A 72,089-nucleotide genomic window follows, 5' to 3' on the forward strand; every position below is an offset into this window, starting at 1 on the left:
AGAGCGCAACATTTAAGCCTGTAGTTTCTGTATATTATTCTATTTCTTTGCATATCATAGTGATTGCATTGGACATCATCACTAAATATCTGACCGTGAAATTGAATGAGTCTTTTTTATCTCGTGATTCGGAATGGTAGCAATATAGTATGTATCATTGTCGTTTTATAAAGTTATCAAAAGTACCAGGTTTATAATTTGATACGCACGACGCGCGTTTTGTCTACATAAGTCTCATGAGTGATACGCATATCAAAACAGTAAGAAAGCCAAAACAAGTACGAAGTTAAACAGCATTGAGGACGCAAAATTTCAAAAAATGTGCCATATACGGCTAAGGTTATAATGTTTTAGACATTTTAATCTACTTAATGGATCACAAAAACTGTTAAAAATATTGAAAAGTCAGGAAGAAATTAATGGAAAATATGAGCAGTTATAACATGTTTTACTCATTATTAAAAATGTTTCATTCTGAAGTTTATTTTATGCAGCGCTTGAAGTCCTATCATACTTTTACAATGGAAGCGATGAATCATTCAATTAGTCGGAGAAAAGGCATAACATGTATGGAAATAAATCAAAAGGTAACATTGTACATGTATGAAAATAAACCTTATATATTCAAGATATCAGTTTTGTGAGACATGAAAAATACACTATATGATAAATGACAAAAAAATAACATAATTTCATGTGGAACCTGTGAAACACATCGATAACATTTATAACTATATATATTTGAAATGTATGCACTTACTTCTTCTAAAAATGATCCCTTGTCGTCGAAAATAACATTACATACATTTTTATACTGAACTACTTTATGATATAAAAGGAAAAACTAATACCAAACTTCAAGGCAAGCTAGTTGAACCTCCCACTTGAGGGACAGTCGTTTATAGTTCTATGATATTGACAAAATTGGGTTCGATACCCAAACCGACATAAACCGACATAATATATATATGACAATAATCACTTTATTCTAATCGTACAAGTATTTTGAAAGTACCATTTGGAACTTGTTTTATATTTCCTGAATCATCCTCTGACTAATATTAGATGAATAAACATCTTTCATTTGTTATTTGATTCCTCATCTGTTGACATGTATTGTATCATTTATCATTTAGCTTTAGCATGTTTAGTAAAATGACAACAAAAAATGCCAAATCTTTAAATGAATGATTTATGGTATTCGTGTTAATTTTACTTAATGTGCAATATTGGATTTAAATTCTTTGTTAAGTACTGTATTTTTTGTTTATTACAGCTGTAAAGCAAATGTCTGCTGATTTAGGTAAAGTACCAGACGATCAACCAATTTTGTTGGTTCCACCACCACCACCCGATCCACCAAATCCACAATGATGTTATTATGAAGTAGACATTTTTTTTAGATTCAACTGCGTCGTACAATCTTTTTTGTCCATTTTATACTGTCGAATTAAAGCCTATTGATTGCGTTCTATTGATAAAACATTTGCCTGAAATTGAACATATTTCCTGCTTAGGATATCACGAATTCATGATCATGATCATAGTCCCATTTCTTTCTATGTGTTATTCTGCAAATTCAAGCATTATCGACTACTTTGTTTTAAGTTCAAATAAAGTGGCATTTATTTCATGTCAAAACTATGCCTCATCCTGACTGCTACTGGAAATTACAACATACCTTTCATAGCATATTAGAGCGTACTGTTTCCCAAAAGTTAGATAGTAAAAAAACAGGTATTTTTGATGTGAACAGCAGGGCAAATGCGCCCTCTTCTCGTGATTGTGTATACTGTTTAATATTCAAAATAATCTGTCAATAAGGGTGCTACAGTGATTTTAAGTCCCCAAGCTTTTTTTATAAACAAAAACTTCCAAAATTTTTTACCCTTTTGACAAAGATACAATTAACAGAAGGAACACCTTTGTTTGAATTATGTAATATGTTCCGACCGGGCCCGAATTAGTGGTTCTATACCGACTTGCAAGTATTCTGTCAATTTTCATTAAACATTGCTTATTCTTCTTTTAGTACAAAATGTAGTTTTTTTTTGTTTGTCATACTGTTTTCTATTTTTCTACAAAACAACATAAATTAGTTCCTTCTCATATAATTCCAGCTTTTTTTTATGCTATTGTGAGCTTTAAAAAAATACCTTCATATTTTTCCTTCGTTATACATGCAAACGTATAACTAATCTTATATTGAATTATAATAAATCGTTGTTGTTTTAATATTCATTCCTTGAAAAACAATAACGACTAAATCAAAAGCAATTTAAGTATACCATTGTTATTTAATAAAAAAAAAAAAAAAAAAAAAGAAGAAAAATTGGCTTGAGATCGAGAGGTTGTTTATTATGTAACGAATACATAGGTCAATATCAATATTATACAAAAGACCTGGCCGGAAAAGACGATGTAAATTAAAACCTATCATTTAGTTTTTGAACCTATACTTAATCTTTTAACTAAATAAACTTATTATTGTATAAGTACCATTTAAAATTTCACCATGTTTCTAAACTCTGATTCAATTAAAAGTCGAGAACAATATTTACTCTGCTAGAGTTTCAGAGTAAACATAAGGTTTAAGAAATGTTTCACGTATTATACACCTTCTCCAGTAGGCTGAATTTATTTCCTGGAAACTTACATTTTTTATACAAATAATGAGATGTTGTATGATTCCAATGTGACAATTCTCAACGAGAGACAAAATGATAAAATGAAGCTTCTTTTTCGATTTAACATTCTCTGGTTTATCCCTCTTGAGAGACATGAGTTGTTTGATTTAGAAAAAAAAATTCATGTAATATCATAACTAAAGTTAACTTGGAATGATTTACTTGAAACTTTACATTACTATTGGGATTGGTGAAAAAGTATTGATTTATATGTCATTTCAGAATTATGGGATATGGGCTCTTGGATAATTCAAAAATAATCTTTTCAAAATATGATGCACTAGCTCAAATTGTAATCAACATACTTATTTGCTTTTGATTTAAAAAAAAAACAAACAACTATATGGTCTTTCGAGAGCAAGAGTCTTCTGTTATCATATTGATTCAATATTTAGACGCCTATGGTAATCTTCATGTATATTTTTTAACAGAGCCATTTTATTATTTGGTTCCGGCATGATTGAATATCGTCTTGACATCCTACTGTATTCTTGCAACAATTTTAATGATAAATGTAAATATGTAGAGTAAAGGGAAATCATGTACTAGACCCATCTGCTTTTTCCTTTTGTTTGCCGATAATTGGAATCTTACAACTCTTATTCAACAAGGAACATTTGGGTCCAATTTTTCTTGGATTCAGTGATTTGGATTGTTTGTTATGCTTTAATAATTTGTTACCTCAATCAATTACATGCAGCAACACAGTTTTAGATCTGGTTTTGGTCTGATTATATTCCTAACTTTACAGTTTTTGATATATCATTCTCATTATCCCCATAATGATGCATACATACGATTCTATCTTCATGTAACAGTATAAACGTATCTGATACCTTAACACTTCATATTAGCTTTCCCGACTACAAACTCAAAGACAGATAACAAGAATTATCTAGATTTGTTTCATAAAAAGACATGACCAACGTAATTTTCACAAATACTAGTATTGTTTTTAGGAAGGCAAACACCTTTTTTTGTAAAAATGCACATTATTCCCTTTTAAAATTCACAGAAATTTATATCTTAAATGTGTGCGAATTTTCATGACGTAGATAAATACAATTATTTGAAAAAAGAGAAAATAAGGACTAAAACAGGGGCTTTTTGGACGAAATGTCCGGGAGCGAGGATACACAGCGAAATTGACACCCTTCCGTTAAGTTGTTTTCATTCCAAAAAGGCACCAAGGTTTATACACAACAGGCTTCTAGATCAGAGATTGCGACTCATTAAAGTTATATTATCCAAAAACTGCTACAAATATATAATTCAAGAACAATTGGACCAGCACGACTAAAACTGACGTTTCAACATCAATTATACATAATTTATAATTTACTGAAGGTATTCCGCTATTTAGAATGGTATTTGCCATAAAATATTCATATTACAAGTATTTATATCATATCTTTTTTCTCTGTACAATTTGTGCTAGTATGCAAGTCTTATTAAAACATCAAAATCTTAGTTCAATTTCTAATTCTTCGTGAACCTCTCCTGTTATCCCATTTTTTAAACATTGACATTCAATTGAAGTACATAATTATTTTTTAAATACGAAATATAATTTTCCGGCCTAGTAATTTCTAATTTTAGTAACAAATCGACTCGTTCATCTCAATGTCACGCACGTTTATTCTTTAGAAGAAGGTATTACCTGAATTTGAAAGTGACATTATTTACGGATGTTTATGTGTGAGTCATTGCGAGTTTGAACATTCACCATTTCATTATTTAAGACTCACTTTGACATGTAGGGTATGTTTGTTTTAACTATATTATAATCACTATTGTTGCTAATATTAAATATTTAATGTACTATTACCTTGGCTAATTATGTTTAGAACTTTAAACGGTAAAAAAATATTTACGTTAAATATTTTTTTACAATGGACATGACAACATAGTTAGAATCTTATGTTATATTTTGTTAAGATATGTTTTTTCTATTACATGGATTTGGCTATTACATTTAGGTCTACTTTTGACATTTATTTATTTACCGTTCTGGTCTTGTATACAAATCATTGGCTTTAACACATTTTGTTTTGAGTATTCTTGCTAAAATAAATTCCAGAAAATTGTTCGGACAAACCAAATTTATAACCAGTGTTTTTTTGTTTTTTTTATCTTAACTTCATTTTATGGCCATGTGAGCTTTTCTCAGCACTTCGTCCATCGTCTGTCGTCTTCCGTTATTTTTATAATCATTATTCTCCTCTGCAACTAATAGACCACATTCAACTACACTTGGCTTCAAAATACTGGGGTATCTAGTTTAAATGTGTCATATGCGACCCCGCCTGTCAACCAAGAATGACCGACTTGGCTAAAAGTAAAACATAGAGGTAAAATGCAAGTTTTGTCTCTTATTTAGAAACTATTATTAATAGAAAATATCTGACAGAACAGAAATGTTTAGAATATGAAACTCTACCAATTTTGATTACACGTCAAAACTCTCAGATGATTTCTTATAGTAGTTAATGGCTTTAAATGAAAATAAAATGTCTATTATCTTGAAGACTATAATAGAAAGAGAGAAACATTGAGAGCAAAACTTATCAGCAAGTAAAATCACAAAAATACTGAATAGGAAAATTTAATAGGAAAGTCCATAATCACATGGCAAAATCAAATGACAAAACACATCAAAAACGAATGGACAAGAACTGTTATAATCCTGACTTGGTACAGGCATTTTCAAATGTAGAAAATGGTGGATTAAACCTGGTTTTATAGCGCTAAACCTCTCACTTTGTTGACAGTCTCATCACATTCCGTTATATTTACAATGATGCGTGAACTAAAAAGACATAATAAATAAAATAATCAAAATATGGGTACAGCAGTCTTTTTCGTGTAACAAGATATATCAATTAGTCTGCACAATAAAAATAGTCCGTTGATTCCTTGCGAAAGTTATTGCTTCTTGATGACAATTTTCTTCCATTTTTTTTTTCATTTTGAATTATATCTCAAACATTACAATATATAGATATAATCTTAAATACGCTGAAATCATCATGCAGCAAGACAAGCTCTTCAGTTACGATAATATGGAGTATTCTTTTGACATAAATACATCTTTTTATTGGTGTTGTTGAATAAATAACTATGTTTACTTGTTTTACGTTTTACCCTTAATGATTAAAATAAATTTAGATAAATAGACACTCGAAATCACAAATATTATCAGCAATGGCAGTTCTACTAATACGTCAAAATTTGCCGATATATATAGTAGACTGTCACTCTTTAATTTAAAAGTGCAAACAACACACAGTCTAGGGAGATTTTTATCGAAAACATAATATACAAATTTTAATAACCAGCGTCCAATTAAAGAAATAATCATTGTTAACAGCTTTAATACTATAATAAATTAATGGTTTTAGAAATTTAAACAAATCAAGGATCTTGTTTTGAATTTTTTTATGCAAAGATCTTATAAATGCAAAAATGAAGTAACTAAGAAACATAAGCCTCAATAATGGAACACATATAAATGATAAATCACGGTATGATTTTCATCATTCCTTCTTATCTAATGCTTTGAGAACTGACCCAGCAAAATACACAAGCAAAAAATGCTAAACACCCTTATATACATGATCGATTGACCTCAGACCCAGTCAAATTCATATGATGAAGACATAATATTTCAATCAGTTTAATTGAAGTCTGGAGTTGGCATGTCAGTTAACAGCTACTAGTCTGTTGTTATTTATGTATTATTGTCATTTTGTTTATTTTCTTTGGTTACATATTCTGACATCAGACTCGGACTTCTCTTGAACTGAATTTTAAAGTGCGTATTGTTATGCATTTACTTTTCTACATTGGTTAGAGGTATAGGGGGAGGGTTGAGATCTCATTAATATGTTTAACCCCGCAGCATTTTTGCGCCTGTCCCAAGTCAGGAGTCCCTAGCCTTTGTTAGTCTTGTATTATTTTTAATTTTAGTTTCTTGTGTATAATTTGGAGTAATCACTGAACTAGTATATATATTTGTTGAGGGGCCAGCTGAAGGACGCCTCCGGGTGTGAGAATTTCACGCTGCATTGAAAACCTGTTGGTGACCTTCTGCTGTTGTCTGTTCTATGGTCGGGTTGTTGTCTCTTTGACACATTCCCAATTTCCATTCTAAATTGTATAATGGTAATTTCTATAAAAAAGTACTATTTAAAAAATGGAGTAGAAATATACTTATATGATATATTAAAAGTATGCAATGTTCTTTTTGGTTGGCTGACAGTTTTGACTTTTCAACTCCCTAAACTACACTTACGCACAACCGTTTTAATCAAGAGTTAGTTTCATCTTATTTATTATAAAGATCCTTTAAAATATCATCTACTACAGTTCATATCATGTCTTCTCCCTTGAAGATAAAAATAAACATCTTGATATTCTTACTTTATATTTTGGCCTGAATTCTTTTTTTATCAAATAATTGCTGTAATACATGTCTTTTTATAGAGACAAAACGATACAAATACATAGAAAAAAAGATGTTATGAATTATATTATCCATTGTGTTGTAGACCACTACCACTTAGAAAGACTATGAGTAAATTAGATCAGAATATCAACTCAGGATGCTACCGTTGCAAGAGACCAGATGCGAGAATATATTACAAATATAAATGGTGGTGTGAACATTGTATAGACAAATTAGAGGGTAAGAGTACAAACACGATTATCATATACTTGACCTATATAGAGTTTTGTAATTTCCGCAAATAAGTGTACGTTGTCGTATTTCTATTTAGTTATTATTTTCATCATTTCTTGAACTATTTAGTAGCATATGTGTTAGTCTCTATTATATTGATATATATCGACCAGTAGCAATCATTCCATGCAGATAAAAAAAAACATGAACAAAACCAAACATGTTGATGGGTAATGAATAGAAACAATTAGTGTTGCTTAACAAAGAAACGAGAGTCAGACGGTTATGTTGAACGTACTAGTTCACAAGGTTACAACAGTCAGTAATATGATATATTTCAATACACACACCAGACAAATTATTCTGACTTTCATCCAGTCATATTTTCATTTTTACTACTAATTGCTATATGAGCAGAGAAGCAACAAAAATAATTGTTCAAGTCTTTGAATCTGCAGGGTCAAAACCAGCTGTGAGCACCCTACCACATGATCATTGAAAACGTTTTAGTGCCGTATTCTATACTTTTTCTATGCCAAATATTGAATGCCCACGGAGAGTTACCGTTGTTTAATAGTTGGTCTAATTATAATGTGAAGTATTGAAAGTCTAATAAAGGTAATATAAAGCAGTAGACATTGAGCAGGAGCCTCTGGCCTTTGTTAGTCTTGTATTATTTTAATTTTAGTTTCTTGTGTACAATTTGGAAATTAGTATGGCGTTCATTATCACTGAACTAGTATATATTTGTTAAGGGGCCAGCTGAAGGACGCCTCCGGGTGCGGGAATTTCTCGCTACATTGAAGACCTGTTGGTGACCTTCTGCTGTTGTTTTTTTTTTTTCCTATGGTCGGGTTGTTGTCTCTTTGGCACATTCCCCATTTCCATTCTCAATTTTATTGAGGCTTTTGATAAAAAAAACAATGACTTTATATCTGAGAGTAAATTTTACAATGTGACCTACCGAATTATACTATTTACCGGATTTGTTATCACATACGCTACACGACGGGTGCCACATGCGGAGCAGGATCTGCTTACCCTTCCGGAGCACCTGAGATCACCCCTGGTTTTTGGTGGGGTTCGTGTTGTTTATTCTTTAGTTTTCTATGTTGTGTCATGTGTACTATTGTTTGTCTGTTTGTCTTTTTCATTTTTAGCCATGGCGTTGTCAGTTTGTTTTAGATTTATGAGTTTGACTGTCCCTTTGGTATCTTTCGTCCCCCTTTTACAAGCTCTGTATCACTTGCCAATTGTTGGAATGTTACTTTGAGTAACGTAAAATAATTTTGTATATTAATTAGAAATACTTATATTATAACTATAAACAACTAAGAATATGTCTTCAGATGACTTGCAATTACCCGAATGATCATAAAGTGATAGTATTTAAAAGCTTAAATTTGTCAATTCATGCCATGTGTCCATTATAAGAACACTTATAGACTAGCTGTTACTATTTCAGACATTTATATTACTAACGAAGATCACGATTTTGAGGTATAATTTTCAAGTTTTTGATGCGATATTTAGCAAACAGAACCGACTTTTCATTCGACCTGTCCATGTTGTTTATAGCTGTTGAAAAATAGCACAAACTAATTCAAATCTGAATCATTCTATAAATTATAACAATTCTAAGTTGGATGAAAGACGAGCAAGTCTTTAATTTTGACATGCATCATAGAGATAGAGAAATTTACAAAAACTAGCACTGGAGCGGAAAGTATCTTTCAATTCACTGTTTGTATACTTTTATAAATGTTCACTAAAGCCGATACCGAAACTGAAACCGAAGTCGAAACCGAAACCCAAAATAGGAGAGAGGTATTATAACATAAAAGTTGATTGATATCCGTATTGTAGATGTACTGTAGTATGATAGTCTGCAGAGTTAGTTGTTCTTTGTAGACCCATACTCTCAACAGAAGAATGACTCCGTGAGAGTTGGTACTTGATTTTTTCCGATACATATGACGTGACTCTGTATTTAAACATTTTCATGTTTGTTAATGCTTTGTTTAAATGCTCTTTTGTGTTTCTTTTATACATAAAGTCGTGGCTCTTTTTAGAATTTGAGTTTATCAATTGTCGACTATACCAAATATGTTCCTATATTTACAAGTAAAAAAAACATTGTTTAACTTGATCATCTGAATGGTATGATAAACGTTAATTTCATGATTTAAATTTGAATTATGTCGCTAATCTGAAGATTACAAACCAACATTAAAAATGTGTACAAGTTTGCATTTGGTACCCGAGAAATGGTTAGAAAGACTGGCTTAATAAACATGATAAACGCGTTGGAAACTTATTTTATAAACTTCTATCAACATGTTCTGATTGTTTTTAACTGTGCATTATAATTGATGTAGGGCAAATGACCTTCATCAGTTATCTTTCATGACTTATTAACGTCAGCATTTAATATTCCATAAGTTATATGGGTTGACCTTTCAAATATTTGTTTATTGATTTTCTGTCGACTTTATACCTTTAATCAGACATAAATTATCAAAAACGTATCACTTTTCAAAATATCTTTTCTGTACAAACATCTATTCAATGCATTCAAAATTGATGACAACATACCCGACCTCGGATTAGTTGAACAATGTCGAATCTCGAACAGTTTCGTCAAATACAAGTCTTTTAAACTTCGACTAAACAGGGTTCTAATGAATTTATTGTATTATGGTACAGCTGATGGCTTACAGAAGTGTATTGATAAACTTTATAACTACTGTGATAAATAGGGGCTGCAAATGAATATTGAAAAAACTAAATCAGTAGTATTTAATAAAACAGGAAAACTGTATAAAAATATATTTAATGTTAATAATGTGCCTATTGAAAGAGCTAGGGGTTATACATATTTAGGGATTGATGTTATTGCAAGTGGAAGCTTTACTGAGGCTAAATAAAATTTATATAAAAGGGGATTGAAAACTTTATTTAAATATAAAAAAAGTTTAAACTTGTTTAAACCTAAAATTAACACTCTTCCATAAATTTGATCGTACTGTTAAACCTGTGTTGTTATATGGGAGTGAAGTTTGAGGAGCTTCAGTAATAAATAAACTAAATAAAAATGAACATGATCTATTTAAACTATGCAACGACATGAAACAAGAAAGTATTTATGACAAATTCTGTAAATTTTCTATTGGTTTACGTAAGAAATCTACAAATATAGTTGTATTGAGTGAAATGGGAAGATATCCACTACTTCTTGAAGTAATTTTAAATATGTTTATATATTATAAATATGTATCAAAGTCTGATGATACCCTTCTCTCTGAAGCTCTGAATGTCTCTAGATCACTAAATAGTTTAAAAAAAATAGTTTGTATAGTTGTATTGTTATTTTTATGAAATAGTTTGATATAGATCTCAATTTTGATAAAAATTATATTTATATGGAAAAATAATTATTCATTTTGAATGAGGATGAAAGGCGACTGCTCACTAAGTTCAGAGTCAGTGCACATACATTAGAAATTGAAAAACAAATACGTTGGGCTTCGAGTGAAGGATAGAATTCGTTAAGTATGTAAAACTGAAGTTGAGGATGACATTCATTTTCTTCTTCAGTGTCCTGTTTAAAAAAAAAAGATCTGAATACATAAATTACTTAAATAAGGTTAACAAAAAAAGCCTCCCAAATAAATAAAAACTATTATTGTTAATGTCATCTGAGGATAATGTTATAATTAAAAAAGTAAGTTTATTATTGTGTACTTTATTCAAAGAGAACATCAATTCAGGATACAGTTTAGTCACCGGTATTTTGTCCATCTGTATTATATTGTAAAACTATATATATCATTTCTGGAGAAATTATTTTGTTGAAAAAGACTTTACTTTGTTTAATTGTTAAATAATCAATGTAATCAATATGTAATCACTTGTATGAAATTGAACTTAATTGTACTGCTCAAATAATTGGGCGTCATAATTGACATTAAAAAACGTATTTGTATTGTATTGTATTTAATCATTTGATATTTCTCGCACAGAATCAAAAAGAGCAATGGAAAATCATGTACAGAAAATCAAAGGCAAGAAATGTCCCTTTAGCTTCTATATTGTTATTACTAATAGTCCTACATAATCATACTGTTTAGCTATGAACGAAACTTTAACCTACTAATACACTAGAACAAAATTACTTAAAGAGATTTTTTATGTCTATGAAGAAATGACATAAAAAATGTTGTGCACACTGAATAACCCGCGTAGCCTGTTATTTAAAAAAAAATGCATCACATTTTTTTATGTAATTTCATATGGACAGATAACATATTAGAGTTATTTCTTATAATTAGGTCTTTTTCTGTGGAAAGACCTATTGGGTGTCTTCTGATTATTATTAATATTATTATTATTAGGTCTTTCCAGTTTTCTGTGGAAGAACCTTATGTATTTGTTCTGATTATTATTATTTTTTTCTTCCGCCAAATGTTGTTCTCGCGTAAGTTTTTTGTTTCGCAATATGTCGCTAATATATTTCGTATAAAGTACCATACAGTTTATGTGTTTTTTTATTTTCACCCATTTTAAAACAAATACTTTTCTTTGTAGGAGTTATCTCCCCGAACACTTTTTTCCTTGTGACTACATCTCCTCCATAACCGTAAAATAAAGCCACAAATTTATTTTATAAAATTGCTCGTTAAATCCTTCGCATGATTTGTTCTATTATGACCGATGCAATATGAACACTCCTTATGAAAGTTATTTCCCCTTATGCATTTCATATAAGTGATATGCATTTCTATCTTGTAAACCATAAATGATAGATACCTATAATCTTTTGCTTTGAGGTCCTTGGTCCAAAAAAAATGAAAATAAGGTCACGGTCAAAGGTCAAGGTCATATTCTAAATTTAGGCTTATTATCATTTAAAAAACCGTACAAGATATCGACAAATTATTTTTTCTAAATTGTTAGTTGCGACATGTCGTTATTCAGAAATTTTGATTGCAAGTGTACGTTGAACGTAAAAAGGAGTTTACTCCCCTCTAGCATTTAAAAATACTCGTATGGTAATTTAAATTATAAACCAAATTTAATTAAGACATATGGTCTTTTGATTTAAGGTCCCTGGTTTATGACCTTCAAATTGATCTCCAGGTGAAAGCTTAATTTGACGTTCTAGATTTTGACCTTTGCTTCTACCTGGTATGCATAGATGATAAAGCCATGAGACTTTTTGCAATAGGTATCAAACCATTTGACTTTGAAAAAAAACCGGAAGTGACCTTGTGTAAACCGGAAGTAGCCATTTTTTGTACTTTATAATATAAAAGTATATAGAACCAGATATTTTTAGAATAAGGGTCAAGTAAATATTTTAATAGTATCGGAAGTAGCATTTTTTAAATCGGAAGTAACAAATTATCTCCCTTATTTAAAAAACATTGTATAGAAACCATGGTTTTTTGTGGAAAGACGTTCAATTGTTCTCTGAACAATTGGTTTTTAATTATCATTATTATTGTTTTCATTTTCTTCTTCCGTCACTTTTTTTATTAAGGTGCTTTTTTTGTTTTGTAAGATATCGCTTAGATTTTTTGCGTCTGATATCAAACAGGTATAATTGTGATTTTAAAACTGACCCTGTTAAGCCGAACACTTTATATTGTAAGAGTTATCTCCCCAAACACTATTTTTCATGTGTACAAATCAACCGTTAAAGAATACGACAAAATTATTTCACCAATTTGCTGGTCCGGGGACTACATATGGGAGTTATTTCCCCTTTTGTTTTTTTAATTAGAAAAATGTAGTTGTAGCTTTTAAACCATAAGTGATAGAGACCTAGAGTGTTTTGAGTTGAGGTCATTGGTCCCAATAAAAAAATAGGGTCAAGATCAGAGGTGAAGGTCATTTCTAAATTTGGATTTTGGCTTATTTTCACCACTTTTCAAACACGATATAAGATATCGACAACATGTTTTTACTTAATTGTTAGCTGCGACATGTCGTAACACATTTATATATTGGTTTAAAGAGTGCGCTAACATCAAATTAGAGTTTTGTCCCCTTTTCATTTCAAAATATGCATATTGTGATATAATTCATGAACCAAATATAATTAAGGCCTATGGTCTTTTGATTTGGGGTCCTTGGTTGGTGACCTTGGAATTGAGCGGTCTAGATTATGACCTTTGCTTTTACCTCATATGTATAAATGATAAAGCCATGGGACTTTATGCATTTGTTTGCAAGCCATATGATTTAGAAAAAGGAACCATATATTTTAGGAATCAAGGTCAATTAAACAGTTAAATAATACCTGAAGTAACCTTTTTTCAAACTGGAAGTAACAAATTGTCTCCCTCACAGAAACCATATATTTTTGGAATCAGCCTACTATAAGCTACCATTTGATGCTGTTAATAACATTTTAATACTGTTTTTTTTTGTCGAAAAGCCTTCAATTGTTCTCTGGACAATTGTTTTTAATTTAATTCTAAATTCCATTTTAAACCGTAGTAAACCATGAAAAACGTCACAGTCACATGACTAAATTGTGTCTATGATCTGATAAACAGGACAACGCCAGCCAATCAGACGTGTTACATTGGAAATTAAATTATTAGAAACAAATATACTTAATACGTAACAGCAAATTAAAACATGAAAGGTCCAACAGATAAAAAACAGTATTACATAACAAAACAGAGAACTTCAAAATGAGCAACACGAACCTCAAAGCATAAGCTGAGAACAAACTATAGAAATAAGTTTGAAAATGCTTTACCTATAAAAACGTCACAAAATAGAAAACAAATCATTGAGACAGAAACCAAATATGAAATATCATACAATGGTAAAAGAAAGAAGTAAAATAAAATAAAATACTTAACTCCGAGGACAATTTTAAACGGGAAGTCCTAAATCAAATGGCAAAATCAAAAAATCAAACACATCACACGAATGAATAACAACGTGTCATATTCCTAACTTGGTGCAGGAATTTTCTCATGTAGAAAATGGTTGTTTAAACCGGGTTGTATAGCTAGCTACCCGTACGAAATTATAAGGCGTATTACGCCTGGAAATAAGGCGTAAAATAGGCGTAAGTGGTAGTTACGTGTCTAGATCCAGGCATAAGGGAGCAGGAAACGTAAATTTGTAGTCCTTATGTGCGTAGAAAAAAGCAGAAACCTAACGTAAAATGAAATAAGCAAGGCGTAAATTTTCTTACGGGCGTAACACTGTTGGTATGGCGAAAATAGAAATACCCATAATGCTTTGTTTAAAGTATCATGGGATTTTTTTTCAATATTTGGTTCTTTGGTTTAAGTTAGCAAGGATTAGACTTATGACAATTTCATATATTCAGGGATAATAAGCTTGTTTTGTGCTTTTTGGAATAATTTGAAATTGGAAATACTGAATCCAATTGATTAATGAAAATTGTGAAATAAAAGGAAAGTAGTATACATGGTAAATAATAATAATGCGAGTATAACTAAGTTATTAAGTTTTTTGTTCTATCAGAAATTTTGAAATCCAAAAACCTTTATCCTTGGATAATAACATTAAAATCTTTTACTTTAAGTTACATTGCAGTATTATCATTGATATTTGAGTTCAAAGGACAATAATTTTCGAAAAACAACTTAGTTTAAATGCTACTTTTATTTCAAGAAAAATTACTTGTCATAATTCGTATTTAAACTTAAACTTATTTGAGCCAGTGTCTGTCTAAAATGTTTTTATTTATATATTAGCTTCTTCAATGGTTAATATTTCAAGTTTTTTGTCAAACAATGAGAAACAAAAGCAACAGTACAGAAGTTTGTATCAAATACACAAAAGTACACAGCTAGCTATAGGGTAATACACTCATCTAAAATAAGTGAAGTATTATGAAGGATATAACGCCTGGTTTATTTATTGAACAGGCGTACTCATTTGCATATTACGCCTGTTTTTTTTTGTGAACAAGGCGTACTCATTTAAATATTACGCCTAATTTCACGTCTGGTTTCCGCAACAGTTACGATTGGTTTACGCCTGGTTTCCGTGTCATATACAGGCGTCACAGTTCGTACAGGCAAACCTGTAATTTGTATGACAGCCGCATCAAAATAAAACATTTAATTTGAAGACTTCATCAATATTCTTAAAAAAGTAATCCTTGGGCGACGTCAAAATATAACATATATTAGTTGTCATTACTGTAAATCATTATTTCGTTATTTTTGTTTTATTCATATCATAGTCAGTGCTACTTCAGATGAACTCAATATTCAAAGACCATGATAGAGAGGTTTGTCGATAACCCCAACGAAAAAAATTAAGTTTTAACGGATTGTCTTAATTCTCACAAGGACTATGGACAACGTCAACGCGTCCATAAACAATCTGTTTGAGTATTGTATCTTGAATGGGGCTCTATATGATTAGGCTAATTTAACAAAACAGCCACCACTTTCTTATGAAAAATTCAAACAAGCTTCATTTTCAAATGTTCATTAAATGAAAGTGAAAATGAAAAATAAAACAAAATATAAACTGAAAGCATATATATATAACAAAATTAATAAATGAATTTACAATTTACAATAATATTAAATGTTAATATTTTATTTGCAGAAGAAGGAAGAAAATTATACACAGGTATACGAACATCTAATAGAACACAAAATTATTCAAAAGGTGATATGATATGATAAGATCAATGAAAGTATTGTTTAAATGCATAATAACAAAAAATATCGATCTCCAAGGAAATACAACTGAAATAAAAGTCCCCCATCACATGGCAAAATCAAAACCTCAAGCACCTCGACCGATTTGAACACAACTGGTTCAGATATAATTTTTTAATAATTTTGCCAAATAATAGTTTATATCATGCTTCTTTTTATTAAATAATAAAAAGAATAGGTCACGGGGGCTCTATTTTACTCTACATGTTGTGCAAAATTAACAGATTTTGTATAGATTATGCATAGAAAACCAGATTTTCTGCCATTTAACGAAAACACCACCATCAAATTTTAAGATAGAATATGACAAGATAGCTCTTATTCTAATATTATGCTTCATATAAGAAGAAAAATTGGGTCACGGGACTCGTTTTCTTATTACATATTGAAATAGGTAAATTCCTAACACAGTCTAATGTAATATGTAATATAAAAGCATTCAAAACTAATAAAACTCGAAAAAAAAGCAACTGCTTAGAAAACTAGCGTGCAATAAATTAATTGCTGTTCAGTTGTTTTTAGACAATTCAATAACGTCTTGATGTAGTGTGGGTTCATTTGTTTCCGTGGGTATCAATGTTCGTGGATTGACGTTTTGTTTACGCATATCTGATACCATGGTTTCGCCAACCACTGCATAAAATCCTATAGAAAATTTGTAATACGTTGAACATTTAAATTCACGGTTCACATGAACCAACAAAACATTGGTTTTAAACGAATGATAATGAATCCACAATATCCATGTAAATAATATCAACTTCCAAAAAGTCTGAACTGTATCTGAATAAAACTTTAAATGATTGCCAGCAAATTAGAAAAACGGTACTGAATTCACCGCAGTTTTAGACTGAAAATTAACTTATTGATTGAAAATGTCGTACTGATTTATTGTTCTGTGATCCTAACGAGCTATTTAGTTAAAAAATCTTTACTAATGGTATGCCGTTTACATGTTCAACTCATTGTTACGCATGTGCATGCTATTGATATACAAACATGATTTACACGCATGCATTCTAGGTTAACAACTATGATATGTCACGTCTCAACTCACTATTAACATGTTTATATGGTCTTACATTTCAATATACCAATGTACATGATGTAGTCGTCTCAAATGCAATTTTGCATATTCAGAGTATGTGATATTCCCATTTACTGTTTGATACATTGATTTGTCTCTGTGAAACAGATAGGCTCAATTTAATCTTTAATAAACTATTGTCGCTGGAATTTATCGTTCATTGATTAGTAATTAAATGATAGAAGGATTATATTAAAAAAAGAGCAATATAACAGTTGAATGGTGTACTGTGTATTCATTTGTCACTTGAATAAAAATGTTTCAAAAGAATAAACAACATATCTTAATTATTCTCTCATTTTCTAAACAGTTAAAGTGCTATTAATAAATACTTTTATATTTATGACAGATGCGGAACAAATGTCTGTAGAATCGCAAAAGATCAACCAAGATCAACCTTTAGTGTGGGTACCACCACCACCACCGGATCCTCCTAATCCTTATCTAAAGTAAAACCAACTTGAGGATAACTGGAAATACACTCTTTATATAACATCCGCTACAAGAATATATAATTTTGTACTACTTTTTCAATCTTTTACTTTAGAACTTGTATTTCTCTTTTTAAGATTTAATAAAAGATATGCATTACAGGATGATAGTTCATGCAGAAAATCGAAAAAAAAAACAAATTCTTTCATTTGTTTTAATCTGATTGTAATTTTAACTTGGTGCTGATAATTAAGTGGTGTGCATAGTATTATCTTTTTCCTAAATAGTATTCTTTTTTCATTTCTTATTGTTGATTATCCATTGCTAGATGGTGACGTTCCCTTTTCAAAATCTTATGGTGTTTACATATCTCACAACTTGTTCCGTTCGCTCGTTTATGTAAACCCTGTATTACTGAAGAAAAAAAGATACCCCAGGCTTTTCGATATCACAAACTGGTCAAAACATTTACTATTTTTTTCCCGGTATTATTCGTAAATATAAATCAACATGCAGACATCTTATACGTTCTGGTACTTCAGATCCAATATTTTATGGTATTATTCTTTACAAAGCACACACATGTCGGCATTCAGCTCAAATCTTACCAAACCTTTATCCAGACTAATTCGGAAGGGATATGGTTACTATACTGTTATCGGGTCATAATTGATTGCATATTTTGGTACTTATATTGATTCACTGGTAAGACACCATTATATATCTTGTGTTTTCATATTGTCTTCGTTGTTTAAGATTTCTTTCTCACTTTTATAGCTTCAAGTTAATTGCAGATTAATTGTCGATTTTGGACTTGTTTGCATTTTTATAGTTCTTATTTGCTAATTATTTTTGTGACACAAGTGTTTACATAATTATGCTATTGTCTGTTTTGGATTTTTTTTCTTTCTTTCGCGGTTTTAAATATTAAAATGACAAAATGGTCGGATGGTCTTGACATTTACCTATAGTGTCTTATGGTCTGAACACACAGTTATCGTCCCTTGATTTTTGTTGTCAACGAATATAGTCCCTAGTGTGGACAGTGTGTTGCGTGCAAATTATTTTATAATTCTTTCTTCGTGATTTATATCTCAAATAGCAAGTAGGAGATGGATTACACTGTAAATGATTTGGGTCATGAATTTTAAAGTAAAGTAGTGATTTGGTCCAGCTGAGAAAGGTTAAATATTAGCAGTTCGGACGCTGTCAAAAAATTTCAAGACCCCCTTAACATAGACTTGTCCATATTTTGAGATAGAGTCGATGAAGTGTTCTATATATTTGATATAATTTGTCCAAAAATTAGTACAGCACACTGTAAAAAAATATTGAGAAAGCGCAGGTGGGATGTTTTTTTTATTTTCATATATTGTCTAAAAGAAATGCACTACGGAATAACAGTGTACTCGGACCTTATTCTCGATTTTGATATTTTCGCCAAATGTGAATTCGCATGTTGGTATTTATTGCACAACAGGAAATGCTTATTTTGTCGAAACACCTTGTTTAGGTCCGTTTGGAGTTAACAGGATAATCTAAGTCATGTACCAGTGCTTTAACCTTGATGTGTATTTCAATTTTTGAATTAAAATTTTGAATGCTTATTGATACTTTTGCCTAGTTGCTTGTGTTATTAAGAATATATATTTTTGCAAACTAAAACACAATTTATAAAACGTTAACCTTGGTTGATTATCGAAGGAATATTACATTATATTAAAACTTAGCTGGCAATTTCTGTTATGTTGACGTTGGGAAGTTGATTACTTTAAAAAAAAAAATGACTGTTTGCCAAATGTCTTATAAATATTCAAGATTATAATAAAAACGCAAAATGTGGACAGCATTTCATTAGGTGTAAATCACTCATTTGAAATAATTACGAATTCAGTCGGAGACGTAAATTATTTGAAGATCATGTCGGCTAAAACTATGAAATGTATAATTTCGCAGATTATGTCAACAACTCATAAATGGAATAAAAAAAATTCTAAGTTGAATAAATTATTCGCTGGCGTTCTGCTCATTTTGATTGTTCAATACATCTATTTAGTTTTTAACTATGTGTGATACATCGAACTAGAGCTGACGAATCAATGTGCAATAATGCCGGAATTCAGCCACCGAAACGGACATTTTATGGTTGTTTAAAAAATGTGGTTTTTTATCTTTATTTTGTATCCTCATTCGTCACTTTCTCAAATGAATGAGCTTTAAAATAAAACAAAAATAATGAAAATTCTTATATATTTATTTAATTCAAACATTTAACATGTTTAATGTAAAAAACAGTCAGTTTGGTTCAATTTTTCCAAAATAAGCTTACAAGTCTATAAATCAATCTCATTTGAAACCATATTTATCATGTTTATACAGTCATCAATTTAATCATACTATGTAGATGAGTTACTAATGAGCTTATCAAGTAAAAAACATTAGAAGAAAAAAAAACAGAAAAAAAAATGAAAAATGAAAAAGAAAAAAAAAAACAAGGGAGCCATAACATGCGTAAGGACGAACCATTTTAGTTATATTTTTTTTCCTTTAAAATAATATTATCATGAAGTAAAACGATGAATTATATTTCTTGCATGACATAAAACAGACTTAATGCAATCTTTTTATTATTTTTATTTTTAAAACAACTATCATTATACCATAACATGTACTGTGTTTATTAGTATTTATAATTACATCAGGTCATACCACAATCGGCATTATTCATGTTGCTTTTCGACAGCAAATTCAAAAGCGTGTAATCCGATTTACATATTTGAATTATCACACAAATGTTGACATTAATCAGTGTGTTGAGCTGGCATAGACAAACACATCTGTACTCAGTTCAGTACGCATTTTGTCAAAATGAAATCATACATAATTATGTCAATCAGATCCGTTATTATTGTTTAATGCATATACCAGTTAACGGCATCTATCTCATACTTTGGTATTGTTCAGTTTTCAATTGTATAATAATAATGAAATCTGCATGTACTTCTACATGTTCTACATGTGAAAATGATGAATTCAAGCACTATGTCTTAACTTGCAAACAATGAACATTTATATTTTCTATTTTTGATAATTTTAAATACATCTTTCTTAGCCGGTCTCATTTTCATACATGAATTTGTCGGCACATCTATCAGAACTCTACAAAACAATTATTGGATATGAATGAACTTGGTTAATAGAATTCATTTGTATCTTCTTATTTTCTACATGCATATATGGTTGTGATTTGCATTTTGTTTGTCTTTTCATTGTTTTTCATGTATTGCCAAGGTATTGGTAATTTGTTTTTAACTAATGAGATTAAATACCCCCTGACATGTATCGCCTCTCCTATGTTATATTGTTACTTATCTGATATTTAGAAAATCACTAAACGCTAAACCGAAGTTAAATCTTATTGCTAGTACTCTTACTTATGCTCTGCATGTCCCAATCTTTGTAAAAAATGTAAGTTGTTTAAGTTATTAATTTTAAACTTGATTGTTACGCTAACATTTTGTGTTGCTGTGTTCAAATGTGTTAGGATAGCGATACTATCACTTATAGTTACATGTTAAGCTAGTTTTCAATTCAAACATAAACCCATCAAGTATCAAGTTAGGAAATGAAATACGTTTTCTTTTATAAGATTATATTAGATGATTGATTTTGACAGTTGTGTAGACCTCCCTTTTTTTACCTAAAAATTCCGTATTTGTGTTATCACTCTATTGTTCGAAGTTGTCAGTTACAAGATAAATAAATTTTCCCAGCTTCTGAACTCAATAACTCCGGATTCAAAAGAATTGACATTTTAGAAATATGAATAGAAATCATCAGAAGTACAATTACTTATATAAAATAAAACAAAACAAACAAACACAGTTTGAATAATGGTATACACATAATTACATATATACAAAATTACTCACTTAACATGCTTTATACCCTAAACGCTTCAAATTGAGAGCTGGTCATCTACTATTCCAAACGATTCAATTCAGTTTGAGGACTGATTTAAAAATGTTGAGCCTAGTACTCAAACATCAATCTAATTGAGAACAGATCAACGGGTTTCCGTCAATTTTGGACTTGACGACATTGGATGTTAAGGAGTCGTCCTGTGATTATAAGCTGAACAGTTGTATTTCAAACCTATTGAAACATTCATTCAACAACATAAATCATATCATTATTATAATTCCATTTAACATATAGAAATTAGGTACTATTGTATTAAAGGTAGTCGAATTTGTACTCCTATTTCGAGACCGAAATAAATTGGTATCTGATTGTTCGTTTCTGTGTGTGTTGCATTGACTTTTTTTTGTTCAACTTCAGTGGTTCTGTTGTTTTCCTCTTATAGTTGATGTGTTGACCTCGGTTTCAGTCTGTAACCCGGATTTGTTTTTTCGTAATTGATTTATAACTTTCGGATAGCGGTATACTACTGTTCCTTTTATAATTGTGTCTAGTAGTTGTTTAAATTAACTAGTAGTTTATGATAAAGATACACATAAAATATTAAATTGATGTGTAAGTTATTAGAAAATATTGCAGTTACAAATTGATAATATAAAGACACACAACGTTGATACATATCTTTCTGCTTTCCATATCTTTAGGTTTATATATGGTATAACATAAAAGTCAATACATTTAACATGTTCAAAATATTGTTATAATTTCGCCAAGTTTTCTGGTATGTTTTTAATCAGTATATAATAAAAACGACAAAATTAAAAATCGAACTAAATAAGACATGACATGGGTCCAATATAAGTCAAACAATGAATGTGCATCCATGTTTGCCATCAATTTAAGGGTCTATTAAAGCTACTTTTAAAATGAGATATGAAAACAAACAGTATCGGAGCATACATAGCAGATACTTTTCATTAAATTAGTTGAAGACAAAACTCAAACACAATGTATGATAGTAATATCATTTGCATTATTTTATTAAGAATATGCATCGATTTATAATATAAATGTCGCTGAACACTTACTTTGTATTATGGTTATCTCAATCACTATAAGAAAATATTTATTTTGCATGAACAGAACCTGTTTTACACATTTAAAAGTTATAATGAATTATAATTGTTTGTTTAATTTTTTAAGTATTCTGAAATGTTTCGAAAATCTTTTCTTAGTTTTCTCTATCTAGTATAATACAGAACTCCCTCGTTTTCATTATTACCTGTCCCTGCGAAAATAAGAATTTGCTGTCATTAAACCAAATAAAACGAATTAAGGTTGTTTTGATTGATGTCTGACCTATAAAAAAGACATGCCAACAAAGTTATAAAGTCTGTGTTTATTTCACACATGTTAATGTCTGTTCAGTGCATCCTTATATTCTTTTTTTTATATTAACACCTTTCACATAAATGCCATCGCCTTGAAATGTTAACAATAGTTCGAGTTGATTGTAATTAAAGCATATTAAACATACATTTTCAACAAATCTTCTAAATATTTGATGAGTTGGCCTTACATATTCTTTTCACACAGACAAGTGTTGAAAAATAGCATTCAATGAAAATCAAAAACACGGCACAATTACGTTAGTGAATCGAATATATAAGCAATGTTTCTGCAATTAGCAAAGCATTGTGTTACAAACAAGAAAAGCTTGAAATCGACAGTCGTTAACACATTTCATGTTGAAAGGATACATTAAATACTGACACCATTAATTGTATAACTAACTTTGCGTAATCATATCCGAACAATGTGAACATGTATATATTAATTTAAGACCATTATCAGTTGTCAATGTGTATGCAAATACTGACTTGATTAACCTATCTCAAAACATAATACAACAAAAAGAACTGCAACTAACAGTACAAATGTATTAGTGACACTTTTCTTTTGCCTTTCAACATATTTATGTAATGTTTAGAAATTATAACTCTATATATATTAAAACAAAGTCAACAGGATGTTTTCATCTTGTAATCTGAAAACAAATATTTTATCTGTGTTTATCTTATGTTGTTAATCTAAAGTTGTCGTGAACGATTTAGCTGATAAAAAAAGAAATTAAACAGACTATAAATTGTAAAAATTCTAATGAAAATATGGTACATGTATAAAACAATTTTAAACTCTTTCAGTGTATGTATAAGTTCTCACATTGAGATATCATTATGCAATAAATGAATATATTTTGTCTTAACTCATTACCTCTTACCTTCTTGTTTAAAAACGAAAACAGCATAAATCAGTGCGGTATCGGTATGCACAACCGTCGGACCTTGCCCTAAAGATTTGTTAATCTTAAATATTGTATCATATCTAGAGTAAAAGATGAAATCATCATTGGTATCAATTTCCCAATTCCTACCAATGGAATGAGTGCTCACTATGGTTTTGACATCAGACCCATTATGCCAAGCAGATTTCAAGTCACCAGTCCCGTATTCCATCCAATAAAGTCGGCTGTTTGAAACATCTAGAATGAAAACAAGACAGCAGGCATATAAGTCTGATCGATCTCCGTTGTTGCTTTTCTGTATTGAAAATATAATAATTTGTAGCTTATGTGTTTATATGTTTTAACGATTTGGTCAATCGTGTGCCAGAAACATGAGAACACACGTCCAATTTTAATGGCTGTATAATTGCCAATGCATATGTCCCCTTGTAGTTGATCATGTGAACGTATGCAATAACACGGAAACATCAGCATAATATATATAAAAAAAAAACTGAAAAATGATGACCCTTTGTACATACTTAGTTAATAACTACTTACTTTCAATGAATATTGACAAAATCTGATTCATAAACTTTCTACAGTTAAATAATTGTACTAGCAACATGAATTTTCGACACTGTTTTTTTTTCTTTTTTACAGCAACCAAATAAGTAATTGTACAGTTAAAATTTCGGTTAATACAAACATTTGTCCGTAACATACCGAATTGTAAATGACCCCAAAGTTTGAACTATTGCATACCAGTCTACATGCGTCTAACAAATATCAACCGGTAATACCTGATTTTTCCCCCTTAAAAAACGTATTTTAACATTAATTTAAGATTTTGCTGATGAAGTCGAAGCACAAGAATACATAAAATGTCGTTTAATAAAGTTGTCATCATAGAGTGTTCGTTTTATGCATACATGTATATTAACATGTATTATTATTAGTGGTAATTAACTCAACAGCACTATCAGAAGAATTGATCACACAACACAAACAATAAATTTAGGTACTTTAACTTAATTGTTCCTACAAACTATATATTTGTGTCTAATTGGAGAATACGCCTTATCACTATGTGTACGCAATTACTGAATATTACAAAGGTTCCCGTAATAAGGTGATGTCATAATACAAAATATATAATGCCACAATGGAAACATGATTGTTGTATGACGTTAATAGTTTAAGCAGGGTAGATCCTCATATTAACCGTAACAGATTTCCAAAAAGCGATAAGGTGTATAGTTTGTACACTTCTATTATAAACATTGTACTACTGTTATAGTTTGTTTCTTGTATTTAATATATACAATATAAATACACCAGACAAAACATATTTTCCCTCTATATTCCTGTGTATTACTTACCCACTTGTATACCTAAAACATGTGATGACTGGTTATATATAACTTTTCTGTCCTTTCCATCAAATGTTAGTCTGTATATCTTTCCGTTACTAAGGTCCTGACCATAATACATCCATCTGACAGTGGTAAAAACATTCCATTACATAAATACATGTAGTTAAGCAATCGTGTTGATTGCTTCGTATAAAAATGATTTTCGCAAATCAATAAATCCTAATTGGTTTCTAGCAAACCTTTAACCTTATGGTTTCAATAATTGTAATTGTTTCTGCCCACACCATTTGATTTAAATTTATTTCAGCTACACCATGTAAACACTGACAAATTATTTCATCGTACAATTATTCTTATCTCTTTGTCTCTAAACATGTTAAATAGCTGTTTTCAAATAAACATATAATTACGTCATGCTTAAAAATCAAAAGTAATAACAACTAACAATAATCAAATGCAAGTAGCATACGTGTACAACAGAGATATATCATTTAGTAATTTATTATAACATACCTATTTTTTATATCAATTGTAAGTGCAGCAGGTTCCGTTTCAACAAGAACAGTTGTTTTATTTGATCCATCTGCATTACATCTCATTATCCTTCCTTCAACATCATCTGTCCAGTAAAGATGATGGTTTACTGAGTCAAATGCTAATCCTAAGGGGTTTCTTGAAGAGACAACAGTTTCAAACTGAATTTTTTGATTTGACGGATAAGGAAATCTAAAAAGGAGAATTCACATGTACATTTGCATAAAACCCCTAAAAAACAATCATGGCAAAATTACGGAATGCACGTGAAGAGCAAGACCATACTCTTTCTGGTATACAATGATAAGCCAAAACAATTCGGTTTGCTGTAAACTTTGGTCACGATCTGGCAGATTCTGTTTTGTTAATTATACACATGGACTCGCGTATAAACGAAAACTACAATTCTGTCAACTCCTATCATACAATGTCATAGCTTTTGGTATAGAACCACTAATTCAGGCCCGGTCGGAAAAATATACAAGAGATTAGTTCATATTTTAAACAACATTTTTCCTACGCATAGTTGTATCTTTTTTATTAGTGGTTATATTTGGACAATTTTGGTTTCTAATGAAAGCTTGGTGACTTGGGATCACAGTAGAGCCCTTGTTTAAAGATTTATAAAAAAATAAAGAAGTAAATGTAATTTTGATAGAAGGGAACATTTGGTCTGTTGTTCAGACTAGAAGATGCTGTTTTTGTACTTTCAAACTTCCGTGAACCAGTACACTCTATCTAATATGCAATTAAAGGAATATTTATTTGTTCAGTCCATGTCAGGATAGGGTACAGTTTTAACATGAAACAACTGCCACTTTATTTGAACTTAAGATAGAACATGTAGTATAGCCATTAATGCTTGAAACTGCAGAATTTAACATAGATAGCAATGGGGCGATGAATTAGTAGTTTTATATCTATCACTGACAGGCATTTGACATTCAATTTTTAGAAATCATACCCTTTCCATTTCTTGTATGTAACAATTATGTTAGTGTAAAATTAAAGCATTCATATTGCTACAATAAGGTGTTTTAGCCTTTTTGAACAGTTTGCATGCACACAATTAACATTTTACCAGAAATCTATTATATTGCAGTATCCTTCACTAAATCCAATGAAACTTGTATATTATGACTAGTTACTAGTTTTCATCATGTTCATAGGTCAACCTATCTAGTTGGTGTTCATGTTTTATTGGGTTTCTTAGTGAATTATTCATTTCAATGAAAATTGGTGTATTTTTATATAGGAATTCCAAAATCTCACTGGAAATGCATTTCATAACTATTTTAGCAAGTTGTCCTGCTTGGAGATATATAAATTGCTCTTCTTGATCCATGTTTATACATACATATATGTTTTTTACCTAATCACACTCCTTTTTCAACATGTTGAAAAAAGTGGGACTAAATTATCAATTATATTTTATGTTTCGACTGCTCTGTTTATATTTAAGTAAGAATCTCGGATAAAGATAAGACATGTGGGTAAGACCACTGTTATTTGAGTAGATATAAACAAATCAGACTTGGAAAAAAATAAAAAAATGTCATATTTGTCACTATTAGTATCTATATGTAGTTTTCTTGTTTAACACATATGTTACTACCAGTCTAATTTGAGCTTGAATTCAGCCTGAATTTAACATAAAAAGCAATGCGGGCTATGAGTTAGTGTTTTTACCGTTTACGCTCACTAAAAAAATGGCATTTTGTAGTTGATTTTTAAGTAAAACAAAATGAAAATGACTTAAAAAACAAGCCTTCTAAGCATGGCGTTAACAGTTTATTTTGACTTATAAATTAGTTTGGAGTTCCCATTGGTATCCTTCGGCTCTCTTTAAGAACAGGACATTCCTTACAAAATATCATTTGGCATAGTGCTTGAAAGTCGGATTAAACATGGCGCAATCAACTTATCAACAGCTTCGGTTGATTGTAGCAATGACATCAAATATATCAGATAAAATGAAACCTTTAAGAAAATTGTTTAAATTGAAAATTCTGTAAACCACAAGTTATATCAATTGCTCGGCTTCATAACTATTTTGACCTGGGTGTCAGTGTTGAGTGTTATGTATACGAAAGGCGCGTGTGGAGTATTAAATTATGATCATGTTACCTTTGATAACTATCTACAACAAAAACAATTACTCTGTCAAACAATGTAACAGTTTTGAATCATGTAGAATAAAATATTCAGGCATAATCTATTGTTTGAAATCAAAACGGTTTTTTTTGTTGTTCAATATCACATAAGTTTGTACCACAATACATTAGCAGTGAATTCGATAACATTGACACATTAATAGTAAAAGTAAAAATTAAACAGATGTTAACGTTACAACGATTTCTAGGAAAAAAGGTACAAAACCTACCTACGGATCGAATATCAGACGGAGTATTTGGACAGAAACGAGATGCGGTGAATAAATTTACATGGACACGAGCTTCAGTGTACAACGATATAGAATGAAAGATTGTCAAATATCAAGCTTTTGGACAATAACAATATATTGAAGTCACTTTAAGTATTTTTATTCTATATCGTTGTACACTGAAGCAAGTGTCCATGTAAATTTATTCACCGCATCTCGTTTCTGTCCCAATAAGCTCGCATACACCTTGTTGTCTTGTCTCGTACAAATACAGCTGATATTTAAAGACACTTAACAGTTATTGTCTATATATTCACAATAATGTTTGAGCATACCAAACAGACATAAAAAAAGTATTTTCTAATAATGTCAACTAAGAAAAACAAACAGGCATATAGACATTCGTTAGACAATACATTACCTTGGAACAATGCCACGACGTCGGGATGTATCAATACCGAGGCACACCAAAGTGTATTACCAAAACTTAACTAAATAGTAAAAGTTATACACAGACAAATAAAAAGAACGCAATATCGCGTAATTTAGATGGAAAACAATGTCAGTAGATACACTCTATACTTTAGATAATTATGTATTATTTATAAAATTGAAACGACTATAGCGTCTGCATACTATTATTAACTAAATACCTTATAATATCTCCCTGGGATCTTGGAACATACAAATATTTTTCGTAATAATCGTAGGTTAACGAATAGACAGTGCTTCCTGCATTGATGAGTACTTTTACTACACTACTATTTAAATCTATCTCTTTCAAATAACCAGAAGTTGAGAACAATAGTTTTTCCTCAAGGCCTGTAATGCACAGGTCATATATCACTTCAAATAGAATAAATTACAGTGTAATCTACATATAGCTAGGCAAAATTTATTTAAAACCGATGGTCAAGCAGAAATAAACTTTATATACGCACATGTAGCAGACCATGCAAATTTGATAATGAACTTTGCTTGAATATCTTTCTAATGAATTTTACCAAACTGACAAGAGTTGGAAAGGTAGGCATGATAAATATAAATTAACGTTTTACCTAAAATAAAAGTGAAAGTTAATTTGATAAATAATCTTCAAGCACTTTTGTATTCTAGTTTACAAAAGAAACTGACAAAACAGAGGGAGTAAAGATACCAGATGGACAGTCACACTGATTGATAAACAATAAACTGACAACGCCATGTCTAAGAAAGAAAAAAGACAAAAAGACAAATAAAAGTACACAAGGTTCTTGGTTCATAAAGTTGAAACATAACTGATTTATTCTTTTTCGGTGATATATCAATTTAACAATAGGGAGTTTTTATCTTCAATGTTACCATTTTTTTGTGATCCTGTTTTCAACAGATGAAATGAATAAATGCATAATGTTATCGTTTCCAATCAAATGAAGTAAATATTCAAACATCAAACACTTTTCTCGATAAAAATCATATAAATTGAAAATTCAATACAAAAGGTAAGCAACAGTAAGAAAACGGTCTTCAATTTTCATAAATCCATTACGAAGACAAAAATGAAAAAAAAAATACATGATCTTCAATGTTTTTCTATGTATTCGTCAACCGTCATAGGATGATGATTCTGGTGTAAAACGTTCAAAAGAGTTCAAAATAGTTCCTTTGCAATGTTTGATTTGTATATTATACTTACAGTGCATGCCATAATTAATGTACAATACCGATTGCATGACCAACCAAGTGGTTTGTACCTGCATGTTTGTGACAAGGGAATTGCTACAATATTAAGAATATGAATGTACTAATTTGGAATATGTCTGTACTAATTACTAATTCATATGTTTCAAGTTGATAAACTGACATTTCAGAATGTGAAAAAGGAACCATTTTTGCAACAATCTTATTCTCAACCTTCGACATTCAAACCTAACATAGTCCAAAAATGGAGGTTTAGTGAAAATAAACAAATTCGTCTCGATAGTCAGATTAGGGGTTAGGAAACAAAGTGTTTCGAGAAAAACACAACGTTTGAATCAGATCCGTAAGTTATAATATCACACACAATGTTAAAATATCTTCATTGTGGACGCATACAATTGATGATTCCAAGTCTATTAAATACTAATAATGTACCTGTTTTATTTCATTTTCAGTAAAAACATAAATTGGTGTCGCTTGTTATGTTATAAAAAGAACGCATAAAGTTACATTTCCAACACAAACGCCTCTGTTTGTTTTATCTTGCCAACGTATAAGCTATGATTCACGTTTTACTATTAGTAACATAGTGACCTAAAACGATATATTAGGGGTCAGTAATTTCCATATTGGATGAAAGCGAAGTTCGAACCCCATATGGAATATACTGACCCGAAAATATTTTTATTATGTCATTAAACTGTAGCACAGATAACACATTCATCTGACTGACTATCTTAAAATGTGGTATTTGGACAAGTGGTCTACCAATGAGACCAAGTCTTCAATATTTGGAATCTAATTCCACTGGTCCATACAATAGAAAAATGCCAACAATAACAATTTGTTAGCTTTTAAAGTCCTTTTTGCATGTATTTCAATCGTTAATCATCAAATGCTTCGACTGTTGAAACCTTTTAGATTTTACCTGAACACCGTGTTGCTTTTACAAAGTGACGTACAATGTAACACCACTACGAGCCGTGTATTGAAAGGAACCACACCTACTAACGCAACATGAATTTATACACTCATGTTCTCCATACGTTTGTTTTTAACCAATCATATTCCTAGAAATGTAAAGGAGGTTAAAGTATATCAGTAACGTAGTGTTAAGTGATATAATACGTTATATATGGGGTCAGTAACTTCCATATTGGATGAGGGCGAAGCAAAGGAGTATTTCCAGTAAGAGCCCTTTTTGGCCCCAAATATAGAAGTTTTAAAAACTTGTTCAAAAGTAAACGTTAGCTGTTAATTGGAAAGTAGAAAACTTCGTGTACTTAAATATTGGCTGTTTTTGGACAAGGCAATGCATAGATATCGGTACTAATATCATAACGTTTTGCTAAATTTCTAAAATTTTAGCATTTGAGTTAAATTTTAGACGGTTTCCATCTTGAATGGTTGTGGCGGCAGTTGTGTATATTCTTAATATTTAAATGTTATACCGCAATCCCACTAGGCCACGATTGAACTACGATCTGTGAAAAAAGTGCTGACTTTGATGATCGTAGTACGATCGTGCAGATCGCAGTAAGGTCGTATAACGGTCGTGGTAAGGTCTGCAAGATCGTGATGAGCGTGGCCAACTTTGAACATGTTCAAAACAATCGTGGTGCGGTCGTGGCTAAATCAGGTGGTAGTAGAAGCGTAGTGAGGGCGCACTAAGGTCGTAGTAAGATCGCAAAGGTCGCTGTACCATCGTAGTGAGAGCGTAGCGAAAGCGTGATTCTATTCGGAGAGACTGCACTACGATCTCACTGCGACGCTATTACGACCTCATTTCGACCATCACGTTCTCACCGCGATCCACTTACGCTTCTACAACGACTATACCACGTTTACACCACGCTGTTCAAGACCATAGTACGATTCTAGTAAGCCCTCGCCGTCCTCATAACGCTCTTCTTACGACCTGACTACGACCATCAATCTCATTGTCATTTTGACATAAATATATTATATGTGACCGTGACTGAGAAAATGGGTCCAGATGAGATTTATACATGCATTTATCCACTGCTACTAATGCGCTTACCATGAATACAAACTTTTATGATAATATCTTAACTGGTTTCGAAAATACAGCACATTCTAATAATGAATGCATTTGGGTACATAAATTTAAAAAAAAATAAAAATAAAAATCTGACTTTTTATTTCCTTTGGCACTTTGAATGTACTAAATTAGTCCAACCTCAAAATTGCCATGCTAAGTAAATATGTGGTTTCTATGGAAAAAAATATATGATTTTTCAGTTGTTTAGCTTTTGTCTTATATTTCACAAAAGTCATACTGTTTTGTGTGTTGTTTCTATGGCATTGTACTATTTCATATCATTACCCCACATCTGTTATTAAATACATGAAAATGTTGTGTTGCCTTCCCAAGGCTAGAGCTAGTAGTGTAGTGGTTTACGTTGATACATGTATGTCATATTTCATTTTTGTAAATTGTTTTTCTTCAAATTATGTCTTTAGTTTTCTCGATTGAATTGATTGATATTTTTTATATTGGGTCCTTTTAGCCAACTATGCAGTATATATGGGGTTCTGTTATTGTTTAAGACTGTACAATGCTTAAAAATCCACAGCATTTGAACTTGCTGAAATCCGCAACATTTGACCTTTGATGGGTAGTTGGCAATCATACCACAGCTCTTATCTTTATATTGTTGACGATATTCATAATTTTGATATTGTTATTAAATGAGAAAAGAAGACAAAAATCTATTTGTGTGTATTTTAATTAAGTAGATTCTGCTTCCTTGATGGACATTTGTGTTTATTGGTATCCACATCACTGGTCAAGTCAACCTCACTTTTGGCAATTGTTGGCTTTTGACAAATGACATCTTTATTAGCCTCGCTATAACAATATTCCCTGATTTGTTCGTACAAATACCACTGTCTGCATCTAATCCTTCTGATGTTAAAGTGTTTGGCATAGTAAATTTGAAATTCTAGTGTTCTTTTTTAACAAAATGATGGCTATATGAACAGAGTCACATGAATCTTTAAAAACAACATATCCTGGTTTGCTTGAATCAACTATGAAGTGGTGATAAGTACTAATATGCTTATGTGTTTTAAAATACTGCTGCAAGTATGTATTCCAGTCATAAAATATGACCGGTTTCTCACTATCTTTAACTAACTGGGAAATATTATGACCATTTCTGCTGGATTATTTCATACGTTCTGCAATCTTCAAGATATAACAACATTTTTGTTATTACACAATCAACATGTAGTGTGCATGTAGTTTGATTTAAATGTATTTAGAAGAGACAGGAAATACAAAATGGGTGTGACTTGGACATAACTTTTTTTTTCCTGCAATGGACATACTAGAAATGTTGACATGCATACATGTATCTATACTATTAAACGAGAAGACCTCATTTTGTGTGTCGCTTCTCTTTTTTCCACAACAAATTAATCATCATGCCTCTGTGTATTATAGGTACAATGCATAGTCGCATTTGTCATTCATTCATATGAATATTCAGATTGAGTTATTTTTGGAGAAAAACGCGAAAAAAGGTGTTCGGCTAAAGTGTCCGTCAGAGGGCAAAATTGTAAGTCAGGTTATACTTCAGGTTTGTGTTTTCTGTATACCTTGAACATAAATATCCTTCGAATAAAGTATATTTTCTAACTGATATCATAATTATAAGGATCATTATGTAAGAAAACAATGAATAATAATGGAACTAACCCATCAATGCAATTTCAAATTTAATATGATGAGAACTGACTGTCTCTATGAATACTTATAAAAACAACATTAAGAGGAAGACGGATACTTTGTCGAACTTGTGAAAGTTAATGATTTGACATTTTTAAGTTTAGAGGTGATTCATGTTTTTTTCTTCATTTAAAGAGAACTATAAATGTATTGTTAATGCTGTAAAGTGATATAATGTTTTTTTTTTTATATAAAATCACGACATCAGTATCATATATTCGACCTTGATAAATGTAAATTACATGTGTTTAATGTTTAATGACGCAATTAATAATTGTGTTGGTCACAATTTAGAACTTTAGCACGGGTTACAGTTTATTCAGCTAACCATTAATCCTGATTCAACCCACCATGTTTTTCTTTAAATGTCCTGTCAATTGCACTTTTTTTTGTTGCACGTCAGTGTTTCTGTTAATCCTTTATTTTTTCTCTTGTAGTTGATATGTTTCCCTCGGTTTTAGATTGTCATCCGAATATTGTTTTCTCTCAATCGATTTATGATTTTTGAACAGTAGTATACTATTGTTGCCTTTATCTAACAATAAATATTTCTTTAAACCTTGTGTAAAAATATACAACTATGTAAAAATGCTTCCCTTCTCAGTGACTATGAAGACAAGTTTAATCAAACGTAAAAGGTGCATGTGCTGCTTATCCATATCATCCTAGATAACTTTTCGAAATAGAATACCCAACATATTTGAAGCAGTTGCCTAAATGTTTTCATTTGGAACGTAGCATAATATATTTATTATTAATTCAAAAATCATGAATCAAATACCTTATGCTTTAACAAAAAAAAACAACATATTTCTTGGATAATGTACACCAAGCATGTTAACGACCGCCATAGGAGAGCTAAAAGTGCGAGACTAAACCCACTTTGATAGTTGTTTCGCCGTGAATCGTACCACATCTCTTTGTGTACATACTGGAATCATTAAATTTAAAGACAGAGATAGTTTATTCTTTTTTGTTGGGGACAATGCATTTACAGAGCATGAATTACAAATAAGTGTGATTTATTTTTACCAGTCTGAATATGAGAAGGTTGTTTAGGCTATCTGTTTCATTTAACAAAGGTGTAATTTAACACAACACGGGATTTCTATTTCAAGTTAAATGTGAAAATATGTCAGCTATGCTAATGTTCTAAATTTTGATCGAAATATTTACCAAATGCGTCATTTCATACAACACATCTGCAAACTATTTACCAAGGACGAATATATTATACTGATGGCGTGATTATATACAAAAACATAATATCACTTTACAGCATTAACAATACAATATATTTATAGTTTCTCTAAATGGACAAATACATTAATCACCATCAACCTTAAAAATGTCAAATCATTAACTTTTATAATTTTAGCAAAATACAAAACTGCAAATCGTCTTCAGGTAGCTTAAATGTCTTCGTCCATCTTAAATTTTGAAATAAAAGATACCAATCGGTCCAAATCTTATCAAGTAATTGATATTAAATACTTTTTATTTTTATTAAGAACATAACAAATTTCCCTTTTTTCGACTTTGTCAGTATTAGGAGAAAACTCAGATAAAGTAACTTTCATTATATAATGTGTTGTGTGAATTTAACTATTTTATTATATAGCGAGAAAAAGAGTCAGGTGACCCCACTTTGTTCATTTTCTTAACTGAAAGCATGTAAATAGAGATATATTTTCATAGTTTATCAAACTTATATGGTGTAGTTTTCTTTTTATCAATAAAAGTAGGTTTTCCAGGTATATACTATACAAAATCAAAGTAATTTTGCACAACCTATATCTTGATAAAAATAAAACGGTGATCCATACTATTTAATAACTCGTTTGTATGTATGTTGGCATTTGTTTTTGTAGAAATTCAGTGTTTCTGTTGTTCCGTTGTTTCTCTTATAATTGATGTATTTCCATCAGTATTTGGTTTGTTATCCGGATTTGTTTCAGTTTAATCGATTTATGACCATTGAACAGTGGTATACTACTGTTGCCTTTATACAATACATTTTGACACAAATTATTATTAAGATCTACGGAATTTAATTTATACTTCTCGTTTTATCTTAATGTTGTATGCTTCCTGATTTTAAGTAGTTATAGAGACATTATGTTCTAATTACATGTATGTTACATTTGTAAGTGTTTTGATTTTGGTTGATTGTATTTATTATCCTTTGAGAAAAGAGAGGTATACGATCTGTCGTTCAATATGCAAGACAGTTTAATTGAGTTTTTCTCTTGTTTGAAAGCGTCTTATGATATATTATTCTCTATTAGCTATTACCTTATGGAACTCCTTTTTTTTCTTTTTTTCTTTTGTTCTTTTGTTCTTTTTTTCTTTACTTCCATACTAGTATGTGACAATATCTTACTGGTTAATTGTTTAACTCGCAAACACGTTATTTGAATCATGAAGACGAAGAAGAGACCCGAGGCAGAGATAGGTCTTGAAAATACATGTAACTAGTTAACAGTTAACATAACATACACCGACTCCGTCATCATCGCTCAGATTTTCACTTTGGGAACTTTCTATTTGGGCAAAATACAATTCGTCGACAATATTTAGCTCTTCAATAAACTCATCGTCTTGTTTGTCTGTTATTTCCGATGGAATACTTGAGCAAAACGATACAAATCTAGCTTGACTCATGACGATGACATTTCCCTTCAACTTTCGATTTCGGAAAGGGAAGTAATTATTTGGGATAAGGCTAAAATACGGAATTAGGTTTAAAATATATATTGCGGACTTTAATTTAAATAGATAATAACGATAATCGCACACGCGGTAAGCATCTATTACGATATAATAAGTAAAGCTACATTGTTTTAGTCAGCAACAAATTAATTCGCAGGTGCTCGTCGACGTTAACTTTGCAACGTCATAGCCAAAATTACGTTTTACCACATCTGGGCCCATGTTGTCAGACGTCGTCACATATATCTCCAGGTTTTGTTTGTCTGTAAGTAGTTCTTGTCCATTTTCTGTAACGACTCAACCCTGCATCTCATGTATATAGATTATACCGTTGGTTTTCCCGTTTGAATGGTTTTACACTAGTAATTTTTTGGGCCCTTTATAGCTTGCTGTTCGGTGTGAGCAAAGGCTCCGTGTTGAAGGCCGTACCTTGGCCTATAATGGTTTACTTTTATGAATTGTTACTTGGATGGAGAGTTGTCGCATTGACACTCATATCACATCTTCCTATATCTATTGACACATCTGTGTCATCTCTGCTATCGTTCACTAAAATATCGTCATTTGAGCTTGATGGACCAGCAAAAGGTTGTAATTTAGGCTGGATTGGTCGGTCCGAGATCTCTGCTTGATCATTATTCGTTTCTATCAGGGCTCCCTCTGCCTCTAAATCAACCCCTACCACCACGTCCACGTGTTCTAGAAGATTTTGGTGGCATTACTGTATTGTTTCCGAGAAATCTTTGTATTAATCAGAAATAGAACGAATGGAATTGTATTGATATGGAACACGATGTTGACATTATTACTGATAGCGTAGTAAGATGGCGGTATGAACGTAGTATAGTCGTGGTAAGAACGTACTATAATCGCAGTAAAAGCGTGGTAAGATCATGTTGCAATCGGATAACTCGTGGTATGGTCGTAGTGAGAACGTGATGAGTGTAGAAAGATCATGATAAGCGTAGTGAGGTCGAAGAATTAGAGCGGTGAGGACGTGGTATAATCATAGCGGGATCGTTGCAGAAGTTTAATGAGGACGTATTAGCATCGTGCAAGCAACGAAAATTTACATTTTCATGCCGCTCATACCGCGACCTCACCACAATCTGAATTTATTTTAGATCGCGTGAGCGTATTGCGATCGTGGTCTAGTGGGACTGGGGCTATATTTGTATGTGATGATAATACATAACATATATAAAGCTTTAGAATGAACACAGATGAGGCCACTTTCATTTTTTGACAAAAACTATATAAAAAGTGACCTATTATGGCATATTTGATAGGTTTTTTAAAATATTTAAGCTTACATGTGAGCGTCTGGAATGACCAAATCATTTCAAATATTTCACATAAAATAATTGAATCTACTGATGTAGACACCTAATTGTTTAAAATGTGTCCACAATCTTTCATGAGATGAACCCAAATTTTTAGGCCTAAATCGGCTCTTACCGGACCATATTTATCGTGTTATGTCACTAGTACACTAAATGAAACGGAAGTTGTCATTCTTCCTTATCTCATAGTAAAACATAACCAAAATAAAATTGATTGATAAATCTTATAAAAACAGGTCTGTGGACATATTAAATGGAACGGATACAGATAGCAGCTAAAGTAAACAAGCATAACACCACTTTAGAATGAACAATATATCAATTAACATGATAATGTGCCTAACGTCTCTTACATACATGTACCATACTGAGAAAATGTTTTGTTTGCCATGAAGATAGGAATTTTTAAAATCGAACGATCAAACATTTAAAAAAGATTTTCTCTGATCTAAAATGAACTATTATTGGAAAATCAATGTTTCATATCAATTGTATGGTGTGATATATAGAACACTTACTATATCCAATAAAATGATTATTTTCATTCGTAAAAATGAAGTTGTGGGTAAGCAGTTTTTATGATAAGCCTTTCGTAATATTACGATTATGTAGCATCCTGCCAGCTTAGCTTAACTTTATTAATTTCAACTTCACATCGTTGTTTTTTTATAAATTGTATGATACAGCTATCGTTTGACGATGAAATCACATCGTTATATTTCTGCACAATAAGTCTGCACTATGCATTGCAGCTCTCCATTTTAAATGTTGTCTTTAGGTTAGCAATCGAAATTGATCGCTGTACAAGATTATATAACATAAACTAGATTGAATGGTTTATTTATATATTTGAATTCAGGAAAACGCACACAATTATTTATTTAAGCTTTGCATATCATTGATTGTTTAAATTTGGTATAGGTTAAACACTTGACAGTCAGTAAAATTATTTTAATAAATTATGAAATACAAAGAAATATATAGCATAAGGTTCCTTAATGTATACCAATCTTCTTGGATGTATCAATATGCTAATGCTGTTTCGATTAGGTATCGTCAACAAACCAAAAGTGGTCAGATTTAAAAGACGCATCTGACTTATATGTAAGTCAATTAGTTGTCGATGTATTTATATCACATTTAATATTTTGTTTAATAATCTAAAAGAGTTACTTACCGTATTGTGTGTTGGCCGATATTGATCTGCTTTAAACACCACAAACAAAAAGTACCTTGATATACCAAAAAAGCTTTGCCTAATATGCTATTTTTTTCGTGATATGAGGTGCGTGATAGTATTACAATTGAAGATATCGTAAAATTCATAAGCCGGTTGCAACCAATAAAAAAACAGGTTGTAAATACATATTTACTATGACATCAATCATGTTCGAAAACCTAGAAATAACTATTTTGAGGAAAAAGTTTGTGTTATATACATCCCGTGTTGATCTTTTTAGATTATAACTATGGAATGCGGAAAATATTCCTTTTAGTAGTTAGATTGTTTAACCAAATCTTAAGTATGTGTAATATTTAACAGTAAGTTTAAAAGTGTACAGGTGTTGTTTTTCTTCAAAAATAAAACGGATTACATCCAGTTTCTTTCTTTCTTTTAACCAAAATCAATATACGTATAACAATGTGTATTCGAATTTGACTAGCTTTATTGATGTTATAGTTTCTGTGGTCTGATCTTCCTTAGTATGTTAGCTCTTCTGTTTGAAAAAAAAACAAGTTTTTAAAAACGACTGTACCAAATAAATAGTATATAAATAAAAGAAACATACAAAGTAGACAAAAAATGAAAGGTATGTGTTCTTGTTATTAATAGACCTTAATTGGAAAAAATACTTGGAAATGAATCAGTCAATATTTATAATATATCAAACATTGTCTTTTTTCCTCTTTCAAAAAAAAATTTAAAAAATTAACAAGGAATTCCCGTGCATTTAACATCTGTTGTTCTAACGTGTACATTAAATCATTAAATCATGTATCATAAAATACTGTTTTAAAAAAAAATTATTGGATTAGATACACAATTTGGACTATACATAATAAATGAAACAACAATACAGTGTAAAAAATCATGTACTAACAAAACTAGATATATCTACAAATAAATGTGTATTTAATGTCCCTTTTTTCAAATGTATACACAATCTGTTTATTATTATTTTTTTTAAATTGATTAAAACTAAACAGATATTTTTTGTAAGTTATTTTCACAAAAGAATGTGTTTGAATAACTCTGAAACAGCTTTTATACCGGAATCTATAGCGCTCAATGCTTAAGGATGATATAGAAAATCCTTATTGTTTTGTTTTGTTTCCTACATGAAAACCATCGTAAATGAATATAAAAGTACACAATCTGGTAAAATCTCACTCAGAATTTAACATTCTTTTTGATTGCTACCATCTTCTCCACCGTTTACAAGTGTATCCATCATCTTTCAAACGCCTCAACATGTTCAATTGATTTTTTTAAAACTATATTCAAACGGATGTTCGTTTTCAAAATTGTCATTTTAAATTGAAAGGTCATTTCATCTTTAACATTTAATCACACTTTGAAGGATGCATGCTGCCTTGTATGAGTTGATTATTTATATTAGCGTCAAGTGGTTCTTACGCATCGTTTTCTATTATGTGACAAATGAAAGTTTACTTTGAAGAGCAGTCTATTTGGAAATACACAACATGCGTCACCTATATATTACTTCAGGAAAAAGACTGAATATTCATAAACATTTGTGTGTCATTTCACCGTTCGTGTACAGTGATGATTAGAGAGTTCTGAATGGATGAGACTCATATAACTTGACAAAATAAGTGTTGAATTTTTGTGGAAATATTTTTAATATGTTGATTTTCTTGTATTGATTTTGTATCGATTTTTTTGTATCAACAAAAAAAAAGTTTTTCTATAACTTGTCTGTGTTGTATTGTCTTGTAAGTTTTAGAATTTTTTTTTACGTGAATTTAAAAAGTCTTCTCAGACGCATGTTATATTTATATGAATAAATATTTAACAGGCTTAAAAGTGCGAATCCACAATTGCATTGGTGTGTCAATGATGTTTCATTGATTTAAAGTTAATATTATTTGTGTATTTATTATCATTAGGTAAAACAAGAGGTTTACGAATTTGGTATATATTCATTTGTTTATTGTTCTCTGGATAACATGTATTTTGGAAATGTTTTGACCTTTTGTTATTTAGTGAATGACAATATTTTTCTGTTTTCTTTTTTAGGAAATCGTATTCAATGTATTGTATTAGAATATATTTGATGTTTCACTGTGCCCACTGGATTTTAATTAAGATCAATAAACTTTCTCTTGAATACGTATATCCACATCCTTAATATCTAGCCAACTCTACAGTTGTGTAATCGACACAGTGTTGTAAAAATGACAGTTCCACGAAATGTGAAATTCCGAAGCGCGCCTTTTGATTGTCCTTCATCACGGAAGCTTAAACCCGAATAAATGAATATATATGAATATATATACTACAATTGTGTTAACACTGTTATAATGGAAAGTTCTACTCTTAGACTAGTAAACGTGCATCAACTTTACTTTGTGTCAGTTTAGTCAGCAGTAGGTGTCAATTTAATTAAACCAGTTCATCCCTGTTCACATAAGAAATTGTTTTAATCAAACAAAAAAGCGTCGATATAATTTCTTCTTTTTTTTTTTTTTGGTCAAACTAGTATATTAAGGCAAACAAAAGAGGATTCTTACACCCAGTACAATGGTACAAGCTTTAATTATTTAACAACAAATACTTGCAAAACGGCAATCATGCAATGACTCCTGACATAGGACATATACATATTGAAGTTCACTAAACATAACATCATTTACTATTCATATTAAGTATTTAAATGTCGTGTCATTTCAATGAATATTACTCATTTAATGCTTTTAATATATAGTAGGTAATTTTCAAATTGTTAACGTTATTCACCAATAAAGTACGTGTTGTACAATTGTTAAAACTTCGACAAAATGTAAAGTGTAGACAGGTAGACATTTAAATTAACAAGATGTACTACGATTGTTTTGATGTCTTATATTACCATTTGTTAAAGGTAAATAATCTATTTAGTGTGAATTTTATTTGATATTTTCTCGTCATTCAGTACATGTGTACCAGGATATACCAGTGATATAATGCGTAATAATAAGTAGCAAACTAGAACTGACATTTTTTACTTTACGCTCCCTGACTTGAGCTCAGCTCACATAAAATGTTCACCTTCATTTTAAGTTGACACTTCTAACATGGTCGACAAAACCCATAAAAATTTACAACAGTTTTGGACAATGTTCAATAATTGGATATAATTTTTAGAAAAGATCAAAGATGTTTAGTTTCTCAAAGCGATCCATTTTTTTGGTTGAGCATTCGTGTTTTATGAATAACGACATTCATTAAATTAAAGGCTCCTGACTTGTGGCAGACATATAATTATCAATAACAATAATAACAATATATTTTATTTGGGAACACTCAGACACATATTTACATGTGCAACAAGAGGCAAAATACATAGTCATTATTATGGATACTACAAAACAATCAAAGTTCACTTAGTATGCCATCATTTTCTATTCATAATAAAGTAAGTTTATCTTTTGCGAGTATTTAAAAATCGTGTCATTTTAATGAAAATTTTTCATTTTATGATTCTAATATATATACTACTAGTAAACATTGTAAAATTAACACCATTCATATATTGATGCCAATGTCTTTTCTGAATCGTCCTTTTAATAATTTATTATTTTTGTAATTTATTATATTTTCAACATGTTCATTTAAAAACAACATATTTTACTTAAAGGAAGTTAAAAAATCAGGAAACTACAATAATTTGTCATTACAGTTATTCGATACGCGAACAGAAACCACGCTCGTCACACCCTGTGGCCAAAATCCATTGGTATTCGAAAATATTTGCATGTGTTTTAGAAATAGAAACAACGAAGTAAAACAATAGACCTGAGTTGTAAATAACATGAATAAAATGAATAAACATGTTGTAGTTAGATACATGTGTATACTACAAACAACCTATAATAGTTTTCGTATAAATAAAGACAATTAAAAATGTGTCGTCTGTTTTGAGACAATGTGACAATATGACAATATTTAAAACAAAAATATATCATTTATTTGCCTATGGTGGAAAAGTATATTTTTTTATTCATTGGGGTAAAATTTCCTTACCAATTTATAACATCAACCTACGTGTATAAACATAATACTTTTTAGAGACTTGTAACAAACATTAAGATAAAATGTAAATATATGTTGGAGGATTCTACATTGACAACACAATTTGTAAATTTCTCAAAAGTTAGTTTTCCTACTATTTAAAATGTTTTAATTTCGATTTTATAAACTCTAAAAACACCTGATGCAGCTACCAGTTAGGAAAAGTGCGTTATATACAGATTGTCGTGTTACAATTTTCCAAATTAAACATAGAAAGTTCCACTAAAGAACACTCGTGCACCTGTAACTTGAAACTTCCATTCTCTCTCAATAATTGTGTCTAATACTAACAGAAGACGAGTATACACGGCCGTACAATTTATAGTTCATGAAACAAATTAAACAGAAACATCATATATACGCTTGTTTCGAAAAATTAAATGGGGTATTTGACTTCTTTTTGTTTCAGTAACATACTTTTTTCGTTAGTATGTATTTCTTATCCTAATATTTGTATTTACATTTTATTATATTGATACAGCATATTATGTTACGTCTTATCGAGTATACGGCGTTGCAAATATACAAAGAAACAAGTTGATCCTATTTTCTTTGTTGAAACAGAATGTAGGGAAAAGTAAAATCACAAAAAGATTGAACTACGAGAAAAATTCAAATAGAAAGTCAAATGATAAATCACATCAAACGAATGGACAATAATTGTCATATTTCTGACTTGGATTAGGTATTTTTAAATGTAGAAAATGTTGGATTTTGATTAATAGTTTTTAAAAGTGATTCAAACGTTTTAAGAGGAGATTGATAATTAAATTACAGTCTTCTGATTTAGGACTGACATATATGTGACCGTATCTTGCATTAATTTGTAGGATTCTTTGCAATAAATAATGTAGCTGATCTGTAACAATTCCATTTACATGCCTTATATATCATGTACTGTATCACGGCGCTAAATTAAAACTGACGAGGAAAGGTAACACCCGGCCACCGAAAGCTTTATAACTATGAAGCTTAGATCGCTGAGTGGTCTAGCGTGTCGTTATCAACTGCTTCCGGTTTGAATCAACTGTTTCTAGTTTATATCAACTGAAGCCGGATATTATCGCGTGACTATCGGTACATTATTATGAGACATATCGACACCAATCAACAAATTCCAGAAAATACACCTCATTGGTACATTTTAAACTAAATTAACAAGAATTCAAAACAGAATAATATGAAACAGGAATATATAAATTATCAAAATGCAAAATATATTGTTTTTTTCAAAGATTTAAAAACAGTTGTTCAGCATGTCTTCTGCTGAATTATATGATATCAAAAACATAACATGTCATTATTTCTATCAGACCCCTTATCTGATCATGGTCAAAGTCTTCCTGCGAATTTGTTATTAATAATTTTGTTTGTGTGACTTTATATGTTAGAAAGACAGTTTACACATTGTGTAATGCAGTTGATAGGCGATGCAAATATACAAACATTATTTGTATAAAATCAAAATTGAAATATAATGTACAAAACAACTGACGAAGAAATTGTAGTCCAAATATCTGTATATATGCTTTTTTACTTATTTTCTAGAACTCTGTCATAAAGATCAACCATGAGTAACCTGGAACACAGCATAACATATGTAGTATTGGTTCCTGTACTGACGTTTGCAGTTTTACTCTTCATCGTTATTAAACTATGTTTATACATAAGTAGATACTACTGCAAGTGTAAAGGTTTGTTTGTCTCTGTTATTTTGCAAGCATTGAAAGATATTATCACCGAAGTTAACTTATAAGTGGATTGTTTTTATGTGTAGTGTATTAAAACCGCTTTTTGACTTATTTTTTTTTTAGCGTTGTCAGGATAATGTATGTTTTTCTTAAATTTTCATGGTTTACATTTCGTCTTTTTATCAACTAAATTACCGAAGTATTTAATGTCGAATTTCATGTTTCGAAAAAAATTCAACAGGGACATTTAAACATATAAGATGAAAAAAAACCTGACAACGCAAGTGCACAATAAAAAGACAAACAACAGTTCCAAATTGAATGGAAAAAACCGTCTGAGCAACAACTACCCCAACGATAACCAGGAATGATCTCATGAGAAGTGGCTACGGATTGCTAAGCAGACCCTGTCCAACAAGTGCCTTCGTCGTGTTGCTTATGTAAGAACAAGACGGGTGACAAGTGTAATTTTATATTCACATTCGGGAAACTGTGGTTACCACAATTTTAACATATCTGCTGTTTTCTGTGAGACAAAATTCCCATAACAGTCAATTTGCTCGTGACGACGTTGGTAATATTTGTAGATGCATGCTATCAATTTCTCAATGTGACCCTCTTGATGTTATAGCTTGTTGTTAGCAGCAACCCTCTATTAAGAAGTGTATGATAGGTAATTCAGAATGATATAAAGGGTCAAAAGGGAGCTATATACCTTTTTGCAGGCTGCACTGCAATCTATTTCCATATAAATGAAAAATTCGCAATTTGGAAGACTGAATCGTCTCTTTTGACGAAAGATTTCAACTGTAGCCTTATATTATTATTAATATTGTTTAATTATTAGATGCAGAACACATTAACACACAAAGAACACAGCTTTCAACAGTTTTCTCGGGTAAGATCTTTGCACTGATATCTTTATTTGCAAAAAATATTTGATCAGACTCATAGGAAAACAGTCGCAAAGTGTATATAATAAAATCAATCAAGACAATAAAACAGAACAGACAAATACACCTTATTTAAAAAAAATGCATATGTTGTATTGATTTTAATTGTTAAAAAAACACACACAAACAGAGCGGTGTCAGGATTGATCTTATGAAATATTGTCACGAGAGCACTCTTGATACCCCAATGTCTAAAGAAACAATAAAAAAACAATACAGAGAATGACATGCATTGTATATTAAGGGTTGATTCAGTTTACATTTCCTTAAATACAAACACATGTTTCCTCATCGAATTGGGGTCTATAACAAAATTTACTTATGAGTGGATTTGTTTTTTTAATGTGTAGTTAATTTAGTCTGCTTAGATCTATATACTGTTGTTGTCAAGATAATATATCAGTTTCCTCATTATTCCTAGTTTTGATTACGTCCTTTTAATCTACCCATTTAACTTAAGTAACGAAATTTTAAGTTCATGTGTTTAGATCTTCATGTTTCGGATAGAGGTTAAAGATACAACAAGGACATTCAAACAAATCAGTCGCAAATATACTGCTAACGTAAATACAGAAAACATAGACAAAAAACAGTACTATAACAAAAACAAACTAAGGAATGAGTAGCACAAACCTAACGAAAATAAAGAGTGACCTCATAAAAGTACTACGGATGTCGTAGCAGACCCTGTCCAACATATGCCACCCGTCATGTTGCTTAAGTAATCACAACACCGGTGACTATTATAATTTGGTTATTCACATTCGTTAAACTGTGGCTACCACAATTAAGACATACCTGCTGTTATCTGTGAAACATAATTTCCCTAACAGTCAATCAACTCCTAACGGCGTAAGTAAGATTTGTAGATGCATGATGCCAATTTCACTACTTGGAAATACCTGCACAGTCATGATATATCACACAATCTCTGATATAAAGGGACTCCAATGTTGCTGCAATGAAACAGAAAATTCACAATTCGAAATATGAAATTATCTCTTCTGTCATACTATTTTATTTTGAAATGAGCCTTATTGTCTATTTTTTTAGATTTGAGTCGGAATATAAGGTCGATTTCACAGTTGGCGTATACTATTTATTATTTTATATTATCATTATTATTTTGTCAGTATCAAATGCAGAACACAGGAGCACGCAAAGTAGACAGATGTCAACAGTTTTCTGGGGTAAGATCATTTGCCCTGATATTTTAATAAGGTCTTTCCACTTTTCTGTGGAAAGACCTATTGTTTTTCTTCTGATTGTTATTATTATTATTTTTTTCTTCTTCCGCCACTTTTTTCTGATGGTGCTTTATTGTTTCGCAAGATGTCGCTTCGATTTATTGCGTATGCTATCGAACAGTTATTACGATTTTGAAACTGATCTTGTTAAGCCGAACACTTTTTATTGCAAGAGTTATCTCCCCAAACACTGTTTTTCTTTTGTACAAATCTCCTTCGCAACCGTTGACGATTACGATAAAATAATTTCACCAATTTGCTCGTCATATCCTCAGGATCTTTAAAATAATTTTGACCGAAGCCGTCCGTAAACTCCATATGAGAGTTATTTCCCCTTCTGTATTTAAAATAAGTAAAATGTAATTGTAATTGGTAAACCATAAGTTATAGAGACCTAGGTTCTTTTGATTTTGGGTCCTTGGTCCAAAAAAAGAAAAAAAAAAGGTCAAGGTCAAAGGTCAAGGTCATTTCTAAATTTAAATTTTGGCTTATTTACAACTCTTTTGAAACACAATATAAGATATGGACAACGTATTTTTACTTAATTGTTAGTTACGACATGTCGTAACACATACATATTGGTTTAAAGGGTACGCTTACTTCAAATTAGATTTTTCTCCCCTCTTTTATTTAAAAATATGCATATGGTGATATAACTCATGAACCAAATATAATTAAGACCAAGGGTCTTTTGATTTGAGGTCCTTGGTTGATGACCTTGAAATTGAGCTCAAGGTCATAGGTTAAATTGACGTTCTAGATTTTGACCTTTGCTTTTACCTCATACATTTCATATGTATGCATGATAAATCAATGGGACTTTTTGCATTAGGTTTCAAACCATTTAACCTTGGAAAAGTCAACCAGAAGTGGCTTTGTGTAAACCGGAAGTAACTATTTTGTGTACTTTATTAATATAAAAGTATATAATATGAGATATTTTTGGATTCAGTGTCAAGTAAACTTTGAAATAATAGCAGAAGAAACATTTTTCAAACCGGAAGTAACAAAGTATATCTCTTATTTAAAAAATATTTCATAAAAACCATATATTTTTGGAATCAGTGTTCAATAAGCTATCATTGGACGCTGGAAATTACACTTTAAATCGAATTTTACTACTTCCATATCAAAATACATGGTTTTTGGTGGAAAGACCTTCAATTGTTCTCTGAACAATTAGCTTTTAATTGTAAATATAATTTGCAAACTGTAAGAAAACAGCCGAAAAGTCTATATTATTCAATCAATTAAGACAACGAAACAGAACAAATAAATACACTTAATTCATAGAAAATGCATTTATGTATTTGTTTTATTTTCGAATAACATACGCAGCGGTGTCATGATTGATCTTATAAAATATTGGCATCAGAACACTCCTAAATCTCTTTTAAAGAAATATAACCTGAATCAATAATTCAAAAACATTTACTTTCCATCAACAATACATCGAATTTCATTGTCACATTAGATCCTTCCCTATTGTGTCGTCATCGAATGGGTGTCTTCAACAAACCTTGTTGCTAGATTTGGTTTTTTATGTGTAGCGTTATTATATTGCTTTTTGAATTACAATTTTTTTTGTCGTTGTGAGGGTATTTCGTGTTTTTCCTGACTATTCCTGGTTTTCTACCAGTTTTCCTGAATAACCGAAGTAGTATAGTTAATATGTTCAAATCTTTCTTTTTTTTAAAAGAGAGGTAAAAGATACAATAGGAACATTCAAAGACATAAGTCGAAAAAAAACTGACAACGTAAGGATGCATAATTAAACAAAGACAAACAACAATATTATAACTCAACAAACAAAAACAAAACAACGAGTGATCAGAATAAATCTCATATAAATATGGTGTGATCTCATAAGAAGTGCTGCGGATGACTGAGCATATCCTATCCATTATGTGCTACTAGTGCATCTTCTTATGGAAGAACAAAACCGGTGAGAAGTATAATTTGTTACAATCGAGAAACTTTGGTTACCACATTTGGGACTTATATGCTGCTAGTTAAAAACATAATTTCCATAACAGTCAATTAATTCGTGATGGCGTTAGTACAATTTGTAGATGCATGATGTCAATTTTACTACTTCAAACCCTGTATTGTATACATTTGTATCTCCATGTGATTAGCAACCCTCTATTGAGAAATTCATTATAAGTAATACAAGCCTTGGTATATAGGGTCAAATGGGAGCTGTATATCCCGTATGCAGGCTGTACTACAATGTAGCTGCATGGAAATGGAAAATTAACTGTTAGGAAGGTGAAATCATCTCTTCTGTCGTAATATTTTATCTAAACAGACGCTCATTGTCTATGTTTAGATATTAGTCTCGATATACGACAGAAAGTTTAATTATAGCCGTATAGTACTTATTATTCAATATTATAACTATTATTGTGTAATTAAAAGTTACAGAACACAGGAACACCCAAAGAACAGATATTTCAACGGTTTTGTCGGGTAAGATCATTTTCACTGATATCTATATGTATGCATACTTTTTGCCCGCAACTAACAGAAAATTGCTGGAAAGTGTATATTGTACAATCAGTCAATACAATGAAACAGAACAAATAGATACACTAAATTCATAGAAAATGCATATATTAAGTTTCTGTTTTTGTCGAATAATACACCCATCGGTGTCAATACTTATCTTATGAAATATTGACATAAGAACCTTCCTGATATCAAATTGTCTCTTTTTAAAGAAATAACCTGAATAAATTATTCAAAAACATGTACTTTTAATGAACAATATAGCGAATGCCATTGTAAACCAAGAGTTAATATGTCAAATGATCGAGTTCGTTCACTATCGAGGCATCATCGAATGACTTTTTTCATCGAACTTATAAATGCATTTTTTTATGCGTAGTGTTTAGACTGCTTATTGACTATGTTTGGGTAATGTATGTTTTTCCTGACTATTTCTTGTTTTGATAAAGTCCTTTTTATCTACCCATTTTACCGACTTACCGAAGTATTAAAGTTCATATGTTCAAATCTTCATGTTGCGAAAAGAGAGGTAAACAATACAATAGGGACACTCAAACACGTACATAGAAAATATACTGACAATGTGAGAACACAAAAAATAGACAAACAATAGTACTGAAACTCAACTAGAAAAACTGAAGACTGAGCAACACAAACCCCATCAAAAACATGGAGTGATCCAATAATTTATGCTACGGATTGCAAAGCATACCCTGTCCAACGTGTGCCTTCGTCGTGTTGTTTATGTCTGCACAACTCGGGTGACAAGTATACTTTGGTTATTCACATTTTGGAAACTGTGGTTACCATAATTGGGACATATCCGCTGTTATATGTGTTATATGTGAAACATAATTTCCGTAACGGTCAATAAACTCGTGATAGCGTTAGTAAGATTTGTTGATACCCGGTGTCAATTTCACTACTTGGAATTCCCTTTAAAACAAAAATATATAGGAAATACGAGAACTGGTTTAAAGGGCAAAATTAGAGCTATATATCCCGTATGCAGACTGAACTGCAATGTTGTTGCATAGAAATGATGGAAAATTCACATTTTGGAAGATGAAATCATTGTTTTGAGATGTTTTTCGGAATATAAGGCCGATTTAACTGTAGCCGTATTTTATTTATTATTTTATATCAATATTAATATTGTGTAAATTTTTAGATGCAGGACATAGGGAAACGCAAGAAAGACAGATTTCAACAGGTTTCTCGGGTAAGATCCTTTGCATTGATATATATATTTGTAAATACAATTTTCCCAGAAACTATAAGAAAATAGCCGGAAAATGTATATAGTACAACCAATCAAGACACTGAAACAGAACAGATAAATACACGTAGTTCATAGAAAATGCATATTTTAAGTTTTTATTGTCGAATAACATGCTGAACAGTGTCAGAATTGTTGACATGAGAACACTCCTGATAACCTATTGTGTATTATACAACATGGAAAAAGTAAACAAAATATTAATTCTAAATCGACAAAATTATTTTTTTCTACAAATGAAATTGTTTGCCATTTACGGGTTAGATTGAAATGTTGTTTCAACTTTGCGTTTAAACCATAACAAGCAGCTAAATTAGAAGGTGAAATAAAACTCAATAATCTGAATATAAATGCTAGTAATATTTTTCTAGTAACATTAAGTAAAGTTTTAACTCTTATAATTTATCAATACAATTTTTATTCAATGAAGAATCAAAACATCAAGTCCTCTCCAATCCCGATATAAAGTCAAGTGGTTGTTCTGCCTAGAATAATGCGAATATTTGGTAATTTTATAATGTTAAATAAAATATGAAAGTAGGTCATAGTACAATTTGCAATACTATGTGAATCAATAAGATTTGATACTATATTTTTTTCAATAATCCTACACTAATGTTATACACTTTCACGTTATTTGTGTCAAGTTAAACTATGCGTTTCTGCTACAAGTATTTCTGTCTAATAGATAGATAAAAGAATTGCTTCTGCCGTAAGCCTTTACAGAATTTTAACGATGGAAAATTGTACAGAAAAATAAAACACAATTTGCAACAACACACTTGATAACTATCAATCCAATTGAATATCAAAACAAAATGTGCGTGCAATGTAACCGTGTAAAATAGTAATATTGCATAGGTCATAATGTTATGTTTAAACCGTCATTTTACCTTAATAATCGTACCGTTCTGAAAGGCAAACACTCCGCTTAGACATATTTATTATATAACTGTATCAGATACAATATTAGATAGATATCATATATCATATCAAACGCTACATGTATGAATTTCAAGAAAGTATCACGATGACTAACTTTACATGATTTATGATAAGGGAGTTTTGACAGAGCGCATACAAAATTTTATAAATACAGAAACGTTCTCAACGACATCTTCTTAAAACACGAACATAAGCAGGGGGAAAACTCACTTTTGAAATATATAAAAGACTATATTATTTATGCATAATTAGAGAAAAAAGTCGAAAGGAGCAAGGATTATACTTAAGAGTACTTACAACAATGAATTTTTAATATGATATCGATATTTAAGATAAATATTTATATTTTATGTTATCAAAATTTGGAATCCACAGAGAGCTTTTCATATTTTCAATATTGTTCTTTATAGATACAGAAAATGCGAATCCCCAAAGATTATGTACTCTAGTAATTGTCCCAGGTAAGAGTTTTTGCACGTCTATTTCTAATTGAACTCCATAGGGCTGATTATTAGTGCCTACAACTTCTTAATTTTACTTCGTAAATAGTTGTCCCATTGCAATCATACGTTTTGTACCTCATCTCCATTCTTATATGTTGAATTTAACATATACTGAAAATATTGGTAGAGTGCATATCAGACAACAAATCAAGATAATAAAGCAAAACCAATACACACAAGTACTAAAAGGATACGATAATGAATCAAACACTCTGTCAATCCAATATCATGCATCCCATGTCAACTCCTTTGTATCTACCCTTTTTACTTAATTACCGAAGTATTAAAGATCAAATTTTCATATTTCGAAAAGAGAGATGAAAAATACAACAGGGAAATTCAAACAAACACGTCGGAAATAAACAGACAACGCAATGACACAGAACATAAACAAACAACATTAATCATGCTAATGAATCTCAACAATAACATTAACGACTGAGCAACAGAAAAATTAACCGATAACCAGGAATGATCTCATGAGAAGTGCTACGGATGGGTATATGCAGACCCTGTCTAACAAGTGTCACCTGTCGGGTTGCTTATATAAGCACAAAACCAGTGCTGTTATCTGTGGAAAATAATTTCCATAACAGTTAATTAACTCGTGGTGGCGTAAGTAAGATTTGTGATGTCAATTTCACTACTTGGAACTATTGATGGTATAGCTTCTTGTGAACATCAACCCTCTACCAAGAAATTCAAGATAGGAAATAAAAGAACTTATATATGTATAGGGTCAAATGGAAGCGATATATCCCGTATGTAAGCTGTTCTGCATTGTTGCTGCATAGAAAAGGAAAATTCACAATTGGGAAGATGAAAACATCTCTTCTGTCGAAAATTTTTATTTTCAAACGACCCTCATTGTATATTTTTAGATGTTATTCGGGATATAAGGCCGATTTAACTATAGCCGTATATTATTTATAATTCAATATTATTAGTTATGTTGTGTCATTATTAAATACAGAACACAGGAACACGCAAAGAACAGAGAATTCACCAGTTGTTTCGGGTAAGAACCTTTGCAATGATATCTATATTTTTAAATACAATTTGATCGGAACCACAAGAAAACAGCGTAAAATAGTATACTATACATTCAATCAAGACTATGAAGTAGAACAGATAAATAGACTTAGATCATAGAAAATGCATATTTTAAGTTGTTTTAATTGTCGAATAACACACCGAGCGGTGTCAGGATCGATCTTATGAAATATTGACATGAAAGTACTTCTGATACCCAAATGCCTGCATTTAACGAAATACAACCTGAATCACTTATTCAAAAACATGTACTTTTCATGAACAATACAGTTCATGGATGTTGTAACCTTCCCACTAACACCATACACCATTACACCATTCACCGTACATCATTACACCATACACGTTACACCTTTGTACCATACACCTTACATATTCTATGTTACCATCCATAATTACCCATAATGCAATTTAATTAATTTAAGAAAGCGTGCGACTACAAAATTATTTATTCATTTAAAAAAAAGAATATGGATCACAATATTGTAAATTAATGTATAAAATTAAAATTCAATTCTTATCAATATTTTGCATAGTTTTAAACTTTGATTATCCCACTTTATTTACACTTTACACAATCACACCATTCCTAATACACCATACACCATAGCTTTATACACCTTCTACCATTGCACCATACACCATTATACCATACACGTTATTTTGGAGGGAAGGTTACACCATCCAAGGGCTGTATCGCGAATGACATTGTATAATAAGAGTTAATCCGTCAAATGAGTTCGTTCAACATTGTGTCATCATCGAATGAGAGTTTTCACAAAAAAAAAAACACTTATTAGTGGATTTGTATTTTACGTGTAGTGTTTTTAAGCTGCTTTTTGATTTCCAATATTTTTATTTCATTTTAATTCCTGGCTTTTCGTGGTTTTGATTACGTCCTTTTTATCTACACCTTTTACTGAATTACCTGATTATTATTGTATGAACTTTCACGTTATTTGTGTGAAGTTAAACTGTGCGTTTATGCTACAAGTATATCTATATAATAAATAGACAAAAGAAGTGTTTCTGCCGTAAGCCTTTAAAGAATTTTAACGACGGCAAATTGTATAGAAAAAAAAAAATTTGCAACTATACACACAATTACTATCAAACAAATTGAATATCAAAAACAAATTGTACCTTTAGTTTAACCATGTTAAATAACAATCGTGCATTCGTCATAATGTTAACATTTTGTTAAAACCATCATTGTTTTACCTAACTAACCCTACCGTTCGTATAGACCATTTGTAGACAAAACACTTCGTTTATGCAAATACAAATTATGTAAGTGTATCAAATACAATACTAGACCAAAATCATATATCATGTATCAAATGCTACATGTATGTACTTTACACGTTTTAATGATTAGTGAAAATACGCAGAAAAAAATGTTCTTAATGCACAATCTTTCTCAATGATATCTTCTTTAAACACGACATAATCAGGGGAAAAGACACTTATATGTAACAGACTTTAATATTTATGCATTATGCAAAGCAAAAACGGCAAAAGATGCAAGGATTATACGTAAGAATACTTTAACAATGAAATTAGGACGTAAATGTCACTTAGATAGATAACAACACGAACAATAATTAATCTCTGGTGAAATTTTAAAAATGACATCGACATTTAAGTTAAATATTTATATATTTTTTTTTCGAAATTAGTATCCCATTGAAAGTTTTTCATATTTTCAATATTGTTCCTTACAGATTCACATCATGCGAATCCCAAACGAACCCTTCTCCCAGGTAAGAGTTTTGCATTTTTTTTTCTAATTGAAAGCCGTACAGTTGCCTATAATTGCTTACACCCACTTTATTTGAAATTTTTGAATAGTTGTCCCATTTGCAATTATACCTCATCTCCACATGTGTATGCTGAATTAGATATATATAGAAACTATTATAGGTGAGTGCATATCAGACAACCAATCAAGATAATAAAGCATAATCAATACAAACAAGTATCACAGGGTACGACAATGAATCAAACACTGTCAGGCCAATTTCATGTATCGAATGTTTAGTCTTTATAGGTATATATTATGACTAACTTGTTTTATATCTTTCATGTAAAAAAGAGTAATACCATGAATAACGAACTGAAAGGTAACTTCTCAAAGTGGGGAGTCCATACTAACTTACAAAACCAACTCACAGAACGAATGGAAAATAAACGATATTATTCCTAATTAGGTACAGACATTTTTCAAACGAAATTGTTGGTAAAATATGATTTTATAGCTAGCTAAACCTCCAACTTAAATGACAGATTTTAAAGCTCCGTTACATTGACAAAATTATGTGAGCCTCTTTAACAATTAAAAATATCAAAAACATATCTGTGATTTCAACTTAAATAGATGTCAGTTATAAACATTTTCGTTATTTGCTTAACCAAGTTTTTTTCTCGTTTGAATTGTCTGATATTTTATCGCCTGCTGCTTTATAGTATGCGATGACAAGTTATTTGCAACAGAGAACTTTATTTTGTCAGGCCAATGTATTGAACTACACAACTCACATGTTTAAAATTTATCACTATTAAACGAAACTAAAATAAATTAATTCAGAACGTAACAAAATATGACAATACAAAATGCACCAGAACCACAAGAAATTAGCCGGAAAGTCTATATTATACAACCAGTAAAGACAATCAAGCAGAACAGATATTTACACTTTATTCATAGAAAATGCATATTGTAAGATGTGTTTTATTGTCGAACGAACATCACACTGAGCGGAGCTAGGATTGATGTTATGAAATATTGACATTAGAGCACTCCTGATACCCTATTGTATGTTATACAACAAGGAAAACGTAAACAATATGTTAACTTTATATCGACAACAAATTATAACAAATGAAATTGTATGCTATTTACGGACTACATTTAAATGGCAGTTCTTTCGAAAAACTTTGCGTTTAAAACATGACAAGCAGCTTAATTATGAGGTAAAATAAAACTCAATAATCTGAACATAAACGATAGTAAAATATGTCCAGTAAAATTTAGTAAAGTTTTCACTTTTTCATTTATCGATACAATTTTGATTCACATATTGAGAATCAAAACATAAAGCCCACTCCAACCCCGCTATTAAATCAAGTGGGTGTTCTGCTAGAATATTGCGGATATTTGGTAATTTTATAATGTAAAATGGATATGAAAGTAGGTCATAGTACAATTCCTAATACTATGTGAATCAATAAGATTTGATACTTTTATTTCTCAATAACCCTCCACACGAATGTTATGAACTGTCACGTTATTTGTGTCAAGTTAAACTGTGCGTTTCTGCTTCAAGTATTTCTATCTAATAAATAAATAAAATAATTGCTTCTGTCGTAATCCTGTAAAAATGTTGACGATGGAAAATGGAACAGAAAAAACACAATTTGCAACTTCATGTATACACACAATTACTATCAAGTAAATTGAATATCAAAACAAATTGTGTCTTCAATATAACCGTGTGCAATTATAATCTTGCATAGGTCATAATGCAAACATTTTGTTTAAACCCTTATTGTTTTACCTAAATAATCATATGGTTCTTATAGGCAAGAATCTCCATTTAGGCATTTACATATTATATAACGGTATCAAATACAATACTAGACCAATAGCATTATATTATTTATAATATCGAACGCTACATGTAATTATATATACATATATACATATAAGTGCATACAAGAAGATATCACGACGTGCTTACTTCACATGTTTTTATGATTAGGGAGATGTGACAATACGCAGAAAAAATGTGTTAAATACACAAACTTTTTCAATGATATATTCTTAAAACACGACATAAGCAGGGGAAATGCACTTAAACAAATCTGCAACAAACAAAAATATTTATGCCAATATGGAAACTAAACATTTTATAAATAAAACCATCCCCAAACTAGTTAATGAAAAAGGGGAGACAATTTGTAAACAAGATAAAATATTAGAAGAGGCCAAAAATTACTATAAAAAACTGTATACTAAAACAGAAAGCTTGAGTGAAGTAAATCTTAATAGTGAAATACCCGATTCTGATATTAAAAAATTAAATGATACTTTAAAAGAATCTTTAGAGGGGGAGATAACTTATAATGAATTGACAACAGCTATGCGTAGAATGAAAAATGAGAAAAGTCCAGGGTCAGATGGCTCAGAATGAGTTCTTTAATTCTTTTGGACAAATGTAGGAAAATTTGTTTTCAGATCTATAATTTATGGTTACAAAAGGGGGGAATTATCAATAACTCAAAAACAGGGTATTATTACTTGTTTACCAAAAGGTGATAAACCTAGACAGTTTAAAAAAAATTGGCGACCAATAAGTCTTTTGAATACAACTTATAAACTAGCATCAAGTTGAATAGCAGAGCGTATCAAATTTGTTCTACCCATTATTATTAGCAATGACCAGACAGGTTTTATTCCTGGAAGATATATTGGAGAAAACACTCGTCTCGTATATGATATTTTATTCTATACAGAGGTAAATGATTTGCCAGGTCTTCTCCTTCTCATAGATTATGAAAAAGCTTTTGATTCGGTATCATGGAAATTCAAAAATGAAGTATTAGACTTTTTCAATTTTGGACCGTCTATAAAACATTGGATAAAGACTTTTTACACAAATATAAGCTCATCAGTATCCCAAAACTGTTTTTTTTATCAGATTTCTTTCATATTCAAAGAGGCTGTAGACAAGGGGATCCTTTATCACCTTATATTTTTCTTTTATGTGCTGAAATTCTAGGAATTTTAATCAGAAAGAACAAAGGAATTAAAGGAATTAAAATTGATGACACAGAATATCTTATCTCCCAATACGCAGATGACACATCAATAATACTTGACGGTACACCTGAATCTCTAGATGCATCTCTTCGAATTCGCTTACTCCAAAAATATGCTGAAATGTCTGGTCTCCATATGAACTTGGACAAAACAAAGGTGGTGTGGATAGGCAAAAAAAATATAGTCAAGACACAATGTGTGTAAAATGGGGATTGGAATGGGGTTCCAGTAGGTTTACATTATTAGGAATAAACTTTTCTGTCAATTTGCATGAAATGGAACTGTTGAATTATGGTCCAAGAATTAAAGAAATTGAAAATATAATAACAATTTGGTCTAAAAAAAACATTAACACCAGTTGGAAAAATAACTACCATTAAGACACTAATTATTTCAAAATTGAACCATCTGTTTTTAACATTACAAGCACCATGCAAAAATACTTTAAAACAACTAACTGACAAAATTTATTCATTTATTTGGGAAAACAAACCTGACAAGATAAAAAGAGAAATATTATGTTCTGAACACAAATTAGGAGGGCTGAAAATGATAGATATTGACAAATATATAAAAGGATTGAAACTAACTCGGATAAGACGGTTATTGAAAAACAACCCAAAACTAAATAAGCTATTAGAAAGTACTGAAAAAATTAGTATTTAAAATCTAGTTTATTTAGGCCCAACAAAAAGATGTAAAACCCTTTTTGGGAAGAAGTTTTTAAAGCTTGGACAGATTTACAAAATAAATTTATACCAAAAAATGAAGAGGAGTTTTTATCAGATTCGCTCTGGAATAATGAAAACATAAAAATAGGAACAACATCCCTTGTCTATAAAGACTGGATAGATAAAGGGATCTTTTTGATAAATGATTTATTAAACGATGAGGGAAAACTAATGACTTTTCAACAATTCCAAAACATTTATAAAATTAAGTCAAACTTTCTTACTTATAATGGGGTCATTTTATCAATAAAATCATATAAAAAGGCTTTAAAAAACCATATATCCATAAACAATTGTTATAAAACACTAGGACCAATTATGCCAAATAATATAAGAATATTTTTTTTATCAAGAAAAGGCTCGAAAGATATGTATAATGTTTTATTTGAAAAAACAGTACTAAACTTAGATGTGAAGAAAAATGGTCCTTAACATTTAACAACAATTTTGACTGGAAAACTGTGCATAATATGTCTTTCTACTCCACAAAAAGCTCAAAACTCCACTGGTTCCAATATAGAATAATACACAGAATATTGGGCACAAATAAATCTTTATTTAAGATAAAAATAAAACAAAGCGATAAATGTACTTTCTGCAGTGAAGTTACTGAAGATATTGAACACATATTTTGGACATGCCATAAAATAGCAGATCTGTTGATAAGACTCATGGACTGGATTTATAACCAAACACAAATAATCATTCCATTTAACATGGATATAATTTTATTCGGAAATTTAGGAAAAACAGAAAATAATAAAATAAAAAACTTAATAATACTTTTATCAAAATTCTTTATCTATAGCACAAAACTGTGTGAAAATCAAGTAAATTTTGCAGGGCTGAAAAACTATCTAAAAGAAAATCTAATACTAGAAAAGAATAAATTTTTTAAAACAAAGCCTCTTCACATTGCCAACCTCTACTGGGACCCCTGGCTTTCATTATTAGAATAATTTACACTTAAGCAACTTAATTAGCATTACCCTATGTAATGTTATTGTGCATTTTATTTTAGCCTTCTCACATCAACATATATGTTTTTATATAATTTACTGTTATATGTTGTTTATTGTTTTGTCTTTTGTTCTTTTTTTGTGCCTAGAATGCATATACATTCTCTAATATCTGTTTTGTGTTTGTATGAATTATTTACAATGGAAAACCAACTTTGCCAAATGTATTTAATGTTGTATCTTAAGAAAAAAACACTGCTGCCAATTTCCAAATTTCAAGGACTTTCTATTTTTTCTTTTTATTTTTTTTTCTCTAGTTTTTCTTTTTGTTTGTTTTTTGTTTTGCATTTGTGTTTAAATTATTTATTATTTTCTCTTCTCTTCTCACATTCTCTCTTAAATAAAATTCTCACTTTATTGTTAAATATTGAAATAATTGATACACAATAATATACTGTATATATATTTTATAATTTTGAGTACTAACAATTGCTAACAATTTTTCTAAATATACAATCTAATGTTTAACGAGGCCGGGATAAGGTACCGGTTCTTTCTGTATCAAACTAACAAATGTGAAAGTTTTCAATAAAGTATGTATAATTTAAAAATAAAAAATAAAAAAAGGATTGTACGTAAGAATATTAAAAACAATAACATAATGACGTAAATGTCACTCAGGTAGATAACAACAAAAAACAATAATTATTTTCTGGTGACTTTTGAAAATGACATCGATATCAAATTTAAATATTTATATTTTATTTTTCCCGAAATTAGTAATCCACAGAAAGTTTATCATATTTTCAATATTGTTCCTTATAGATGCACAACGTGTGAGTAGAGGTACTCTAGTAACTGTCCCAGGTAAGAGTTATTGTACTTATATGTTGAATTGAAAGCAGAACGTTTTTTTATAATTGGCTACAACCACTTTGTAGACTTTTGTCTCATTGGAAATCATACCTCATCTACATTTTTGTATGCTGAATTTAATATATATGGAAAATATTGGTAAGTGCATATCAAACAACCAATCAAGATAATAAAACAAACCCAATACATAACAAGTACTAAAAGGGTACGACAATGAATCAAATACACTACCAGGCCCATTTCATTTATCAAATGTCAAGTCTATAAAGGTATATATTATGACTAGCTTGTTGTATGTCTTTATTAAAAAAAGAGTAATACCAAGAATAACGAACTCAAAGGTAAATTATCAAAGGGGGAAGTCCAATCAAACTTACAAAACAAACTAACGAAACGAATTTAAAATAACTGACATGTTTCCCAATTACGTTCATACTTTTTTAGATCAAGGTTGTGGGAAAATATGATTTCATTTTATCTAGACCGCCCAATTAAATGACAGAACTTATAACTCCGTTACATTGACAAAATTATGTGAATCATCCAAACAAACGTAAGAAACAGTTATTTATTAAAAAAAAAAAAACATAAAATATTCTAAAGTTATCACATACATTTTAGTCAATTGAATCGTCTTTAACAATTAAAAATATAAAAAAACAAATCGTTCATTAAACAAATCACAAAAAAAAAAAATATAATTGACATCTAAACGTGTTGTTGTTGTAGGTGACCATAAATGTCAACTATAAACATGTTCTTTATTTGTTTAAACATTTTTTTTTGTCTTTTGAATTGATTGTCATTTTATCGCCTGCTGCTTTATAGTATGCAATGATCATAAGGACAGGTAATGAGCAATATAGAACTCTATTTTGTTTAACAAATGTATTGAAAAACACAACTCACATGTTCAAAATGTGCCACTACTAAACGAAACTATAAGAACAAGTTCAGAACGGAACACATTATGACAATACAAAATGAATAAAATGATGTTAAACACAACTTATTAAATCAACATAATTTTAAATGTGGAACAAAGTGATAACATAATAATTCTATATCACATCACAACCTCGAAACATGTTCATCCATAAGATACACAACATTTATGGTGTGTCAAGTATCAATAATTTTATATGCATTTCATAAAATTATAAAGAGGTATAATGATAATTGTTGTAACAATGAATCCTTCGAAAGAGGGCTAATATATATGTTTTTATCTACCTTTAAACAATTCTAAACGCTTTGCATTCTGTAATATTATATTGTCTACTTTACGTTGCTCATTAAGACACGTTATATCGTTATATGCATTAAAATCTATGTTTATTACAAATAATTATGGCGCTATAATACTTAGCAGTGTACACAATATAACATTGTTCATAAAGACACTTTATATGCAGTAACGTCTATGTTCATTACAGATAAATATGGTGCAATAATACCTGACATAGTACACAAAATAAAGTTGTTCACTCATACACATCATATTTAACACTGTCTATGTTTATTACAGCTGATTTTAAACATTTAGGCGCTCCAATAAAAAAAGTTGCTAATTTGAAAGATGTTGCTGATGACAAGCCAGTAGCGTGGACACCACCTCCGCCACCACCACCACCGGATCCACCAAATCCTCACTCATGATATTTTGAATAACTGATTTGAAACTTATCAGCATAATACCTTCCATAACGGTATCTTTTTTAGCAATCGAAAAATGTTGATATCTTATGTTCATAATATTAAGAGCTATCTGTTTTTTTTTTTTAAATATTCAATCTACTGCATAAAGTTACATTACCCGAGTACATAAACATGTATGTTTCACCTGTTGGTGCATGTTCAAATGATATCTTTATCTCATATTTGATATATAATGTAAAGTGTCTATTTAAACAAATTATGGATGCGGTTATGTTGTTTGTTTACATGTTGTTTTTTTTTTATTATGAATGGATTACATTGTTTAAAAGTGCTACTCTTACAAATGATATACTGAGTGTTCCTGCTGATGTCAATGAACAATAATAAAGTATTGTGCATTAGTACTAACTTATTTAGATATTGGTACTTATATGTGTGACACATGCGTAATTTTCAAATTATTAGAAATGTCAAGTAGTTAACTAATATACAAAATATTCAGGATCTTCATATCTTACTGCATCCGCCAAGTTTCAAAATTGCATGAATTTACGAAGATCTATTTTCAATCTATGAGTTTGACTATCCCTCTGGTATCTTTCGTTCCCCTTTTACTGTATAGAAAGCTTATGTTTTCACACTGTACTGACTTGTGTAAGTGCTGGAATTGTAGTTTGTTTACACAATGTATACACACTCATAGTAGTTACCAGGATTTAATTTTGTATTTGAACTGACGCTCGATTAAAAAAAAAGTTAAAAAGGCCAAATCAAGTACACAGTTGAGGAGCATGAGGACCAAATACAGCTAAGGTAATATATTACTGAGGTAGAAAAGCCTTAGTTTTTTCAAATATTTACATTTTTTAAAACTGTTAATTCACAGTTATGACTATATCAATGATAGTTCGTGTCTACACAACTGTTTGTGTCCATGTATGAAGATAGAACTATAACATCACAAAATAGGTTTGACTGTTTGACTCGTTTTTTAATAAGCCTCTCCGATAAGATATTTTTTTTGCTATAGTTCATGTGCAATAAATTGTATAACATGATTTTAACAACCATTGTTGATATTTGAAAAAGAAACACTTTTTGTAGATAATAAAGTGAAGATATTGTATTCCTTGTTTGTTTTATTTTATTGTTTTTTGATTAGTAAGATATATTTCTAAACCAATCCAAACTGTCCTTGCGATGCATATTATTATATTTCGGTACATTCATATATCAGATTTCAAGAGGTTTTTACAGTTACATGTGTAGAGAAAAAAGAATATGACAAATTTTGGTATGTATAACTACTTGCTTGCTACATGAAACTGAAGTTAAAAACATCTTCAACATGAAAGTGAAGTTCATCAAAAAACAACAACTTACAAACGAATATAGAAAGTACATAAATATATCACGCTATGTCGGTAGATAATTGACAATCTAGTCAGTTAAGGTTGCATTCGAGCGCACCTGCTACGTTCGGAATTTGAACTCACAGCAGTGTAACAATTTAGCAATACAGTCTGAGTTATTGAACTAATTAGACCACTTGACCACTGAAGCCCCTGTGACAGAAAAAGAGACTTAAAGCATACAAAAAAAACAAACATGAACAATAAACTGGTTAGTCAAGACATCTGGTTTTAAATTAGTCAACATGTGGTTGAAAAACAATGAATATATCAATATATTCAACCGCATTTTAATGAAACCTGGATCATTGTCATTATAAACTATTATTATCCATGGAGCACACAAGGGTCTGAATGGTTGAATTTTGTATCTTTAACATTGGTTATGTAGAGCCCGTTACGTTTTTACATTTTGATACATTGTATAAATGATCATGTTGTCAATGGAAAAGCATTAAATCTTCCAGATACTAAAAAAAATTGATTTCTTAAAAGTGTAGGCAAAACGCATTAGGAAACAAACACGAAGAAAGTTAATTAATAGAAAAAAATAGAACAATAAATAAATATACAATACATGGACTTTCATAGGTTTAGTCCTGTAAGAAAAACTTGATTCATTCATAATTTGCATCTCCAAAATGAAGGTTGGTGTAATATTGGTAAATTCTACATCCGAATTTCTAAATATATGAATCAAAGCCAAAGAAAATAAGAGAAGAATATAATTATGACCATATGATGCATCTAATTATAATTAAAACAGATGTCATTCAACATTGTTGGATGATCATGTTAAGAATCCATCAAATTCAAGAATGTATAATCAGTTTTAAAAATAATACATTGTATTTTACGCATAATTGCCACGCGCACACATTAAAATTTACCGTGAACATATACGAGACATTTTATATCAACAGTTCATCATGTTTCTTTTATCCTTTTTTTTCAATTCAAATCAACAGAAACTAGTACATGAGATTCCATTGATACAAAATAATGGAAAAAAGGCATACATTGAGTCAAAGGCACACTAATTAAATAAATGTTAAGGTAACAGGTACGTAAATTGCTTGTCCGGCGATTTTTAAAGAAATTGTATGCAGGTAGAATTTTTAAAAAGATAATTAAAAACCGTCCGTAAAATTTAAGTAGGTAACCGATCTAGTTTCCGAGTTCCAGACATTTGAAAATGGTAAGGAAACAACATAAGTACATAGACATAACGTCAAATTTGAACAAAAAATATGAAATTTCAAGCTTAATTTATTTTTCATGGGGTTATCGAACTCCCTTTTCATATATCAACCGTTGAAAGGATGTTGGTGACGGGAAAAGAGAAAACAAATCATGACGTTGCCGAAAGGACAACGCAACGTCAAGGCTATATCCAAACTCCGAAACAGTGGTGACATCTGGCTACGCTTCTTTACAGAGAAAGGGAAGTATGACCCGAACGATAACGCTGTATGCAGTTTGCGCTATATCAGCAGAATTGACAAGACAACGACCGCTTCATTATAATTTTTTTTCACAATACGTATGCGCGATAGAGCATATTATCCTGCCTGAAAAAAGGATGAATTACCTCTTATTTTTTTTCCAGTGATTATACGAGATTCTATGTATTTATCACGTATTTCTGGATTGATTAAACACACTGTTAAAAAATTGCATATGGTTATAAACATATTTAACAGAAACAATAAAAGATCTGACATTGAAATAGAGTCTCCGAATGACGATATACATTAAATGTTCACATTTTCGACCTCAATTTTGCTGTTTCACAATAAGGGAGGCGAAATATACCGCGCAACAGGAAATTTATAAGCCGAAAACATACTGACAATGCCATGGAAAAAAAAGAAAAACGGTAAAAAGACAAACAATAGTTAATAAATGAGAAAATGTGTCCAAATGACACAGATGATGCCCGGCTTGGATATAATGATACTTCGGAATTTTTTGCAAAGTTTTAATTATTGTAAAAAATTGAGAAGAAACATTTAGCAAAAATAAAAACTCTAATTTTAACTTTCAATAAAAGCATTTGCACATGTATACAAACAGCACTTAAATCGAAATAAGAAATTACGAAACTTTGAGCATTTTATAATGAATTGATTGATGCACGCAGAAATTTCTAAATCTTCAGTATAGGGGGCAGTATTTATATAATTTGCTAATTATTTTATGTTTCAAGTGGCAGCATAAAGACTAATTTTCATGCAGCGCAACTCTATATTTCCCTTACCGCATTTTCATGCTGGAAGCTTGTATTTCACATTCAAATCAAATTGACTGAAAAGCAACGTGTAACATTTTTTTACCTAGTACTTTTATTTTCAAATTCTATTTATAGACCATATCGTGGACGTAAAAGAAAGCACTGTAAAGAAAGTTTTTGTTTTTGTTTGTATGAACATCCATATGTTTATATTTAAATGAGAAAATGGTTATATAACAGGAATATCAAATAAGAATATCAGAATTAACATCATTTTTGTCGAGGATTGAATACGTCCTTAACGTTTTCACTGTGACAGTTGTTTTGAGAAACAAATTTATTTATGAATGCAAATGCATGACCGAATGTTGATCAATATTAGTCTGTGACTACTTTAGCTATGGAATTTTAATATAATAAAATGACAATATATAGTGTATGCTTTAATTTGTTATTGTGTGAGTGTATGTGTGTAATGGATTATGCATGCACGTGTTTACAATATTCAATACTACATCTCGTTTTCACTCCCAATAACAGCATTCCCGATTTTCAAGTTACTAATAGGTCTCTGATCTGTACCGATTACCAGCGTATAGTAATTTAATGTATGCACATGTACAGTTGACCCAATGTATATACCAAATACTTCCGAAACCGATTCTTAAATTGTTCTTTTAAACAGTTTTGTAACAACATTATGATTTATAGCAGTTCTTGCAAGCTTTAAGTTGGTCAGCTAGTAAACTCACTCTCCGACCATCACGACAAGCCAAGTAGTTACTTTTATTTTCATGGGAGTGAAGTACTGATTTACTGTGCTAAGATATTTGTATACTTCATTTTTTGTTAAATTTGGAGAGGTGCATTCAGTACTCTTCCACCAAATTGACCATTATTCCGATATCTTGAAAACATTTTTTTCTGGTGTACGGGAGATAAATCCCATAACAACAGACGTCGTTTTCCCGTTTTCTACTAGAGGCGTTCATTTACGTACCTCTCACCTTTAGTGTATTAAAATGTCAACATTTAAATTTGATTGCAGAATTCTAGTTGATATAAATGACCATAAACCAGCTTTATGATAGGAAGTCAAATTGGAAAAACCCAACTTTATTACAACAGTAAATGATAGGCCATGAAGATAATATTGAACATATTTTATTCAACACTATATAGGAAAACAAGCTGTATTACAGGTAAGATTGTGTATCGATAAATGTATTTGCAACACATATTAGCTTCATTCTGATTTACCAAGTCAGTTGGTAATAATTATCTAAACAAATATTACTTTATTACCTTTAACGCAACAGGACCAATTGTGTAGCGAAATATGGAAATGCAAAAGATTAAATTCTAAAAGATTTTCTTAACATTGTTAGACAATATTTCAGATGTTTGATATAGATTTTTAAATGTACTGAAATAGTACACACGTTTTATTTAGAGGGCAGCTGAGACACATTGATTGGCTGAAGCAGTTTCTGCTTGTTAATCGGGTAGTTGTCGGGTTATTGTCTCTTTGACATATTTTTCATTTCAATTCTCAATTTTATTTTATACTGTACCTGTCAAATTATAAACATATGAATATTTCATAGAATTCTAGGGTAAATATCACTTTCAAGACAATGGAGGACAAATATTTCTGAAAGGTGTATGTGCTAGGTTTTTTTAATGGACAAAGTAATAGAAACACACCCCTTCCTAGATTTAAATTTCCTTTCTTTACATTAAATTGCTATTATATCATTACATCATTCATGTAAAAAGCTGGGACATTTAAGTGACCAACACATATATTTGACAAACACTCTTTCCCATTCTTACGAACCCACTCATAATTCAAAAAACACTTTTTTTAAATAACTAAATGAAAATTCATCTTATTGGTAATTATGTTTTCCACTGTTGTTTTGTTGCTGTCTTGTAGACGAACATCTAAAATCTTCACTTAATCATCGATTATATTAATGAGTATATATCGAGTAATTCAAACAAATATTTTCTGAAAAGAATCAACTATTTGTTAATCTGAGTATGGAACCAAAACTTCTTATCATGGACTATAAATGTTGATACAAGTAAACGAAATTGTGTATACCACAATGCATGAAAACATGTGTTGTGTTGATTAATAACATGTGGTCTAGTCTTATCATTAATAAGTAAATTGTAGCCATCACCAGTTGATTGCATTAACCTTTATGGAATATTGTTTTACAGATGATATCGGATATGTTCTGTCGTAACTACACTCCATTTCCCTTTTCAAACGAATGAGACCTATCGAATTAGACTATTTACCGGGTTTGTAATAACATGAGCAACACGACGGGTGCCACATGTGGAGCAGGATCTGCTAACCCTTCCGGATCACCTGCGATCACCCCCAGTTTTTTTTTTTTTTTTTTTTTTGGGGGGGGGGGGGGTTCGTGTTGCTTAGTCTCTAGATGATGGAAGTGTTTATCGAACATGACTTGCTTTATAGCGCTCGCACGGTTGGTTAGTCTCTAGTTTTCTATGTTGTGTCTTTTATGTCTGGTTTGTTCACGCGTCGTTGTGAATATAATGGAATTTGATGCGACTGTCATACAAGTCAGAGGTTTAGCGCTATAACATGTATAAAACCAGGTTCAATCCACCATTTTCTACATTTGAATATGTCTGTACCAAGTCAGGAATATGACTGTTGTTGTTCATCCGTTTGATTTGTTAATTATTTGATTTTGTCATTTGTTTAGGGACTTTCCGTTTTAAATTTTCCATGGATTTCAGCATTTTTGTGATTTCACTTTGTACTATTATTTGTCTCTTTGTCCTTTTTTTAAGGCATGGCGTTGTCAGTTTTTTTTTTATCTATGAGTTTGACTGTTCATCTGGTATCGTTCGCCCCTCTCTAAACAGTTCATTGTGTGCATTGTTACTCATTTTGTGGATATGTAAAAAAACCGAGGAGAACACACTCTAGCCAATTTTCAATGTGTTTCTAATTTGTTTCCAAATGCAACTCTCTTTGCTTCTCTCGGAGTTCATGTTGTTTTATTTAATCTTTATAGGGCACATGTATACATTCAGATTTACAAAATGATTTTCTCGTAGTAAGTCGATAGTCGTCAGAAAGGGAATTAAATACATTCCGCTATATAATTCTGGATTAATTTCAAGGATGCATCCTAGGCTTTCAGGTATATCTTACATGTGTTTTTTTGCGTTTTTTAATGTATATGCTGAAAAAGCAACAATATTCAAAAGGTAGAATATTTATCAATTACGAGTGTTTTACTGCTCTGCTTACTTTAATTGTGCCATTGGCTTTCTCCTATTTGTGAGATTAGAACAGAGAAATGAGGAATATCTACTTTCGACGAATACTACTACTTTGCATTTTTGTTATATTTTTTCTATATAGACATGATAAATAGCACATTGGTAGCACATTCAACCATCTGAATTTGCATGTTCTGGTAGATGCATTCATATCTTAATATTCTATCCTATGTTAATTACAGATCCATATCCAATTACTTAAAACCTCAAATAAATTAAAGACTATGAAGAAGTCCAACCAATAATATTGGTTCCACCGCCACCACCAGATCCGTATAATCCCCAATGATCCTGTTATTGATAATTCAAAATACAAATTAAGATTGCACTCTATTTCAATTAAACTTTTTTCAATAAATAAACAAGACTGTACGTTCCTTTATAGATTTGCAGTTTTATTTATTTGCAGCAGATGTACAATGAAATGTGCAATGAAATCAGAAAAATCTCGTGAAAGCCTTCTGGTTCAATCTTCATAAATTTTACTTTTTACATCAGACGTATACATTGATGCGTCACAAATCGTTATTTCGCCTTAGGTTAAATTGAAGTCATAACTTATATAAGTGACACATATAGCTTTTTTTAGGGTTCTGTGTATTCACTATAAAAACAACCGGTGTGAATTATCTGAAAAACACATATGACACTGCTCCCTTTTTTTTTGCATTTTCTAAGCGTACTCTATACTTCTGGGATTTTGAAAATAATATAAATGAAATATAACCCTCACTAAATTTTGCACAGATAGTTTTGCACATTTCATAGAGCATATAGAGTGTCCTCTAAATTTCTCGTTATTTTAACACCAATAGCAATCACTCATTTCTCACTATTTCTATATTTTTCTAATAAAGAGGGCAGCAGAAAATAAAATGACTTCTATCATGTCTATCTATTATCTTTGACGTAGATAAATAGGTGCCTCAAATCATCTGTATTCACTTTCATTTCAATTACAATCTATTTTAAATGTAAATCATGTGACCGCGCATTGCTTTTAAAATTACTCAACTCTTGGTTCTAAATTTTGTTTAGTTCATTATTATCTCAAGAACTGCAAATTTGTCTGGAAATTATAAAAATGGTGTATGGTTTAAGCAAACCCGGATGAACTTAAAAGAAGTCCTGATACAAGAAAATAAAATACATGTTTTGTCAGATCTTAGATCCTTGTCAGAAAACCGTGAACAAAAAGGTTGAATAACAAAACTTATGTGTTTATGGTTAACTTCGTTGATATATATATCAAACTTTTGTTATCAATAAGTACCTTTGATGTGTATGTCAAGATGTTGCACTGAAAATCCCGAGATTACATCACAGTGATAAAAGATATGTTATCATAAAATAAAACCAACGTCAAAATTTAGTTCAATACACATAATACAAAAGAAGATTTGCATTCTCAGGTAAGATTTTTTTCAAATTTTCAAATTAAATTTAGAAAACTCTAATCGATTAATTATTATAGACTTAATCATACTAAGAATTTTTATGTAATCTCCCACGTTTATATGTTTCATTTTAACAAACATATAAACTGTACATAAGTAAAAAAATATACCTTTTTAAACTCAAAATCAATAGAAATCATGTTACTCTTCGGTTGCGAAGTGAAAGCTAGTATTTAAAGATGAATTACGGCAGGTTTTTTTTAGAAAACATTGTACAAGAACTGTAGAAAGAGCTATCGGAATATTGTCATCGGTTGTAGTTCTTGCTGTTCCACCATATAATACGAATATATGCTAAACCACCATATCTTCTTTTCATTTTTTGGGGTACAAAAGGCTCTTTTATATATTAATCAAATGTTTTAATTTTTCAGTTTATACAATTCTTTTGAATAATAGTGACGTTTTCTGAACTGTGAAGTGAAAAAAATATCTTAATTTGAAAAGTGTTTGTACCATCAGACTTTTGTCATGTTTGTTGTACAAGAGACAATGTTTTTCTCTGTATTTGATATCTTTAGTATTGCATCTACTCTTGGTAAAGCAATTAGTGGTGTTTATAAGATATCTTAGTGTGTACTTAAACATGTATCTCGTTGGTGTCAGTGTGTACTCACAACAAACCAAGTGTTTATTGATAAAGTGATGTCATTTCATCCACACATTTGTTTACAAAAGTATAATCTTATCGGTATTCTAAACGAAGACTATATGACTCTGTTGTTATAAATAGTTCAAACATTGAAATTATAGAAGAATAAAACAACAGTAAAAGTTTTGTTATACTGAAAATTCTTTAGAATGTTATTGTGTTTAACGAACTAGATAACTCTTTATAATTTTGTAAGATACTTTATTCCATGTAAATATTGTTACTGTTATATAACTTTGATATACATTATGGATGTTGAGTTGCGGTGTTGTAAAAATGATAAATGCTTGGTTCATGTGAATACTTTGTTGTTTGGATTTATTGTTGGTTTCCGTCATTTATATACTGGTCAATTATGTACAGAGAAAATAGAAAGTATTGGTCAGACGTGAAATCAAATGTAAATATAACAAAACCAGCAGATAAGAAAGTTTTATGTTTCAATTATAATGGGTTCTAGGATTGATACTAGACCAATTTGCATTTATTTGATGCTTTTTTCTTCCGAGAACGCTCACTTTCTAAAGACCTAGGTGAGAGTTTTATGTTTCAATTATAATGGGTTCTAGGATTGATACTAGACAAATTTGCATTTATTTGATGTTTTTTTCTTCCGAGAACGCTCACTTTCTAAAGACCTAGGTGAAAGCACTTGTGACATAATTTTTAAAATCAAGCAAATCATATTAACAGGTTAAAATCGTCTTGAATATGCATGTTATGTGTATAAACTCATTACCCCTTAATAGACTAACATGAACATGATGAAATTATGTCGCATGAATTATAGACTTTACATTCAGAAATTTGATAATAATATATCATGGTAACTACTAATACGAAGATGTGATATGAGTGACGATGAGAC

General features: G+C 30.5%; 2 protein-coding genes and 3 long non-coding RNA genes across 5 annotated transcripts in view; 4 read left to right on the forward strand and 1 right to left on the reverse strand.

The window, feature by feature from the left end:
• Positions 1-4,311: 4,311 nt before the first annotated feature.
• LOC139483585 (uncharacterized) lies at positions 4,312-11,432 on the forward strand. The gene is made up of 3 exons (XR_011655036.1): positions 4,312-4,448; positions 7,238-7,374; positions 11,391-11,432. It is a non-coding gene; the product is annotated as an uncharacterized lncRNA (long non-coding RNA).
• A 4,550-nt stretch (positions 11,433-15,982) lies between these two features.
• LOC139483586 (uncharacterized) lies at positions 15,983-17,778 on the forward strand. Its single transcript, XR_011655037.1, has 2 exons — positions 15,983-16,047; positions 17,537-17,778. It is a non-coding gene; the product is annotated as an uncharacterized lncRNA (long non-coding RNA).
• A 2,386-nt stretch (positions 17,779-20,164) lies between these two features.
• On the reverse strand, positions 20,165-38,932 carry LOC139482006 (low-density lipoprotein receptor-related protein 8-like). The gene is made up of 7 exons (XM_071265636.1): positions 38,784-38,932; positions 29,793-29,875; positions 28,771-28,939; positions 25,714-25,926; positions 25,207-25,322; positions 21,552-24,082; positions 20,165-20,778 (listed from the first exon to the last, which is right to left on the reverse strand). Exons 1-6 carry the CDS (start codon positions 38,930-38,932, stop codon positions 23,811-23,813), a joined length of 1,002 nt encoding a protein of 333 aa, XP_071121737.1. The 3' UTR covers positions 20,165-20,778; positions 21,552-23,810.
• A 5,522-nt stretch (positions 38,933-44,454) lies between these two features.
• On the forward strand, positions 44,455-46,736 carry LOC139483587 (uncharacterized). The gene is made up of 3 exons (XR_011655038.1): positions 44,455-44,596; positions 45,441-45,491; positions 46,680-46,736. It is a non-coding gene; the product is annotated as an uncharacterized lncRNA (long non-coding RNA).
• A 23,685-nt stretch (positions 46,737-70,421) lies between these two features.
• LOC139482008 (uncharacterized) overlaps positions 70,422-72,089 on the forward strand; it is a 16,988-nt gene continuing 15,320 nt past the window's right edge. The window contains exon 1 of the mRNA XM_071265641.1: positions 70,422-70,524. The gene's annotated coding sequence lies outside the window, so the exon portion shown is untranslated. The remainder of the gene's footprint in view (positions 70,525-72,089) is intronic.

This window comes from Mytilus edulis, chromosome 7 (genome assembly GCF_963676685.1).
Source record: "Mytilus edulis chromosome 7, xbMytEdul2.2, whole genome shotgun sequence".
Lineage (NCBI taxonomy): Eukaryota > Metazoa > Mollusca > Bivalvia > Mytilida > Mytilidae > Mytilus > Mytilus edulis.

Excerpts from the sequence above, each read along its gene's own strand:
- LOC139482006 (XM_071265636.1), bottom strand. The coding sequence starts at position 38,932 with ATGAATTTTACGATATCTTCAATTGTAATACTATCACGCACCTCATAT. Across the intron at positions 25,927-28,770 it reads TCCCAGGGAGATATTATAAG|ATTTCCTTATCCGTCAAATC; the intron begins GTATTTAGTTAA and ends TCTCCTTTTTAG. Across the intron at positions 24,083-25,206 it reads TGTTTTAGGTATACAAGTGG|ATGTTTCAAACAGCCGACTT; the intron begins GTAAGTAATACA and ends TTTTCATTCTAG.